This window comes from Artemia franciscana, chromosome 9 (assembly GCF_032884065.1).
Source record: "Artemia franciscana chromosome 9, ASM3288406v1, whole genome shotgun sequence".
NCBI classification, from domain to species: Eukaryota; Metazoa; Arthropoda; class Branchiopoda; order Anostraca; family Artemiidae; genus Artemia; species Artemia franciscana.
Genome location: NC_088871.1, coordinates 29125354 through 29197442, shown reverse-complemented (window position 1 = coordinate 29197442; position 72089 = coordinate 29125354). Strand labels below are relative to the sequence as shown.

General features: G+C 35.0%; 1 protein-coding gene across 1 annotated transcript; it reads right to left on the bottom strand.

Moving 5' to 3' along the window:
- Positions 1-22450: 22450 nt before the first annotated feature.
- Positions 22451-64566, bottom strand: LOC136031241 (opsin Rh4-like). Its single transcript, XM_065710646.1, has 3 exons — positions 64543-64566; positions 34298-34428; positions 22451-28426 (listed from the first exon to the last, which is right to left on the bottom strand). Exons 2-3 carry the CDS (start codon positions 34368-34370, stop codon positions 27594-27596), a joined length of 906 nt encoding a protein of 301 aa, XP_065566718.1. The 5' UTR covers positions 34371-34428; positions 64543-64566; the 3' UTR covers positions 22451-27593.
- Between the last annotated feature and the right edge of the window lie 7523 nt (positions 64567-72089).

Here is a 72089-nt window from a genome sequence, read left to right as displayed (position 1 = left end):
TTAATTCATGTTTGATTTTGACTCTCCACACGTAAACTATTCAAATGAAATTTGCATATTAATTCCTTTTTTGGCTAAATGGCTTTCTCTTAGTTTTGATCATACGATTTTGAGAAATATGGGATGGGGAAGGAGGCCTAGTTGCCATGCAATTTTTCCGTTACATAAAAAGGCAACTATTAATTTTAATTTTAACGAATTTTTTTATTAGCAAAAAATATACGTAACTTTAGAATTAACTTACGTAACAAACTTTTATATTCTTTAATTATTATTATGTATATGAGGGGGTTTGTACCCTCGTTAATACCTCGTTCTTTACACTAAATCGTAAGTTTTGTCCCAATTTTTTAAGAATGACCCCTGAATCAGAAAGGCCGTAGAATAAATAGTTGAAATTACTAAAAATACTTTAGCATAAAGAGCGAGGTATTTATCTCCTCCTAAATACCTCGCTCTTTATGCTAAAGTATTTTTAGAACCCCTCATATGCGTAATAATCTCTGTTCGTTTTAAATTTCAATGCTGCTTCTTCCTTTCATTTGAAAAAACGTTTTCATGTTTATTTTTCATTGTTTTCTTATAGTAATGCTAGAGAATCCTGCGCTTTTTTCATTGAATTTTTCTTCCCCCATGACAGATTCCTCCAAAAAAAGATCCTCCAACATAGCCCCCTCTCCTCAGCCCCACCCCCAAACAAAATAAAATCCCCCTGAAAACGTCTGTACACTTCCCAATAACCATTACTATATGTAAACACTGGTCAAAGTTTGTAACTTGCAGCCCCTCCCCCAGGGATTGTTGGGGAGTAAGTCATCCCCAAAGACATAGTTATTAAGGTTTTCAACTATGCTGAACAAAATGGCTATCTCAAAATTTTGATCCGCTGACTTTAAAAAAAATGAGCGTGGGAGGGGGCCTAGATGCCCTCCAATTTTTTTGGTCACTTAAAAAGGGCACTAGAACTTTTCATTTCCGTTAGAATGAGCCCTCTTGCGACATTCTAGGACCACTTGGTCGATACGATGACCCCTGGGGAAAAGAAAAAAAAAAAAACAAAAAAAAAAACAAACAAATAAACACGCACCCGTGATTTGTCTTCTGGCAAAAAATACAAAATTCCACATTTTTGTAGATAGGAGCTTGAAACTTCTACAGTAGGGTTCTCTGATACGCTGAATCTGATGGTGTCATTTTCGCTAAGATCCTACGACTTTTAGGGGGTGTTTCCCCCTATTTTCCTAAATAGGGCAAATTTTCTCAGGCTCGTAACTTTTGATGGGTAAGACTAAACTTGATGAAACTTATATATTTAAAATCAGCATTAAAATGCGATTCTTTTGATGTAGCTATTGATATCAAAATTCAATTTTTTAGAGTTTTGGTTACTATTGAGCCGGGTCGCTCCTTACTACAGTTCGTTACCACGAACTGTTTGATACACAAAATCAAACTACACTTGTAAATATAAATCAATCTATAAATATTAACTCTTATTATACATTTTGACGAAAACCGGGACGAAAGAATTACCATATCGGTTTGTTCTTGTTTTAACGGGAACTAACTTATCTTGCTTTCTCGTTCTTGATGGTAGAGGTTGATCAGGTAGAATGTCACCGTGCTGAGATTTAGAAAGCAAGTACTTTCCGAAACTCATTATCAGAGTTTCGTACCAGTTTTGGAGTGACGGCAGTCCTAGTACTTCCAGAGCCTTTTCGTAGGAGATGTCACAGTGGCCCAAGATGATCGATGCCGCTCGCTTCTGAACCGATTCAAGCTCCTGACAAAGATACACTGTTCTAAGTGCTGAGAACACCCGAACAGGGCACGCATATTCCAGAATGGGGCGGACGTACGCTATGTATGCATACTTAATACTCTCTGTGTTTGCACTGAACCTAACTTTGACCATTGTTATTAACTTTTACCATTGTTATTATTATGACCATTGTTATTTGACCAAATGTTATTAATATTACATATAGTAATTGTTATTAGGAAGTAGCTTCTATATTGAGTCTAGCTCCTATCAATTGAATTTTTTATTTTTTGCCAGAAGACAGATTACGGATACGTGTTTATTTGTTTTTTTTCCAGGGGTGATTGTATCGATCCAGTGATCCTAGAATGTCGCAAGAGGGCTCATTCTAACAGATATTGAAAGTCTTAGTGCTCTTTTTAAGTGAAAAAACTGGAATCATACGCTCAATTTTTTTCCCAAAGTCACCTGATCAAGGTTTGGGATAGCCATTTTGTTCAGCATAGTCGAAAAACCTAATAATTATGTCTTTTGGGACGACTTAATCCCCCACAGTCCGAAATCCTCTACAGCTACAAGTTAGAAACTTTGACCATTGTTTACATGGTCCATTGTTTACCTGACGCGGGGATGCCATGGATATTCTGTGGTAGCCACAACACTGTGCTGGGTAGAGAATTTAGAGTGGCGAAACCCTATATAGGCCAGTGTATTCTCCTGATGAGCCCTTATGTTGGGTGTTGCCTCTGAATTATTTGTCTATATTATTTTTTCTATTGTTTGGTAAATGACGACTTATACTTATTGACGACATGACTGCCTGTCCATGGATTATTCTTTATGGTTGATTGTGTGTGGCTATGCTGTTTGACCTATGTGATTGTATGGATGAGTAGGGTTAAGGCCTCATTCAAGTGGTGGTCTATATTAATCACTAATTTAGGAAAACAGTCTTCCTTTTCTCCTTCTGTCTCTCTCTTTTTTTTTTTTTTTCTTTTTTTTTGTGTGTTTGTGCTGTTGCATTGGTGATTTCTCTTTTCATGATATAGTAATGTTTATTGGCAAGTGTACAAATATTTTCAGGGTACTCGTTCACGTTGAACAGGGGGGGGGGTCACGTTTAAGGGTTGTTTTGCGTAGTAAAATAGCCACTGGCTTACAACTTTTGATGGGCACTTTGATAATAATCAATTTTTCACAACCGCCGCTTTTGGTGTATTTATTGTTAACAAACATCTTGTTTTATGGTTTTGGTTCGTATTATCACGGGTCACTCCTTGTTTGCAGTTCATTTCCACCACCTGATTAACAATTTAGTAACTAAAGCAATTAAGTAACTAAAGCCAATTGATTTATATTTGAAAAATATAAAATTTATATTTGTTTCACTGTCAATTAAAAGTTTTCGTCCCTACCTTGAACTGTTATATTTTCGTCATGGAAAGGCAGTATGGTCTTCGAAGTTATTTGCTTAAAATAGGACCAACATTTTGAATTAAGATACTCAATTGTTTGTAATTTTTCCCTTTTGTTGCTTGATTATATTTTAGACGAGCTAGCCCAACTATAGAGAAAATAATCTTACTTCAATCTTACTACGCAAGGCATTTGGTCTTTTAATTCGTTTTCGGGGTCTTTACCGTCGGGACGTCCTTAGTCGTATGTATAGCGCTGTTGCTCTGCCTCACGTATTGTTCCCGTCCCTCCTCTTCCGAAATTTCAGACCTTCTGATCTTTCGCCCATTAAAGTTGCTTATTTAAATTTTGTAAATTTTTACTTGGTTTCCCCCTTTCTTTTAGTAACACTGAGATTGTTTTAAAGCTTAATGTGAAGGATCCTGTAGTCTGTATAAAGAAAAAATATAAAACATTTGAAGATAGGGCGAAAATTAGCCTTTTAGGCCACAATTTATTTCCGTTTTTTAGTAGCAGTTCTGGTTCTTCATGATTTATAGGCTGATCTATTTAGCAAGTGCTTTTTTTGTTTGTTTTTTTAAGTGTTGGATCAATATTTGATAGGTTTTGATCGTAAGTGTTATCAGTTGTTTTTTCTTTATATTATATTGTAGCGTACTCCTCATTTTTTGAGGGAAATAAAGAAAATAAAATAAAATAAAAATAAAAATATATATATATAATAAATAAAATGTAAATGAATTTTTGACCCTTCAGGGGTCTCCGCACGACTCAGAATGGTCCCAACCTCTTTGGAAAAATTACTGTTCCTAGTTAGCATAACTGTTGCAGAGAAGCCATTCTGGTAAAGAAAGCAGGGATGCAGCTTCTCACTATGCTAAACGTCTGAAAGAAAGCGTACAAAAGGTTAAAAATACAAAAATCAATAACGGGTTGAAAATTGAATTTTCTTTGGGATTAGGTTATCTCTCTCTTTTAGTTTTCTCCTTTCTATAACTTCTTAATCTGTCTTTATTGATTCTTTGATTTAAACTTGACAGCTTTCTTATTTTTCTTAAGCCCTTTAGGGCCAGAATTTTAGATTATGATATCGAATTGATTGTAATATTCCCTTGTTGCTTCACTCTTCTTAGATAAGCCCAGCTGTAGGGAAACTGATTTTTCCTTAGATATATAATAAACAAAATCTGTCAATATTTTTTTGAAACCTTTAAGGTTATTTGTATGACTCAGAATTATTCAAACCTCATTGGAAAAATTATTATTCCTAGTCAACATAGATGTTACCAGAAAGTTAGGTTGGAAAAGAAAGCAGGAATGCAGCTTCCCACTAAGCTAAAGCACGTTGAGAGTACGCGGACGAAAAGTTAAACAAAAAAAGAAACAATAACGGGTTGAAAACAAAATTTTCTTTGGCATTAGCTCCTCTCTCTATTCACATTTTCTTCTATGTTCAACTTTTTAATCTATCTTTATTGATTCTTTGATTTAAACTTGGCAATTCTCTTATTCTTTACTTAATCCCTTTAGGGCCAAAATTTTAAATCATCATATCCAATTGATTGTAATTTTCCCTTGTTGCTTCACTAATTACTGTTTCTTTGCAATAACGGGTTGAAAATTGAATTTTTTTTTGGGATTAGCTTCTCTCTCTATCCTCGTTTTCTTCTCTTTTCAACTATTTAATCTATCTTTATTGATTCTTTGACTTAAACTTGGTGTTTTTTTTTTCAATTAAGTATCTTAGAACAAAATCTTATGATTACCTTTATTTTTGCTTTCATTCAAGTATTTTAGAGCCATACAGGCGAAAAATTAACAATGACAGTTACAGCGAGAAGCTTTACAGATTTTGGATCTCCATTCAAGTTCAGATCAACGGAAACTCCCAAGATACATCTCTCACCTTTATCTATTTCCCAATTAGGTAGCTATGGGAAAAATTATGCCATGTTTAGGAACGGTTCCAGAGCTTGAAATTATTTCTCAAGTTTAACGAGATAAAAAGATTAAAAAAGTAAAGGACCTAAGGAAGAATTAAACAAAGGCTTATTAAAATAATTTTTACACCAACAGAGAGGGAAAAACTATTGACCTAATTTGACATTTAATATTTGTGTGCGGTTGAATAAACAGAAAATTGATCAAGAATTAGCCACACTTAAATAAAAGTCAGCTATTAACAAAAGTGTTAAAATTTGCAGTGATGTTAAAATAAAAAAATTCTACTTGTAATGCAAGATTAAATTTTCAGGAAATATCCTTGAAATACGGAAAAGAAATGTTTAACATCCCAACGGGAAAAATGCTCTCGCTATGTTTGGATATATTGATATCCAAGCATATTCTAATAAAAAAAAAAAAAAAAAAAATCCTACAAAATAAGTTTTCAAAGAAAAGAAAAATACTACATTAAACCGAAACTGAGGATTGATAAAGTCAAATGGCGAAAAACTGCCATAGATCAACATCAATAATTAAACTAAACCCAAAACGAACAAAGTTTACAATAAAATAGTCAAGCTCAAAAATGAGAAGAAACTAAGATAAGTAGGGCGGAAAACTCCTGCGTCTTCTAAAGATTAAATAAAAAAAAAAAAAAATTTTTTAGCTGAAAGTAAGGAGCGACATTAAAACTTACAACGAATAGAAATTACTCCGTATATGACAGGGGCTGTTCCCTCCTCAACGCCCCGCTCTTTACGCTAAAGTTATTTATTGTTTTATTAGGGGGTGTTACCCTCTATTTTCCAAAATAAGGCAAATTTTCTCAGGCTCCTAACTTTTGATGACAATGACTAAATTTGATGAAACTTATATATTTAAAATCAGCATAAAAATTAGATTCTTTTGATATATCTTTTAGCATCAAAATTCCGTTTTTTAAAGTTTCGTTTACTATTGAGCCGGGTCGCTCCTTACTACAGTTCGTTACCACGAACTGTTTGATATGTACTAGCAATAATAAAAAGTTGCAACTAATCAAAACAAGATGAATTAAAATTTTTCGTACTTTAGCGTTTTGAAAATGTATCAAAAATATTGGTAAACCATTAGGACAAGAAAATGTTTATTTCAAATATTCAGTTTCCAATGCTTGGCTATCTGATGACAGTGACCCAATTTCAATGAGCGGGCCTTAATATGCCTTTAATTGCAAATATCTTTCTTTCAGTCTATATTTTTCTGTCGTCCCCCTCCGATGAGTTGAGTCCAATGAGTCCAATGAGTTGTCCCCTCCGCAATCCCTCGCTCTTTACGCTAAAGCTTTTAATTTTTTTTAAAAAGTAGAATTGTGGCAAAGAGTCAAACTTTAGCGTAAAGAGCGAGGGATTGCGGAGGGGACAACTCATTTCATATACGGAGTAATTTCTGTTCGTTTTAAGTTTTAATGTCGCTCCTTACTTTCAGCTAAAAAAATTATTATTTTTTTTATTTAATTTCTGAACGTTTTTGAATTAATGCATGTTTGGTTTTGGCTCTCTGCACATAAATTATTAAAATGAAATTTGTATAATAATTCTTTTTTCTTTGCTAAATGGCTTTCTCTTAGTTTTGATCAGACGATTTTGAGAAATAAGGGGTGGAGAAGGAGGCCTAGTTGCCCTCCAATTTTTCGGTTACTTAAAAAGGCAACTAGAACTTTTAATATTTAACGAACGTTTTTATTAGTAAAAAATATACGTAACTTAACAATTAACTTACGTAACAAACTTTCATAACCTTATATTTTTAATATGTATACGAGGGGGTTTGTACCCTCGTTAATACCTCGCTCTTTACACTAAATCGTAAGTTTTGTCCCAATTCTTTAAGAATGACCCCTGAATCAGAAAGGCCGTAGAATAAATAGTTTAAATTACTAAAAATACTTTAGCATAAAGAGCAAGGTATTTATCTCCTCCTAAATACCTCACTCTTTATGCTAAAGTATTTTTAGAACCCCTCATATGCGGAATAATCTCTGTTCGTTTTAAGTTTCAATGCTACTTCTTCCTTTCATTTGAAAAAACGTTTTCATGTTTATTTTTCATTGTTTTCTTATAGTAATGCTTGAGAATCCTGCGCCCTTTTCATTGAATTTTTCTTTCCCCATGACAGATTCCTCCAAGGAAAGATCCTCCAACATAGCCCCCTCTCCTCAGCCCCACCCCCAAGCAAAATAAAATCCCCCTGAAAACGTCTGTACACTTCCCAATAACCATTACTATATGTAAACACTGGTCAAAGTTTGTAACTTGCAGCCCCTCCCCCAGGGATTGTGGGGGAGTAAGTCATCCCCAAAGACATAGTTTTTATGGTTTTCGACTATGTTGAACAAAATGGCTATCTCAAAATTTTGATCCGTTGACTTTGGGAAAAAAATGAGCGTGGGAGGGGGCCTAGATGCCCTCCAATTTTTTTGGTCACTTAAAAAGGGCACTAGAACTTTTCATTTCCGTTAGAATGAGCCCTCTTGCAACATTCTAGGACCACTTGGTCGATACGATGACCCCTGGGGAAAAGAAAAAAAAAAAAAACAAACAAATAAACACGCACCCGTGATTTGTCTTTTGGCAAAAAATAGAAAATTCCACATTTTTGTAGATAAGAGCTTGAAACTTCTACAGTAGGGTTCTCTGATTCGCTGAATCTGATGGTGTCATTTTCGTTAAGATCCTACGACTTTTAGGGGGTGTTTCCCTCTATTTTCCTAAATAAGGCAAATTTTCTCAGGCTCGTAACTTTTGATGGGTAACACTAAACTTGTTAAAACTTATATATTTAAAATCAGCATTAAAATGCGATTCTTTTGATGTAGCTATTGATATCAAAATTCAATTTTTTAGAGTTTTGGTTACTATTGAGCCGGGTCGCTCCTTACTACAGTTCGTTACCACGAACTGTTTGATTTTGGCTCTGATTCTAGGCGAAATTATTGGTCTCATGTTTCAATTCAAAATTCTTGATTCAACCTGCCTAAGACCAAATATATTGGATAATTTTCAAATATATTTGCCCAGGCCAGCGTGATGAACAGTGAATCCTCTGATAGAACATCAACAGGGTGAGATGAGAGCCTGACTGATGTTCCATTATAATAGAAAATTTTCCATTATAATGGAAATTTTCGATTTTAATAGAAGAACCGAGCGTGAATAACCTGAAAGAACCTCAACAGCTTGTCTCTAGTTCGGCATTGTAGAGTGACATGCATGAGAGGTGTAGCATAAGTGGGAGATGGTAATGACGGCAATGAGAGGGGGGAGGGAATTAATGTCAGGTTTTTCTTCTCACTCAATTGGACAATCTGTCTTGGCTTTTTCTAAAATTAGCCAAGACTTGTATTTTTTAACATTTTTAATCAATTATATTTTTAAGCTGGGAGTGATATCTCAGATTTTGTTAAATTGAATTTTTTAACATTTTAAGATCTTACCCAAAAATTTTGAATATTTCCACCATCTGAATTTTTGTTTTAATTAAGTGATTTATTAAAATGTAAAATTACTTAACTGACGCATAGTAGTGGGCTCCAGCAGAATTATTTTCAGTAAATAGGAAGGGGCCAAGACACTAAATAATTTTCTTAGAAAAGCAAACATTAGAAGGGTTTACTGCAAGAGAAGTAATTCTTAAAAAATTTGTACTTTTGTTTTTGAAAGTCAAGGTGGAAGGGGTTGGGGGAAGGAAAGACGACCCTTTTGTGGCCAAGCCTATTGTATAAGAGTGCAGACGCCTATGCTAAGGACACGCTAAGCTTTAGCGTACAATCTTGCAACACGCCAAAATAAGGAAAACTTTGACTGTTAAGTTCTTCAGCGTTTTACTGATACACCTCCATTGGAGCCATACTGCAAAGCTTCTAAAGTGCCTTCTAAAATCTAAATAAAATCAAAGATTATAGCTTTAAAAAAAGGGATAGCCCCCACCCGCTTTTCTAGAAAGTTCAGAATTTTAGAACTGAGAAATCCGTATTTTATGGTTCCAGACATATTTCCCATTGTTCACATCTTTCAATATTATCCATGTGCCCATTGATAAAGATTTTTTTTTTAAAATCAACGATTTCAACTTAGCTGATTAAAATCAATTGTTAGCCCGAAACTAGTTGATTACACAGCCCTAAATACGGGTACACACACAAAATTAAAGAAGAAGAAACAGGTTTTAATTTCAACAAAGTAATGAACAAAAATAAAAACAAAACTACCATTTAATATAAAAAAAATACTTATGGCAAACAGTCTATCTGATCGATCATCACGATAGTCCGTAGTGAGGTACATGTTCACGATAACCATATCTTGGATTTTGACAGCGAGATAGTCTAATGCCGAGTCAAACATAGAAGTGGATAGAGAGGATCTAACGTAAGTCGCAAGGCCGCCAGGTGGCTGGCCATGAGTGCGAGAGCCTTTAGCTGCGACTGTAAAAACCTGATGGTTTGGTAACAGGTTTAATAAGGTAAGGCTGTGAGAGGTTGCAAAATGTTCCTGCAAACACACAATATCATATCTTGAAAGAAGGTCCTCGATAAAAACAGACCGGTTAAGGAGATTTCCATTTAAATTCCACGTTGCAACTTCATGCTTAGCACATGCGGGTTCTGGATTCATTTTGGTAAGGAATTCGTATTGATTATCGCTTTATTAGCCCGACATCTTATGTTATAGCATGTATGGCCTTTCTTTTTGCATAAGATGCAGAACATATCTTTAGTGCACATATGCTCCTTCGTGGATGTGTGATCAGAAGCACCACAACGACCACATATAGGCGTCAATATGCAATTAGTCACTAAGTGACCAACTCTATGGCATGAATAACATCTTTTTGGGAGAAATTTGAAATCTTCAGCAGGCAGCTTCTCATAACTGATTCGGACTGAGACTGCAAGAAAGTCTTTGAGATCCTTACTGGTCCCGAAATACAGCTTGAACACTTTGGAGCGCTCAAAGCTACCGATTTCTATTGCTTTTAATGCACTTGGAACAAGGGATTTTATATTAGTATGGGTCATACTAGGTGGAACCTGTTTCAAAACGGCAATAAACATTTTTTCTTTGAGCATGGCAGAGACCTCAGGCTTACTAACTTTCCTTTTCTCAACGATCTTTTCAGTAGAAGTTTTGGACTTGACAAACAGTTTCCAGTCCTGTCTTATCTTTTTTAGCTCACTTATTTTGGCTGAGTTGGGGCAGATGCTATCCAAAAACTTCTTGCGAGCAACGAGATTATCGAGATACTTTGGCATTTTAAGAACAACGGCATGGGATGGCTGGGGTTTGACTGTTACAGGATTGGCGGGCCTGGGACACTACTCACCGAAGGGCAGCAGAGGCTCTGTACTTTAGCCGTACACACAAAATTCTATAATTCTAGACATAAATCATTTACCTTGCTAGTTAACATAGCGCTTGCCTGGCCAGGAATTGTAGGGACTTTTTCTGGTTTGTATATAACGAACTTCGGCAGGGCTACTGAATTCTTATCACAGTAGTCAACAACTTTCAAAATGTCTGCAAATGTATTAGCAAATTTCAGCCTTTCGGTTGGCCAAGTAGCATAATTTGCCACAGACCGAATCGTTTTCTTCGCTTCGCTCACCATATCGTCGGCGAAAAAAACGCAAACAGTTTTGATAATATCGGCATTTGTGATTTCGCCCACTCTGCAAAATTTAGTATAGCGTTGTGTACTAGTCTATTCGGCTGCATCCCATGAAATGAATCCAGTTCACACGCAGTTCCTGACTCAACTGTCCAAACAAAGAAAAATCTTTTTCACTAAATAAAACTTGGCAAAAAGCTTCAAAGCTAAAGCATCTCATATAGCTTCAATAGTATAGTTCAAATTCCAGTAAACCGGTCAAAGAAGTTAATTTGGCAAGGTAGAAGCACTGAATCAATGAATATCAAAAACTAGGTCGAGTTCAAATTTCAAACTAGATTTTAATTTATAATCCTCTTAGGTGTTATCTCATTGAACTCTGAATCAATACTGATTAATAATATGCAGGTTTGAAAAGGTGTAGAGGTGTACAATAAAATCATTTTAAAACATGGTTAAAATGATCCAAATACACGTTCCTTGTGCAAAAGAATATCAATAAGGCAGATTTGGACGATTGGGTACTTAATGGGCCAAGAGAGGGGCAAAGTCTTGTAAAGTAGATTTTAACTGTTTAAATAGTTATTTTACTATAATAAGTAAGGGAATAGATATTTTGAGAGGGCTAAAGAGCATTTATAGATTGGTTTTATAGTGTTAGTATGATAGAGAATTTCACGACTGGGAACGTAAAAATAAACAGGGTGTAAATATAAAATGAGGGCTGCGTCCATTTAATCGGTTAAGCACTGACTATGACTTTTTTACGAGCCCGTTAGTCAACGTGATTCAATCAGACACATTGCTCTTATTACAAAACATTATTCGGGTTTTGTACAAGGGTTAGAAAATTGGGAGGGGAACATGCTACTATTGTCCAAGATGCTTCTCTAGGATTCCTACTGGATTAAAATCAAAAGACACTGTAAGCGTCATGGGTACAAGTCTGTGGAGACGCTTTTAGGCGACAATGCAACGTTGCGATTCAAGAATTTCCAGAATTTACTCCTACAGAATGAAAAGGTGGCACTAGATATCGACGCTAAACTCAGAGACGTGTACAATCAAATGAATGCAAATCGTAAGAACATAAAGCCATTGCTGTCTTTTCTGCATGTGCACAAAGAGACGCTAGTACTACCATGCAATTGGTGGAGGTTTTTGAGACATTGAGTGGGGAAGATTGTATGGTTGAAGCCATGATTGCACTTATTAAAACAGAAAATAAGTCACTTTCATGGCTGTGAAGCACAAATTATCCAATGAATCTATCACAAGGGGTGAGTTGGCTCTTAAAGATAAGAAAATACGTTGAAAATGTACGGAAAAATTAGTTAAGGGTAGTGGAAAATTGCCAGTCTGCAACCATGATCATTCGAGCAGCCCATTTTTATCGTCAGGGGGGGGGGATGTTGTAACTTTCTTGGAATGGTTGTTAAATCTTGTAATTTCAACGTTAAGCTACAAATTCTTTCTACCGGTTTACATACAAAATTTTAAGTATGGTTTGCAATTCAAATTACTAGCACTGGCACGTTTGCAGAAAGGTGAAGTTGTAGATGGCCCACAGGGTTGTTTTTCTTATAATATCATATGAAAATCTTCTGAGAAGCTGCTAGTCTTAAATTTTCAAATGCAGACAAATAGATAATGGCAATACGTGCTTGAATAATTTTATTATTCCTATAGTTTTTTCTGTAAGAAACTATAGGACCCTATAGGACTAAACTATAGTTCCCTTTTGGTATTTGACCAGTGAACACTTAATTGAATTTAAGCTGGATTAACTCTGTACCTGTTTGGAATAAATAACGAATGAAATACTTTTGAACTTGTAATTGAAACTTGTCAGATAAATTTATAAACTTTTATGTGATTACGGCTTAAGGATTATTTATGGATTTCAGCTCTGAGTTAATATTCAGTACTACTATCATCTGAGTCGTGCATTGAAATATTTGGATTACTTGCAATTACTTGTAAATCACTAGATTACTTGCCCCACTCAAAGATAAGCTATTATTTATTCTCATTGCATTCATTCAGCCAGTGCGGATCATTTCATAATTGTGTTTATCCTGAACTTCTCTGTGGATATACCTTTTTCGCTTAATTGTTTTTGGACTGATGCCAAGTCGTGATTAAAATTTGCTTATCATGGACAATCGAAATACTAGTACACTTTATTATTGCCCAGTTTGAACTTTGTTAAGCACAGTCTCGACGATGGGTTGGACCATCAGTCGATTGCGAAATACGATAGTGATTCTTTCTCGTATGAAGACGTTCTTGGCGATAAGAGACTTTTATGTAGGAATTGCTTCCCAGATGAGCCTTCGGGACCGAGTGCTAAGAATATCGCTACTCTTTCTCGCTACTCTGAAGAAAATATTGATATTCCAGATTTCGTGATCTAATCCCCCTCTGAAGTCCCCAGTATTCCGGCGTCAGCTTATTCTATCATTACCGCCAAAGTTAACTAGTGCCTTGATCATCTAAAATCGCTTGCTCACCTCAATAGTCCAGCAACGTCTATAAACAATTCTTTGGTCTCAGATAACAAGGCTACCAATCGCTAACCCTCGTACGCCGTCGTTCTTAAATACCAGCTTCCAGAACTAAGAGACCCCGTTTCTCCCAAGGAAAAGCTTGATTCTTTCGCCGGACATGACGAAATTGTGTCGATAAAGTCCGATCCGGTAAGGAAAAAATGGGTTGTTGTCACATATCTGATCCGGGGTAAAGTTTCCGCCAGTTTTCTTGTCGTATCCGCTGTTGCGAGTTATCCATATATTCTTACTAAAGTGATTGATCGCATTCCTCTTGGATTGATTAGGGAACTTCCCGATAGTTTTTCTAGAAGCATACTCATCTCTGCTATTCCTTGTCTTGTTGAGGCCACTCAGCTTGGCTCTTCTCATACATTCCGTTTCGATTTCCTTGATTCCGTTTCACTAAAATCTACTATCGCTACAGGTCTGCGCTTGGGTTACGAGTCTTTTAAAATATCAGAATACAAAGAACTGCCCAGACGGTGTCTTAGATGCCAAAGTATCCATTCTTCGTTAGCTCACTGCCCAAGTGCCCCGAAAGAGATGAAGTGCTCTAAATTTTCTGGATGCCATTCCAATACTAAAGACAATCCTTGCGTAGAGGCTTCGAAATGTGCCAACTGCGGTAAAACTCATGTTTCCTATAGTATGAATTGCCCAGTGCTCAAACGTACTCTGAACTCTGCTCCAAAATGAACCAAGCCACTATATTAATTTTTATATCTCTCAATGCTAACAGCACAAAAGACAAATACTTATTAATTAATGAACTATTTGTCAAAGACATAGCGTTCTTACAAGAACATATTATGACCAAATCAAAGGTTTCTAGCCTAAACCCATCTTCTGTCCGCCTTTTTTTTGCAAGAGGCCAAGAAAACTAGTGGCCGCCCTTCCGGTGGTCTAGCAGTTTTCTTCCGTTCCCCATCAAAGCCCTCTGTGATTCATTGTGATGATAAAATTTTAACGATTCAATGTAACAGTACCGTCTTTATCAACGTTTACTTACCTTGCGATCGACGTTCTATATTATCATTCACATCTTTCGCTAAATGTTGCTCCAGTTAAAAATCTCACTTACCTTGAGATCGACGTTCTATAGTATCCTTCACATCTTTCGCTGTTGCTTCCAATGTTGCTCCAGTTTAAAGTCTTACTCGAAAGTCCACGTTTTAAAAGACCTAAATTGGGTTTTAGCCGGTGAACTTATTGTGAATTCTTCGTACATCCAATTGGTCAACCCTCTTGCTAGAATCACTTCCTAACAAATATCACGTCAAAGATAAGAGCCTTTTATTCACGTATATTCATAACAGAGGCTGTTCAAAATTGAACCTGGATCACGTGATCACTTTCAGTTCCAGCTATTATTTTCGAATGTCAGGGTGGACGAAGAAAAGATTGATGACGATCACCTTATTCTTTGCTGTAATTTGTCATATGAGCTATCTGGCAAAACAATTTCGGCTCAGCCGAAGTAGCATACGATGTTGAACTGGGATCGTTCTAATGTCCCCCGATACCTTGCTACGCTAACTGCTTTACTATCGACCATAAAAATGCCATAGCACCTGTTGCAAACTTCAGTTTCCACGCCAACAAGTGGAGTTGACCTAAATTGCTATTATAATCAAATTGTCCATTGCCTTAAATCAGCTTCTAAGGCTGCAGTGCCTGTGGATAAAGTTTAGATTGGTACTAGGAAGCCTAATTGGAACGTTGATCCTGAAGTAAAGTGTGATAAGCAAAAGGTCAAATTTTGGCTACGTATGTGGATATCATGTGACCGACCATCGTCCAGAGCTGTGTTCTTTGTGAAACAAAAGCGTAAACTTGAATATAATGCTAGTTTGAAGAGAGCAAGCTTGAATGCATGGCCAGGCCCTACCGATAAGGCCTCCTGGAATAAGGTTATTATTAGTGAGAAATGCTATATCTCGTTTCTAGCTAGCTAATTTTTGGATTCATAATAAGCGTGTGTTCTGTGTATTTAATAGTATTCTTCAGTCTTTTTATTATAAGTTGCTTAAACTTTTATTACCTTGCCGTCTCCTGCAGGCTTGCGTCCAACCTTTAGCAATATCTGAAATTCTCAGGGCCTTAAGAAAAATCAAGCGATCAAATAGCCTTGATGATTACAGCTTTTCTTACCATTTTTTTGCTTACGATTGTCCTGCTCTACTTAACCATCAACAAATATTTTTCCAGCCTTGCTTAGCACAGTCGCTTGTTCCTGATAGTTTCCTTTGAGGCTGTGTAACGTCTGTTCAAGCCAGACAAGGACCCCTCGTCATGTGTAAATTACATAAAAAAAACTAGTTGTTTTTAACTGAAAGTAAAGAGCGACATTAAAACTTAAAACGAACAGAAATTACTCCGCATATGAAATGGGTTGTCCCCTCCGCAATCCTTCGCTCTTTACGCTAAAGCTTTTAATTGTTTTAAAAAGCAGAATTATGACAAAGAGTGAAATTTTAGCGTAAAGAGTGAAGGATTGTGGAGGGGACAACCCATTTCATATACGTAGTAATTTCTGTTCGTTTTAAGTTTTGATGTCACTCCTTGCTTTCAGTTAAAAAAACTTGTTTTTTTTTATGCAATTTCTGAACGTTTTTCAATTAATACATTTTTGATTTTGGCTCTCCACACATAAATTATTAAAATGAAATTTGCATATTAATTCTTTTTTTTGCTAAATGGCTTTCTCATAGTTTTGATCAGACGATTTTGAGAAATAAGGGGTGGGGAAGGAGGCCTAGTTGCCCTGCAATTTTTCGGTTACATAAAATGGCAACTATAAATTTTAATTTTTAACGAATGTTTTTATTAGTAAAAAATATACATAACTTTAAAATTAACTTACGTAACAAACTTTTATATTCTTAAATTTTTATTATGTATATGAGGGGGTTTGTACCCTCGTTAATACCTCGCTCTTTACACTAAATTGTAAGTTTTGTCCCAATTCTTTAAGAATGACCGCCGTAGAATAAATAGTTGAAATTACTAAAAATACCATAGCATTAAGAGCGAGGTATTTATCTCCTCCTAAATACCTCGTTCTTTATGCTAAAGTATTTTAGAACCCCTCATATGCGTAATAATCTCTGTTCGTTTTAAGTTTCAATGCTACTCCTTACTTTCAATTGAACAAACTTTTCCGGGTTTATTTTTTCATTGTTTTTTTTTTATAGTAATTTTAGAGAATCCTGCGCCCTTTTAATTGAGTTTCTGCTCCCCCATGACATATTTCTTCAAGGAAAACTCCTCCCACAGAGCCCCCTCCCCTCAACCCTATCCCCAAAACCAAAAAAATCCCCCTGAAAACGTCTGTACACTTCCCAATAACCATTATTATATGTAAACACTGCTCGAAGTTTGTAACGTGCAGCCCCTCTCCCAGGGACTGTTGGGGAGTGAGTCATTCCCAAAGTCATAGTTATTATGGTTTTTGACTATGTGCAGAAAAATGGCTATCTCAAAATTTTGATCTGTTGACTTTGGAGAAAAAATGAGCGTGGGAGGGGGCCTAGGTGCCCTCCAATTTTTTTGGTCAGTTAAAAAGGGCACTAGAACTTTTAATTTTGCGTTAGAATGAGCCCTCTTGCAACATTCTAAGACCACTTGGTCGATACGATGACCCCTGGGGAAAAAAAACAAACAAATAAACACGCACCCGTGATTTGTCTTCTGGCAAAAAATACGAAATTCCACATTTTTGTAGATAGGAGCTTTAAATTTTTGCTAGAGGGTTCTCTGATACGCCAAATGCGATGGTGTGATTTTTGTTAAGATTATATGACTTTTAGGGGGTGTTTCTCCCTATTTTCCAAAATAAGGCAAATTTTCTCAGGCTCGTAACTTTTGATGACAAAGATTAAATTGATGACAAAGACTAAGGAAACTTATATATTTAAAATCAGTATGAAAATCCGATTCTTTTGATGTATATTTTAGCATCAAAATTTCGTTTTTTAGAGTTTCGTTTACTATTGAGCCGGGTCGCTCCTTACTACAGTTCATTACCACGAACTGTTTGATTATCGTCCAATTACAGTATCGTGTTTTTTAAATAAGTCGCTTGAACATTTATTACTATAAAAAATTGAGTTGAATTGTGATTTTACACCTTTTCAGTTTGGTTTTCGGAGAAGTTTTGGTTGCTCCCAAGCACATCATGTTTTAAGCCGACTCATGAAAGATACCGTAAAAACTAAAATGTCTTTATACTGTCTTACTGTTGACATTTCTGGGACATTTGACAATGTTGTACACTCTCAGGCTCTATTTTCCCTTGTGTTTTCAGGTGTTAATCCTTCTGTACTATGTTTATTGTCTTCTTGGTATTCAAAGTCTAAATTTCAAGTTACCTGGAATGGCCAAATATCTGACCCGGTGAAAATTAATAAGAGAGTTCGTCAAGGTGCCGTGTTGTCTCCTAGTATATTTAAATGTGTGCTTGCATCTTGCCTGGGTCCCCTCAAAAGTTCTGTTTTTTTACGGTAATATTGGTTTTTTCTTCTGTAGCATATGCAAACAACGTTCTTCTTTGTTGCCCGGCCTCGCAGTGGATTGTTTTCAAATTTTACTACACTAACCAATGAACTATCGAAAATATGACTGTCAGTTAATGTGTCTAAATGCGAGTTTATTTGTTTTAATAGCCCTTATGCGGTCACTCCATTCGTTGCTGAGACCGCAGTTCCACCATATTCTTCTTTAATTGGTTGGATTGGTTTGTGTTTCGGCCCGACAATTTCCACTACCTGTTCATCCCTGGTGAATCAAGCCGTGAAAAACCTACGCGTCACTTACGGAAAATATCCCCAAGCAAAAGCCGGCACAACCGCAACTTATTGTGCATGTTTTACAACGCTTTTGGAGCCCCTGTGCTTTTGTTTTTATTAGGCATGGCTCATCTGTTTCGTAAGAAAGATCACCATGCTCTACGTGCGACTAATTTCTGATATTGCAAATTCCTCCTCCAGCTTCCTACATGGCACCGAAACAAAAAATAATTGCTCGATTTGGTTTAATAGATGTGTATTCTTGGATGTGTATTCTATGTAATAAGACTATCAGCTTTATTCATGTTTACGACCCTCTGCAGCCTTTTTTCCATATTGATACTGGTGAAATTGTCTTTTGTTAGTTTGAATTTTTTTTCGCTGTTTATCGTTTATATTTTCGTTTATTTATAATACTCCATACTTTGTGTTTTTTATACTTTTACAGGTAATAAAGTTCATTCATTCATTCAAATCTCCTTTTAATTAGATTTCTTTAGTTCTTTCCCAAATCTTTATGATTATTAACTCAAGCATAGAAAAGTGAAAATTTTAACAGATTTCCCCTCCTTAAACTGTGCTTTTCCCGATGAGGAAATGTGTGATTTATTAGCTTGTAAGGCTAAGGGAGGGTGTAAAAATTGGGAGGAATATGTACCTTGGAAGGGCTTTTAGACTCATAGCGAAATGTTCCCCTTGACATTTTTCCAAAAGTGCGGGGGCAGTCCAAGACTTAGTTGGCTTTTTCAACTTAATAAAACTATACCATTTCAAAAGGAAAATAACTAGGATACTGGAGACCGTATTCGATAGTGGTTGGATAGTGTGTGCAAAAACACGGATAAAATCTATGAGGAATTTGGGCTGGATTTGGGGAATCATTTTTTAAATCCTCATCTGGTGATGGATCTAATTGTTAAAATCAGTAGAGAGAAAATAGGGTTTATTACCAAAGTGGATCAGCACTTATTTGTAGGGAGGACCATGAGGAGAAGATATGTTTTTCACTAAGACCATATCCTGGAAAATAGCCCAGCCAAAAACGCACTGCTGAAAAGTCAGAATCAGTTTTCATAGATATGAACTCCCTTTGTCGGTCGGCAATGAATAACTGCTCTTTGTCATATGGGAATTACAAATGACTGGGAAATACTTTTAATCCAAGTTTCCCCGACATTGCTACTGTTGAGGAGCGTGGACCACAAGGATAGTTTTTCAAAACTGATGGTAAAATACCAGTGGAACTTCATTACTTGGTAAAGGAGATTTATCCCTTGCGGAAAAATACCAGTGTCTAAGGACTAACTGAGTCCATAAAATTTGGGGTGTGTACCCGACACCTTCAAAACAAAAATTGATTGCAGACCAAAAATTCAATCCGAAACAGAATACTGTTCTACACCACATTATTTTGCGATTGATGCAAGTAAATGGTTTTAGGGTCACAAAGATTCATAGGGCCCTCCAGTTTAAACAAAAGCCTTACATGAGCACGTTTATAGACAACTCAGTATCGACTGTCTGTAAACATTCGGAAGAAGTACAGAAGATTGAAAAAAGATATCTTTAAACCAATTCAGCCTTCGGTAATCTATACGAGTGTGTATGCTATAGGAGTCGTTGTGACGTTGTAAACGAACAAAAAGAAGGCGCTCGAATCATTGCTGATTCAAACTTTACATCTTTCACGATCATAAACTCCAAAATGGTCGTTAAAAAAGGAATGTAGTCAAACAGATCGTGGTAACGAACTGTAGTAAGGAGCGACCCGGCTCAATAGTAAACGAAACTCTAAAAAACGGAATTTTGATGCTAAGAGATAGATCAAAAGAATTGAATTTTCATGCATTTTGTAAATATGTACGTTTCATCTAATTTAGTCTTTGTCATCAAAAGTTACGAGCCTGAGAAAATATGCCTTATTTTGGGAAATAGGGGGAAACACCCCTAAAAGTCCTAGAATCTTAACGAAAATCACACCATGGCATTCAGCGTATCAGAAAACCCTATAACGAAAATTTCAAGCTCATATCTACAAAAATGTGGAAATTCGTGTTTTTTACCAGAAGACGGGTGCGTGTTTATTTGTTTTTTTTTATTTTTCCCAGGGGTCATCGTATCGACCGAGTGGTCCTAGAATGTCGCAAGAGGGCTCATTCTAACGGAAATAAAAGTTCTAGTGCCCTTTTTAAGTGACAAAAAAAATGGAGGGCACCTAGGCCCCCTCCCATGCTGATTTTTTTCCCAAAGTCAACGCATCAAAATTTTGAGATAGAAATTTTGTTCCCCATAGTCGGAAACCAAAATAACTATGTCTTTGGGGATGACTTACTCCCCCACAGTCCCTGGGGGAGGGGCTGCAAGTTACAAACTTTGACCAGTGTTTACATACAGTAATGGTTATTGGGAAGTGTACAGACGTTTTAAGGTTTTTTTTATATGGGGGTGGGTTTGAGGGGTGGGGGCTACGTGAGATGATCTTTCCTTGGAGGAATATGTCAAGGGGGAAGAAAAATTCAATGAAAAGGGCGCAGGATTTTCTAGCATTACTATAAGAAAAAACAATGAAAAAATAAACATGAAAAAGTTTTTTCAATTGAAAGTAAGGAGTAGCATTAAAACTTAGAACGAACAGAGATTATTACGCATATGAGGGGTTCTAAAAATACTTTAGCATTAAGAACGATGTATTTAGAAGGAGATAAATACCTTACTCTTTATGCTAAAGTATTTTTAGTAGTTTCAACTATTTTTTCTACGGCCTTTCTGATTCAGGGGTCATTCTTAAAGAATTGGGACAAAACTTAAGATTTAGTGTAAAGAGCGACGTATTAACAAGGGGACAAACCCCCTCATATACATAATAAAAAAATAAAAATATAAAAGTTTGTTGCATAAGTTAATTCTTAAGTTACGTATATTTTTTACTAATTAAAATGTTCGTTAAAAATTAAAATTTCTAGCTGCCTTTTTAAGTAACCAAAAAATTGGAGGGCAACTAGGCCTCCTTCCCCACCCCTTATTTCTCAGAATCGTCTGATTAAAATTAAGAGAAAGCCATTTAGCCAAAAAAAAATTAATATGCAAATTCAATTTTAATAGTTTATGTGCGGAGAGCCAAAATCAAACATGCATTAATTCAAAAACGTTCAGAAATTGAATATAAAAATACTAGTTTTTGTTAACTGAAAGTAAGAAGCGACATTAAAACTTAAAACGAACAAAAATTACTCCGTATATGAAATGGCTTGTCACCTCCGCAATTCCTCACTCTTTATGCTAAAGCTTGACTCTAAAATTGGACAATTTCTCTATACATTCTTTGTTGAGACACCGAGACTTGATAAAAGTAATGTTTCCCTTCTTCATGTTTTTGAACAAAAAAACTCACGATTACACTCAGCTTTGCAATATCAGGAAGCTTCAAGAAAATCCTGTGAACACTTCATATTTGGAACTGTCATTGTAAAAAAAGTGAATTCTTTTCAATATCATTTAGATATTTTCACATGCTTTAGCAATAACAAAAGGTTTGTCTATGATTACATGTCATTTTTTACCAATCCAACCAGGGGATGGCCAATAGAGAAATAAATTTTTTTGTCCAGGTATTTATTGCTATGCTGCTCCTCTTAGACCACAACAAATGGGTCATGAAATGGACTAATACAATGGTCATTCATCAATGTTGGGCTAAGGTCTTAACAATTGGTTTGCTAAATTGTTTCGCTCTGCACCACCCCCGGCTAAAATATATATTGCTTCGGTTGCCTTAAATTTCGGGGCCACTAACACATCCTCACTTACCAGTTTCTAACCAGGCCAGAAACAAAGGAGATAACCCTTGTCAAAGAGCAAAAGGAACCAAGAGAAAGATATTTAGATCAAAAATGAATTTTTTTTTGTCAAGACAGAAATGGCATATGTTTACCAAACAAAGAGTCCTACCCCTCAGTCGCCTCATCATCAAATCTTTTCTTGCAATCTATGCATATGCTATATATCCACTGTTGCTAGAAAATGTAACTGCTCGTCCAACTTGAATTTTTCTCAATGATATCTCATATCTTGCAAACACCTCACCCCATTCAAAGGTTACCCGGTGGCCACTTGTAACATCTACTGCAACTTTGGGTACGGTACTTTCCGTTTTATCCCTCTGTTACCAGTACTTTCAACATTTAACAGAAAAAAGCACTCATATCCAATTTTAAAATATACTTTTCAAGAAAAAAAATCTTCATTCCCATTGTTGACGCTCTCAACTCTTTTTCAGTACTGAGCCAAGATAGATAAATAGATAAATAGATAAGTGTATTTTAAAGTCAAATATACAGCCATGAACACTATATACGGAAGACACAAATAACAAATAACATAAACGGAAGACACAAATAACATGAACTTTGATCAGTGATCATCATAAAACGCTTACATGAAACACCACATTATACTAATACTAGTACTGAATGCTTGAAAAATGTCATTAAAAAGAACGCTAAACACTCGGAAAAGGACATAAATAAAACACTACATTTACTTTGTACTGATATTTTTTTTTAATGATTTATTTATTATTGTTTTTCTTTTTATTTAACAAAATTTCCATATACCTTGCTACTCTACAAGTAAACTGAGGCGACGTACTATTTAAGACACCTGAAAGTATCAACTTATTATTTACAAATAGCCCTTCCTTTATCGTTGAGAGCCCCTGGCACTGGCTTAAGTAATGCACTAAATAATCCTCTTTAACTCTGCAAAGCGGGCAAGTATATCGGTCTTCATTGGAACACCTTTCTTTAGAATATTTTATAAATCTTGCATCAATTGGGAGGCACTTAGCCATGAACTTCATCTACAACATCAAATATCTAGCTGGTAAATTCATCTTAAAGTAGAACTCCTGCCCATAAACCATCTTAACATCCTTATAAAACTTAAATATTTCTGATTTTTTTATCTCCTCACTCCATTTTTGAATCATTTGATTTGCTAGTACTGTCTTAATCTCATTCTCCCAATTTGCATTGATATCTGTTGGTCCTCTACCTTCATTCCAAACAAAGAAAAACCCTGTTTTGTCTAAAATGTCTTTTATTTTTAGTGGCCATAATCTTTTTTTTCCCATGCGAGAGTAAATCTTCATAAGCTGCCTTAAGCAACGACTTTCGACCAAAATTTAGTCATTGAGACTAGTCTGTAATTTATTAATGGCCATATACCTAGATCGCCATTTAAAACTGGGAATGAGTTGTTCTATGCATCCCAAACAATCTCTTAAGGTCCCCTAATCGAATATTCTCTAGCTGAGCCGCTCTGTTATGCCCACAAATCTCTGCTCCGTAATGTAGAATGGGCTTTATTCTCGATAAAAAGACCCTTTTATGCAACGACACATTTTATATTCTCATTACATTATTTCTGAAAATTGTAAACATTGCTGCTCTTCCTAGATTTAATTTTTCTTTTATATGAGAATTCCATCTTCCATTACTTTGAAAAATATATTCAAAATACTCAATTTTATCCACAACTTGTATCTCCTCCCTCTTAAACCAAAATTTACTTTCACATTTATCATTCCTCTTGTTAAATATGATCACTTTTGACTTCTGAAGATTTACCTGCAGCAATTTCATCTTTAGATAATCATCTGTTAAATCCAGGAGCTTTTGTAGATTATTTGCCGAATTCACCACTTGAGCAATATCATCCGCAAACAACTGCACTGAGAAGTTTTCATTACCTAATCTCACTGTTTGAGCCCATTTATTGCTTAAATTTGAACAATAGCATTAATAAAAAGACCAAAAATTCGAGATGACAAGACACTTCCCTGCTTTACTCCTTTCTTAACTTTAAAAGGCCTTGGAATACCCAAGCCACATACTCTTACTATTGCGCTAGTTTCCAAAACACATATTTAGACCCGAACGAATGAAACAAGAAGGTAGCCACACATCATGTAGGCTTTTTTTAAAGCTGGACTCTATTGACATTATCAAACGCTTTTTTCAAGTCCAAAAATGCAACACATAACTTATTTTTTCCTGATCCATACTTTTCAATTAATCCACTTAAAATAAACACTCTATCCGTAGTACTATAACATTTTCTAAAACCTCCCTATTCTTCTTTCATAACTCCAGTACCCTCTAGCCAATCATCTATCCAGCTATCTAAACTTTTCTCTAAGATTTTGCTAAGTAAAGGAGCTAAGGCTATCAGCCTATAACTCTCATGATCCCTGGCACTCCCCCCTTTAAATATAGGTACCATTATCAATGTCATCCATGTAGAAGGCCATACTCCATCACTAATAATTCTATTAAATATATAAACAAACACACGTAATTTCATATAAAGTGACCTCTTTACCAAAATTGCTGGTATGCCATCTGTTCCTGGTCCAGACCTTCCTTTCGTATTCCTGACAACTTTCCTAGTTTCTTCTGACGAAGCTTCTCTTACCAAATCATAATCATTTTCCCTCACAGGGAACAAAACAAAATCGCTTCAATTTTCATTACTTAATTCTATACATTCCCTTTCTATACTCTCTAAATAACTTGACCAAGTATCGGCCGCTGGAATATCTGATAGGGCCTTTGTTTTATTATCATTTGATTTCATTTTTGACCAGAAATCTTTTGTATTACCTGAGATAAGTTGACTAAGACACGTCTTGTGTTAGCTCTAAAAAACAGTTGTCGTTGACTCTCTAAAAACTGCATCATCCTCAGTAAATTTATATAAGTAAACATTAAGCGTTATTGACAAGGTCGTTTGAATTTTCACAAGTATATACAAGAGTAACGTCTTGAGGGGTTGGTATGGTCAATTTTTTTTAATCAGGAGTATTCCCAACTTGACTAGTGGCTTGAAGAATACCTTTGAGGGTTTTTCCAACCTGGCCCGTATATTTTAAGCATTTAAATTGCCATATGTAAGCAATTACATCGCCTAAGCTATTAGTAATAACAATAGTACCCGTGTCTTCCCCTGAAGAAACAAGTCTTGAAGATAAAAATGGCCGAGGGATTGCTGACTCCTGGCATACCCCTTATGGGTGTGGCTGGAGTAATGCCCTCCTCACCACTAATGTGTAATATTTACGTTTTTGCCTACCCTATAATGTAAAACCAAGAGTTACATTCAATTTTTCCTTAATATTTAAGCTCGTATTTTAAATTCAATATGAACCAAAAGTAAAAAAAAATGAGTTAAACAAACAACGTTTCAGGGAGGTAACTCTTTCCAAGGAAATCAGCTTAAGAAAAGAAAATCTGAAACTTCGAAGTCTTTTTCAAAATTACGAAAAGATAGATTCCCGGGTATTTCTTTGGACACCCTGAGAAGAAAAAGAAGGAAAATGGTTTCATTAAGAGAAATAAATACAATAACAACCAACCCGAAGTTTATAAACTTGCATAGGTAAACATTATCGTTTATAAAACCCTAAATATGGAATCAATAACAGCCATTTTCACCCCCCCCCACAAAAAATGAATAAATAAAAAGAAAACAGCTAAATATATAAAAGATAATAACGAAGTAGGTAGATGTCAAAGATAAAAAATCAAAATCATTAATCTATTCTATCAACTGTAAGATTGCTAAGAAGAGTTTGCCATTGCCTATTATTTTTTACTTACCAAAAACAGGTACTTCCCTTTACCTAATGGAAAAATAAAGCTGATTTTAGAGAGTTTTCATCCATGTCTAAGAAGTATTATGCGAGTAAAGAAAAGCAAATCAATCTTACAGAGAAGTAAGTTACTCTTTGAGAAATTACGTTAAACATTACAGCTGAATGCGCAATGCACAGATAATCCCATTAGTTATGTCGTTTGATATATCTGTGTTCGAAGGAAATAGCAAATATTTTAAAATTCACTTCTTGGTGTTGAAAGAGACAAAGCCATCTAACATATTTGTTGCTATACTAAGTGTAAATAAGGGATCCAATGTTCTAAAGGAGTACATTTTGTGTAAAAGGTGGCAACCTAGATCCTAACATATGATCATTTGGCTTTTTCAAACAGCAAGGCGAGGAAATTTTCTCTCCTCTTGTGCTCACAAATTAGGCAATGGTTTTAATCAAGTAATCAGAAAGAGAACTTCAGGCACGTACACAAAGCAAAGGTGCTCTTCCCTCAAAAATTTTCACATTTATACATATTTTCATTGGTTGTTTTTCCATATTATCAAAATATTAATGTAAGGATCCGATGATTTTTCCCCTTACGATGGGTGACGCTCACCAAAATAGATCTCTTAGTGCTTGCCTAAAGAGCTGCAGTGCCTTTGAATTTAAAAGCATTTGACAGACGAATTTAAGTATCCAATTAGAAGGAAATCCAGTGACTAAAGTACATGAGAGTGATTATTCCTCTATAAGGGAGGGGGTTGGCTTGAAATAATCATCATGCTGAATTCCATAAGTTGTGGTTTTTTGAACATTTTTGGTCATTTACGAGGAAAGTAAAATTTCCCAATCCCCAAATTTATAAACCATGTTGAGAGACAAAACGCACTTCTAGACTTAACTGTATTCTAAACCAACGTCTAAATCAATATTCTGGGCCTCCAAGGCCAAGTGGATGGTAATCTGGAGCCGTAATCCTATGTCCTTTATGACTATGGTTCGAATCGTGATGTTGTAAATCCTTTCGTTTGGGATGGGAGTCAAGGGTGTGATCCTAACAGTTTAGCTTGATTAACACGCAGAGGATGAAAACTAAGGTTATATTTCTTCAAAAAAAAAAAAAAATCAAATTCTTCTCGTATAAGACAATTCAGTTTGTATTCTGATTATTTTAAAATGACCTGGTTATAGTAAAAATACTATTCCACTCTAGCTTTTAAAGGGATATACAGAAGACGTATATTCGATATAAAAAACAAGTACACCAATGCAAATCTCAACATGAAATTAAGCTGAACCAAGGACTCATGTGCTGTCAATTCAAAGGTTTTTATATTTCTACTGTATATTGTTTAGTTCATAAACCTAAATGTCTTGTCAAAACATGCAAAATATTGAGATTTTTGGAAAAAAAATTGCAATTCTTTTTTGAATAGTTATAAATGTGACGCTGACACCAGAAAATAGATGGAGACTAAATCTGTTATTTTGTAAAAAAAAAAAAAATTGCACACTAAATCCGCAAGCCAAAATTGCAGCTTTTTTCTAAGTTTTTGCTTTCTGAAGGGTTGTCTCAGCAAAGTCACTTTACTTTGGCTTCAATTTTTTTAGCTGCATGATATATTGCCCATGTTTTACTATATGGCTTCAGCTGTACCTTGGCGTTTTCCATTTTCTAATCACCTACCTTGAAAAAAGCTGGTAAGAAGTTGTAAGTATTACTTTGCTTGGGTTAGAGCGTTTCTCTGATATGTGCTTGCCTGTTATGCTTTGCATGTTAAGCTTTCTTGACTCGATCATTCGTAAGTTAATTTATAACAAAATACGTTACTTTAGCAGATTTGAATGTCATTTAGGAGATGTGTTTCATTTGTGGCCTTATTTGTCATATATTGTGAAAAACCAGCTTTATAACCCCTTAGAAATGAGTCACTAATTTCAGAATTCGTATCAGAAGTTTTTCTTCTAGTGATGGCCAAATGTCCAACATCACTTATCTCACTTAAACAGAAACTATTGAATATTTTGATAATTTCTTTTTTCATTGGCGGATAGGTTAGGGCATACAAAAAAGGATTGGTGCAAGCTGAAATTTTGCAAAATGTGCCACATAGCATCGATGAAAAAGGCGTTATATATTCCTTATTATTAGAAATTCCTAGTAAGACTACGATAGCGTAAGGTGTCCAGGCTATCGCCCACGTTGAGATTAGGCCGAAAACTGTTTTAGCAATTTGAATTTCAACTTTTTGACGATCTACATTATCAGCCACATTTTCAGAGATTTTGAATTTGCTCCTGTGAACTAGAATAAAAATATTAATATATGAGAACAAAATAATAAAACATGGCAAGCACCATGCCCCAAAAAAGAAGGCAAAAATAAAAATTCTGTTCTTGACATTATCAGTAAGGTATTCAAAGCTGCAACTCGTTAAATATCCCTCTGGTACGTATCGGCTTATTCCAAACAGAGGTAATGAAGCAAAACACAGTGAGTAAAACCATGCAAAAACTATCTGAAGCATCGACTTTATTAGTGTTGACTTTCTTCCAAGGTCAAAGGGTTTTGATATGACCCGGTATCGGTTATAAGTAAGAATTGTCAAGATGACGATGGATGCTGTTCCTGCCAATCCACCAACGAAACCATAAATTTGACATCCTGGAAAACGTTTAATTAGGTTCCAAAATTTGTAAAAACCCTTTATACAGACATATTTTTTTGTATGATAATTATTTTAAAGTTGATACATCTAGTCAATAAATTAAGTAATATATGTCAAAGAGGCGTCATTTTCCAGTACTTGGAGAAAGAAGGAAGTAGCTGGGGAGAGTCAGGGTAATAGATAGTCATTACACATGCCCCTTGTGTAATAAGGGTGAAGATCTGCATTACTTCATATTTTTTTCCCATGAATTACAGGATTAAAAAAAGAATTATTGTACAATAATTTGAGATCAAATAGTTGGGAATGACCCACAGAGAGATATTTTTTTGCTTGATGTATTTCATCGTTTCGTTTTTAGCTATAGCCTATGTGGCTTAGAAGTAACTACCAAAAACAAGAAGAAAAATAGAGAACTATTTTCGTAAGACAGTGGAATTCTATTTTGACTGAATATTTTGACCGAATGTCTAAGGACTGTCCTCAGTAAAACATGAATATATAAAAGAAAAAAGAGTTACAACACCATAGTACCAATAAAACTAAAATGAAATTTTCTTTTAAACAGTCCCAACATCCTTACATCAGCGAAGTTTAACCAGGACTGATAAATAAAACGTGGTGAAACAAGGCAATTCCTTGAAATGAAATTCATAAAATGAAAAATTCAATTCATTGAATGGGCCGAAATATTCATTCAAATTTAAATTTGACTGTCTTACGAAACAAATTCCCATTGCTCTTCTTGTTTTGATGTTTGTGATGGAAAGGCAGTTTGATCTTTGCTGCTATTTATGGCTTTGAAGTATTTACTCTCAATCTATCATGTGTGCGACATTTTGTGTAATCATGTGAGTTATATTTTTTGTATTATGTGCTTTATTATGTTTGTTTTTGTTTGGCAAATGTTTTATTTTATCTACTTTATTGTTATGCATCATGTTTTCTTATATGTGTTATTGTCATTTCCTACTATTTAATGATATTTTCTGCCATTGCCCAAAGTGGCTCTTATTGCAATAAATATCTATCTATTTATCTATCAGTGGTTTCGAAGGACTAGAATACACGAACAAATAACTAATATTGATAAAACTGTGTGTTTCAGTTAATTTTAGATTTTTTTATATTAGATATAATTCTAAGCCCTAATGTCAGTTGGGCTTAGAAGCTAGAACTAATACACATAGGAACAAATAAATGATAGGCAGAGCAATAACGCTGCCTAAGGAAAAAGTGATATGGATTCCATTTATCATTTGTTTGTTTGTTATTTCTTTCCCTATGGCACTTCATATAGAAAGATGGGTCATATGGACCTGACTCAAACTTGAAAGTTTTCGTGCCCTTTTTAAGAGCTAAAAGTGGTTGAAGGTCGACCAATCCTCGTCCCATGCTCTCTTTTAGCTACCTCCCCCCTCTTAGCTCCCTGAGACATAATATTAAAATTATGAGATAGCTATTTTGTAAACAATAGTCTAAAGATCCAATAAATATACTTCTGGCGATGACGTAAGGGCCACTAGGACAAGAGCTATAAATCATGCAAGTTGCGCATTACTTATGTGTATTTTTGGGGGAAGTGGCCTATGTTTGATACTCGGTGGTTTTTAGCTTCCAACTTTCAGAGATCCTTCTCTGCAAAAAAAAACAAACATTAATTTAATATGTATGATTGAGTGGCGAGATAGGAAAAGCAAAACTATGTGCTACCATAGTTATCATACCATAGTAGGAGCGGTGTTGAAATAACTGAAAAAAAAAGATTTCGATAAAGGTTTTAAAAATAAGATATTTGCGATACATCAGAAGTGTTTGAGAGTATTCATTTTAAAATTCCAAATAATATTTAGGGGGAGGGGGTTGAAACAAGTCAAAAGGTTGCAGGCGTGTCCAAGTGGTAAGAATTGTGCATCTGCAATGCTTCAGGAAGGGTAAAGTTATTAGATCTATAATTTCAGGCAATACCGATGGATATTTTGAACCAAATCGAGACCTTGTGAATCCAAGTTGTAATAAGACATGGTTGCAATATTTCAGGAACTTTTAAGGTACTAAGTTGAAAATTTCTTTGAGTGGGAATGCTGAAATAATCAAAATACACTATATACATTCAAAGGCTATCAAATTACCATAGCTGTTGCATCACCGTAGCAGACATCATTCACTGAAATAGGAAACTCGAGTTCTTAGCGCCCTTCATAAAAAATAAATAAAGAACAATCAAGCCTCCTCCAATCAATTTTGTTCAAAATGTCATTAGCCATTTGAACAAAATTGCAGAGAAGCTGTACAAATGCGCCTCCAGGGATTATATACCCCCTCAAATTCTCTGATATATAGACCGTAAATTTTGCAAATTTTCATTGTTCAAAAATGTATTATACAATAGAGCAGAGGGGGGGGGGCATTTAGTCCAGGATATTTGATCCCCTAGAAACTTGTGGGAAAAAATTTTTTAGTTTGAGCAAAACAATGTGTGGAGTCAAAGGATAGGAATCCCCAAGAGTGTTCTCTGGGAACAATACATAGACACCAAGTGAACCATTTTCCATATAATTTTTGCTTTAGATTATTGTCATTGCTGTGGCACCATGTTTTTAGCTATTAAAAAATGTCACTAGAACATTTGATATCCGTTCAAAAGCCCTTTACCAAATTTCTAGGACCAGTGGTTCAATACAGCAACCCCTCGGAAAGAATAAACACATCCGTGAGCTACCTTCTCAAAAGAAAGAAAAAAAAAGAAAAATTTAGTTTTATTAGACAAGAGCTTGAAACCTCTGCAATAGGGCTCTTTAATGTGCTCCATTTTAAGATTTATTCAATTTAATTCAGATTAACATTAAGCTTACTTGCCCCCTTCGGTGTTTCCTCTCTTATTGCAAAACCTAAAGCAAATTATCCCATGCTCTTAGATTTTGATTTGTATTCTTAGACTACGTTAAATTTATATGTTTGGAATCAGCATAAAAATTTTATTTTTTTAGGTATATATAAATCAATCAATCAATTTATTTCTGAACCTGTCAACAAAACAAATGAGGGTTGACAAATGTCAACAAAACATATACGAAGTAATTTCTCTTCGTTTTAAGTTTTAATGTCACTCCTTACTTCCAGTTAAAAAAAACTTGTTTTTTTAATTTTCAAGAATTAAGGAAGGAGTGAGAACCACTCTTCTGCATAATTTTAAGTAGGATTCGGAGATAATTCTGGCTGTTGTTATTCTCAGGACGAAAACACAACATGTGTAAAATTGAAAACAAAATCTTTAATTTTGAAATGACGCTCCGGCCTTCAGGACGCTAAAGGGACATTTTTACCTTGACACTTGTCTGTAGTATTTATAGAAGTTTGTTATGTAAGTTAATTTTTAAATTACTTATATTTTTTACTAATGAAAATGTTCGTAAAAAGATTAAAAGATTAAAACTTGCAAAAACGTTTGGCAAATCATGGTAGATGATGGTATTCCAAATCAATTCATAGAGCTGTTGAAGGCTTACTATGAGCATTGCAAATCAACCTTTAGACTGCTTGGTGAAGAAACTGAGCCCTTAATATGGGTTGAGGTATAAAACAGAGGTGCATATAGTACCCTGCTTTATTAAACTACTGTAAAGACTGGATTCTAGAAAGAGCACTCTTGAGTTTTTGATGGTGTCGCTTAGGGATTGGGCATTAAAGTGCCTGACGTGGACTGCGCATAAGAAATCGATGCTTTTCTGCTTATCCAGCAACTACCAAAACAATTTTATATCAAATACCGTATTTCCATCAGCTACTGTGTATGAAGATCAACACTTTTAAAACGAAACTCAAACACGTAAATATGCAATCGGACTATTAGCTTGTACTTTACGGACAGAAATTTTAAATTTTCGATAGCTTCAATTATCTTGGCCAGCTAATTGACTCTCGTAAAGGCTGCGATTTATCATGCAGAGCAGAATCAGCAAAGTGAAAGCCATCTTCTCTCAGCTACATCATCATGTATGGAACGGACAGGAGATCGGTAGGAAGGTAAAAAAAATGTTCCATAAAACGGCTGTTTGATCTGTTGTCTACGTGTCTGAGAGTTGACCACTGAACACGCGTAACCTACGTGATATAGGTTTGTTTGATAACCCCTGTTTACAAAATATCCTAAGGATTTGATACTGTGACTGAATCTCTAATGCTGAGATGTAACAGCATTGCCGTAACCTCAAGGCCATCGCCATGACTTATCAAACGGAAAAGACTACATTGCCTTGAAAACTTCCTGAGGAGATCCGATGACCGTGTCGTCATATGCAAATGGTTGTAGAGGCATCTTTGCTAGATTGGTTTATGTGCCCAGGTGGTCAATTGAAGAATTGGTGAATAACTGTCAAAAACAGCCTTGACACCATTGGAGGGGTGTCGAAAGTTTGGCCGAAAGTGGGAGAGATGGCTGAAGAGCTGGAACAAGATCGTTAAAAATGGGATTCAGCCATACGGAGTCTTTTAGATTCCTAAGGGGGCGTCCGTGTCTTGTCACGCAACAAGTGCAAGTAAGTAAGTACATGGACCACTGGCGGATCCAAGGAGAACCAATGACCCCCCCCCCAAGTTCTTTTAGGTGTCCTCATCCTTGTTTTTCTCTTTTTAATACTAGTTAAATAGTAAAAGTGACACTATAGAAATCAATGTCTCAAAAGGATAAATTTAAAAAAAATAGGATGACTGGTATTATCAAAAATATCTGCTTGTACATAATTTTGATGATAATAAAAGTTGATACATAGCTTACATTTTTAGTTATTGAGCATTTTCTGCACATTCTACTCGTCCGGACAATGGATTTTTACTCAGTTTATTGCCAAATAATAGTTGTGTTTAATTTTCTTACGACATTCAGGAAATTTACAATTTCCAGGATTCTATTATTGTGTTTTTTTCTCTCTCTTTTTTACTGATTTTTTACAAGTGTCCTTATTTTAAAGATTACCGTCTGCGCGTGTAAACTGTTAAATTAAAATCTGAAGGTCTGTTTTTTTTTTATCGAAAGTTAAATTCTCGGTTTTTTCTAATTTTCAGTTCATCCAAATTCATCGAAATTTTTGAGTTATATATTTTTCTTCAATATTGCCTAGATTTAAGTTGAATTTCTAATGAAGGTGGCAGAGTATTTTGGGTCTTTTAATCGCAAAAGAAATGTTGTTGAATGTATAGATATATACTTATTGGGATCATATTTCCCCATACTTACGACGTGTTGTCGACGTAATACCTTAATACTTTTTGGAATTAGAAGACTAAGAGGATTTTCCCACCTTCATTAGAAATTCAAGCCACATTTAAGCAATCTCTTTTCACGGTCTAATAAATTAAAGTATCAATTCTAAACGACTCAAGTAGCATTAAAAGGAGCTTCTAATTTTACTTGATCCAAAAATTTTCTAATTATTATGGAACCTCTCAGAATTTATAATTTCCAGGGCTCTATTATTGTGTTTTTTTCTCTCTCTTTTTTACTGATTTTTTACAAGTGGCCTTATTTTAAAGCTTACCGTCTGCACGTGTAAACTATTAAATTAAAATCTGAAGGTCTGTTTTATTTTATCAAAAGTTAAATTCTCGGTTTTTTCTAACTTTTCAAGACATTTATGGTTGTGTGAGTCTCCACTAAACCAATGCAAATAATTAAATTTCTTTTTTAGTGTTGTTGGTACTTTAAAATATAACCTTGACTTAGAGTTACTAATTAAACTACCAAGTTTTAAAAAAATTCTAAAATATTTTCAGTTTTGTAAACTCAAAAATTTCCAAGGTAATAATCCATGTTTATATTATAAACTGAAATAATTTATTAAAGAATATTTTCGTTTTGCTTTACTTACCAATGTCTCCAAGAACTGGTCCATTCCAGAAACTGTTAACAACAGCTATTGGGGATTGCATGGTTATGACCATATCGCTTATTGCAAGGTTCAGGACAAGAACATTAGAGGATGTTAGTAGATTTTTCGTTCTAAAAAAGAGAACATTTATATGGCAATGTAAATCTGGGGCCTAAAATGTATATTTAGCTTAAACTGTATTCATAGGCCGTATAAATGTTGTATAAATGTTGGCAAAATCCTTAGATATATTTTTTTTTCCAAGACACACTGTCTTTCTATGACGAACATCGAAAAGTTCGAATAGGAATATGTCTATTTATTAGACAGTGAAAAGACATACAAAAGTACGGACATTAAGACCGTATATACAGCGATCGTCATCAGCAGATATACCAAAACCTTTAAGTTAATACTAACATATATATACAGGGCAAAAAAATTACTTCCAGCTAATTCACTAGATTTCTCTGAGAGAGCTGGGTTCATCGAAATTTTTGAGTTGTATATTTTTTCTTCAATATTGCCTAGATTTAAGTTGAATTTCTAATGAAGGTGGCAGAATATTTTTGGGTCTTTTAATCGCAAAAGAAATGTTGTAGAATTTATAGTTATATACTTATTGGGGTCATATTTCCCCATACTTAAGACGTGTTTTCGACGTAATACCATAATACTTTTTGGAATTACAAGACTAAGAGGATTTTCCCACCTTCATTAGAAATTCAAGCTACATTTAAGCAATCTATTTTCACGGTCTAATAAATTAAAGTATCAATTCTAAACGACTCAAGTAGCATTAAAAGGAGCTTCTAATTTTACTTGATACACAAATTTTCTAATTATTATGGAACCTCAGAATTATTTTTTTTTAAACTTAAAAAAAGAAAAAATTATCACTGTCTATGCTATTAATTTACATTTGAGTTCAAATTCTTTTTCCAATCATTGGCCTATCATTTTTGACTTGTTTGGCGTGAATTTTTACCATCAAAAAAATTCTCTATGGCTTTTCAGTCTCCTTAGGAATGTATTTCATATTTTTGCAAAAATATTTGTTTTTCGCTGTTTTATTTAATTATGTTTTCTGATTTTTCTTACAGAACAAGTCGACAGATTACCGAAAAAAAAAACGAGTGCAATTGTGGATTCCTCGCCAGCAAGGTATTTGGGTTCAAAAAGACTATATCAACAAAATGAGGCATTCGGCAACTAGCTCAGTGCTCTTTCTATCTAACATTCGGTGTATTAGAACGTTCATTTAAGGACCTGGAGGAGTCTGAAACTGGTATGTCAGCTTTCTAGTCGTAGTACCCTTTGGCAATAAAATAAATTAAAAAAAGAACTAATGAAAGTAGACTGACTGTTTAATATTTTTTTTGTCTCAGTAATTGTGATTTAATAATGTTATCAAGCAGAAAAACATTAAAACGTATATATTTTTTTCATACAGTTCACGGAAACAAACTGCAATAAAAGGGATGACATGGGAGAATAGTGATCGAAACTCTACTAAACAGAATTTTTATGTAAATAGATATATCAAGAGAGTCGGCTTATTATGTTGATTGAATGAAAAATAATTTTTTAACTGAAGGGAAAGCACTAAAACTTAAACGAACAAAAATTATTAAGCATATGAGAGGGGTGGTTCCTCCTCAAAACTTCACTCTTTACGCTGAAAACACCTTCTGAAAACTTCCATCCCGTGGAAAATTATCCCCGTCGAAAATCCCAACAGCAGAAAATTTGCCCCTCAACCCAAAAAATGTATCCATACTTCCCAACAACAAATACTAAAGGTAAACAATGGGCAAAATATTCGAGGTCAGCTAGCAACCGCCCCATGCTCATTTTTTCCCAAAATTCATACAATCCAAAATTCTGAGATAGCCATTTTAGCTTCGTGAAAAAATGTAATAGCTATGTCTTTGAGGATGCATCAACCCCTCAGAGTCCCCGGTGGAAGGGCTGCAAGATATGAACTTTGACCATTGTTTACATATAACATTGTTTATTCTGAATAATATAGCATTTTACTGGGGGAATTTTTGGGAGAGGAGGAGGGAGGGATATGTGGGAAAATATTTCTCAGCAGCAATTTTCCATGGGGAAAACGTATTTTTCTTGTAGGGGGAGTCGGTTTTCCCAGCATTATTTAATAAACATCACAAATTAAATATTTTAAAAATAACTTTTTTTCAACTGAAAGAAAGAAGTAGCATTAAAACTTAAAATGAACAGAAATTATTACGTATATGACGCTAAAGTTTTTTCAAAACTTTTAAAAGAGCTTCTTATTCTAATGAAACCGCCTTTGTGATTCAGGAGTCATTCTTAAATAACTGGAATAAAGAGTCAAACTTTCAAACAGTTGGTGGTAACGAACTGTAGTAAGGACTAAGGAGCAATCCAGCTTAATAGTAACCGAAACTCTATTGAACGGAATTTTGATACTAATAGATCCATCAAAAGTATTGGATTTTTACTAAGATTAAATAAAAATAAACTAATTTTTTTAGCTGAAAGTAAGGAGCGACATTCAAACTTAAAACGAACAGAAATTACTCCGTATATGAAATGGGTTTTTCCCTCCGCAATCCCTCGCTCTTTACGCTAAAGCTTTTAATTGTTTTAAAAAGTAGAATTGTGGCAAAGAGTCAAACTTTAGCGTAAAGAGCGAGGGATTGCGGAGGGGAAAACCCGTTTCATATACGGAGTAATTTCTGTTCGTTTTAAGTTTTAATGTCGCTCTTTACTTTCAGCTAAAAAAAATTAGTTGTTTTTTATTTAGTTTCTAAACGTTTTTGAATTAATGCAAGTTTGGTTTTGGTTCTCCGCACATAAATTATTAAAATGAAATTTGTATATTAATTCTTTTTTGGCTAAATGGCTTTCTCTTAGTTTTGATCAGACGATTTTGAGAAATAATGGGTGGAGCAGGAGGCCTAGCTGCCCTCCAATGTTTTGGTTACTTAAAAAGGCAGCTTGAACTTTAAATTTTTAACGAACGTTTTTATTAGTAAAAAATATACGTAACTTAAGAATTAACTAACGTAACAAACTTTCATAACCTTATATTTTTATTATGTATACGAGGGGGTTTGTACCCTCGTTAATACCTCGCTCTTTACACTAAATCGTAAGTTTTGTCCCAATTCTTGAAGAATGACCCCTGAATAAGAAAGGCCATAGAATAAATAGTTGAAATTACTAAAAATACTTTACCATAAAGAGCGAGGTATTTATCTCCTCCTAAATACCTCGCTCTTTATGCTAAAGTATTATTAGAACCCCTCATATGCGTAATAATCTCTGTTCGTTTTAAGTTTCAATGCTACTCTTTCCTTTCATTTGAAAAAAGTTTTCATGTTTATTTTTCATTGTTTTCTAATAGTAATGCTAGAAAATCCTGCGCCCTTTTCATTGAATTTTTCTTCCCCCATGACAGATTCCTCCAAGGAAAGATCCTCCAACATAGCCTCCTCTCCTCAGCCCCGCCCCCAAACAAAATAAAATCCCCCTGAAAACGTCTGTACACTTCCCAATAACCATTACCATATGTAAAGACTGGTCAAAGTTTGTAACTTGCAGCCCCTCCCCATGGGATTGTGGGGGAGTAAGCCATTTCCAAAGACATAGTTATTATGGTTTTTGACTATGCTGAACAAAATGGCTATATCAAAATTTTGATCCCTTGACTTTGGGAAAAAAATGAGCGTAGGAGGGGGCCTAGATAACCTCCAATTTTTTCGGTCACTAAAAAAGGGCACTAGAACTTTAAATTTCCGTTAAAATGAGTCCTCTTGTGACATTCTAGGACCACTTGGTCGATAAGATGTCCCCTGGGAAAAAAAAAAACAAAAAAAAACATATAAACACGCACCCGTGATTTGTCTTCTGGCAAAAAATACAAAATTCCACATTTTTGTAGATAGATGCTTGAAACTTCTACAGTAGGGTTCTCTGATAAATTGAATCTGATAGTGTCATTTTCGACTTTTAGGGGGTAAGTTACGATCCTACGACTTTTAGGGGGTGTTTCCCCCTATTTTCTTAAATAAGGCACATTTTCTCAGGCTCCTAGCTTTTGGTGGGTATAACTAAACTTGATGAAACTTATATATCTAAAATCAGCATTAAAATGCGATTCTATTGATGTAGCTATTGATATCAAAATTGAATTTTTTAGAGTTTTGGTTACTATTGAGCCGGGTCACTCCTTACTACAGTTCGTTACCACGAACTGTTTGATTTTAAATATATAAGTCTGATCAAATTCAACCCTACCCATCAAAAGTTACAAGCCAGGGAAAATTTGCCTCATTTTGAAAAATAGGAGCAAACACCCTCTAAAAGTCCTAGAATCTTAACCGAAATTGCATCATCACATTCTGCGTATCAGAAAACCCTACTGTAGAAGTATCAAGCTCCTATCTACAAAAATGTGGAATATCGCATTTTTTGCCATAAGACCGATCACGAGTGCGTGTTTCACGGGATTTTTCACGAGGTGATCAAATCGACCCAATGCTGATAGATCTCGTGAGAGGGCTCATTCTAAAGGAAATTAAAAGTTCTAGTACCCTTTTAAGTGACCGAAATAATTTGATTTTTTTTCTCTAAGTCAACGGATAAAAATTTTGAGACAGCCAATTTGTTCAACATAGTCAAATACCCTAATAACAATCTCTTTGGGGACGACTTACTTCCTCACTGTTCAAAGGGGAAGGGCTGCAAGTTACAAAGTTTGACCAGTGTTTAGATGTAGTAAAGGTTATTGGGAAGTGTACTGACGTTTTCAGTGGGATTGTTTTTGGTTGGGAGACGGGGGTTGAGGGAAGGGGTTACGTAGGAGGATCTTTCCATGGATGAACCTATCATTGGGGAAGCGATTCTTCAGGGGGATTGTTTGGGTTGGGAAAGGAGGGATTCAGGGGAAGGGGTTATGTGGGGGGATCTTTCTATGGAGAAACATGGAGATTACACGAAGGAAGCGCAGGATTTTCTAGCATTATTTAAACAGAAAAATGAGAAAATAAATAAGAAGTTTTTACAACTGGAAGTATGGAGCGAGCAGCCTTTAAACTTAGAACAAACAGAAATTATAACGCATATAAGAGGGTTCTTCTCCTTCTTAATAAATCGCTCTTTACACTAAAGTATTTTTATTAATTTAAGCTTTTTATTAATTTATAACAAAATTTAACCTTTAGTGTAAAGTGCGAGGTATTGACGAGGGGGCGACCCCCCAATATACTTACTAAAAAGAGACAAATATAGAAGTTCGTTAGAAAAGTAAATTCGTAAGCTATGCATATTTTTTACTGATAAAAACATTCGTAAAAAATCAAAAGTTCTAGTTGCTTTTTTAAGTAACCAAAAAATGGAAGTGCAACTGGATCTCCTCCCCCACTCCTTTTTTCTCAAAATCGTCCGATCAAAACTATGAGAAAGCTATTTAGCCCCCTCCCCCAAATAAAATCATACGCAAAACTTAAAACGAGCAGAAATTATTACGCATATGAGGGGTTTACCTCCTCGTGATACCTCGCTCTTTATGCTAAAGTATTTTTAGTAGTTTCAACTATATATTCTACGGCCTTTGTGATTAAAGGGTCATTCTTAAGGAATTGGGACAAAATTTAGGAAAGTAAATTCGTGAGCTATGCACATTTTTTACTAATAAAAACATTCGTAAAAAATCAAAAGTTCTAGTTGCTTCTTTAAGTAGCCAAAAAATTGAAGTACAACTCTGTCTCCTCCCCCGCTCTTTTTTTCTCAAAATCGTCCGATCAAAACTATGAGAAAGCTATTTAGCCCCCCCCCCCCTGAAAATTAAATGATATGCAAATTTCGTTTGAATTATTCGTGTGTAGAGAGCCAGAATCAAAACATGTATTATTCAAAAATGTTCTGAAATTAAATTATAAAAAAAAATTAAACTGAAAGTAAGGAGCGACATTTAAACTTAAAAGAAACAGAAATTAATCCGTATATGAAATGGGCTGATCCCCCCTCAACGTCCCGCTCTTTACGATAACGTTATTTTTTCTGTTTTTAAAAGTAGAGTTGAGAGAAAGAGTCAAGCTTTAGCGTAAAGAGCCCGGTGTTGAGGAGGGAACATCCATTTTAATATACAGATTAGCTTCTGTTCGTTTAAGTTTTAATGCCGCCCCTTACTTTCAGTTAAAACAACCTTTTTTTAAATTTAGTCTTAATGAAAAATGTTGCATGTAAACAGTTTGAAAAGATGCATATTTACAATATTTGCCCCAGGGCTGTGGGGGCATGGCATCCCAAGATGCACAGAAATTTATTCTCTTGAACATTTTAAACGTAATGACTTCATAATTATAATCAGTGTCGAGGGAAGAGGGCATACAAAAAGGGAACAGGGGCTGGTTGCCCTCTGATCACTCTTTGCTATACCCTCGACATACCCTGAAAGTTTCAACTTAACGCCCTCAGCCACTCCTCAGATATTACTGATGCTATCTTTTGACGACAAGAAAATTCATAGTGTTGCTGATTGTGATCGGCATCTCTTTTAACATTTCCTCAAACTCCCATCTTAATACTCTAACCGTTTTTGAAGATTTGGGATCGATCATGCCCCCTTTTCTTAACTAAATTCAAAAATAAGTTTTTCAACTGAAAGTAAGGTGCAGCATTAAAACTCGACAAAAGCAGACACTATTAAGTATGTGAAGGGGTCTTCTCCTTCTCACTACCTCACTCTTTACGCTATTAAATAAAAAAAAATAATAAGTTTTTGCAACTGAAAGTAAGGAGCGACATTAAAACTTAAAACAAACAGAAATTATTCTGTATATGAAAGACTCTTTCTTATAAATCTACTCTTTAAAACAATAGAAAACTGAAAACACTTTAGCGTAAAGAGCGAGATACTAGGAGGAGGTGAACCCTATATGCATAATAATTCCTGTTTGTTTTAATTTTTAATGCTGCTCCTTACTTTCAGTTGAAAAAACTTTTTCATATTTATTTTTTCTTTGTTTTTCTTAAATAATACTAGATACTCCTGCACTTCCTTCATGGAAATTCTCTTCCCCCATGACAAATTTCTCCATATACATATCCCCCCACATAACCCCCTCCCCTGAACCTCTCCCTTACCAACCTAAAAAATCTCAATGAAAATGTCTGTACACCTCCCAATAACCATTACTATGTGTAAACGCTGGTCAAAATATGTAACTTGCAGCCCCTCCCACAGGGACTGTGGGGCTGTAAGTCGTCCGCAAACACATAGTTATTAGGTTTTTTGACTGTGATGAATAACATGGCCGTATCATAGTTTTGATCCGGTGACTTTGGGGAAAAAAACTAGCGTACGATGGGGCCTAGGTGTCCTCCAATTTTTGGTCACTTACAAAGGGCACTAGAAATTTCAATTTCCGTTAAAATGAGCCCTCTCATGACCTTCTAGGACCACTGGGTCGATACAATCCACCCAGGGAAAAAAAACAAAAAAACGAACCAATTACCAACACGCATTCGTCTTCTGGCAGAAAATACAAAATTTCACATTCTCAAACTGTTCGTGGTCACGAACTGTAGGTAAGAGCTACCCAGGTCAATGGTAACCGAAACTCTAAAAAACAAAATTTTTATGCCAATAGTTGCATCAAAAGAATCGCATTTTAAGGTTAATTTTAAATATATAAGTTTTGTCAAGTTTAGTCTTACCCATCAAAAGTTGATTTTAAGGGGAAAACACCCCTTAAAATAAATAGAATCTTAATGAAAATCATACCATAAGATTCAGCGTATCAGAGAACCCTACAGTAGAGGTTTCAAGCTCCTATCGACAAAAATGTGGAATTTTGTATTTTTCAAACAGTTCGTGGTAACGAACTGTAGTAAGGAGCGACCCGGCTCAATAGTAACCAAAACTCTAAAAAATGGAATTTTGATACCAATATCTATATCAAAAGAATTGCATTTTAATACTGATTTTAAATATATAAGTTTCATCAAGTTTAATCTTACCCATCAAAAGTTACGAGCCTGAGAAAATTTGCGTTATTTTAGACAATAGGGGGAAACGCCCCCTAGAAGTCATAAAATCTAAACGAAAATCACACCATCTGATTCAGCGTATCAGAGAACCCTACTGTAGAAGTTTCAAGTTCCTATCTACAAAAATGTGGAATTTTGTATTTTTGACAGAAGGCAGATCACGGATGCGTGTTTATTTGTTTTTTTTTTTTCCCAGGGGTGATCGTACAGACCCAGTTGTCCTAGAATTTTGCAAGAGGGCTCATTCTAACAGAAATGAAAAGTTCTAGTGCCCTTTTTAAGTGACCAAAAAAATTGGAGGGCACCTAGGCCCCCTCCCACGCTAATTATTTTACCAAAGTCGACAAGATCAAAATTCTGAGATTGCCATTTTATTCAACGTAGTCGAAAAACTTTATAACTATGTCTTTGGGGACGACTTACTCCCCCACAGTCCCCGTGGGAGGGGCAACAAGTTACAAACTTTGACCTGTGCTTACATATAGTAATGGTTATTGGGAAGTGTACAGGTGTTTTCAGGAGGATTTTTTTGGTTGGGGTTGGGGTTGAGAAGAGGGGGATATGCTAGGGGAAGTTTCTATCGATAATTTGTCATGGGGGAAGAAAATCTTCATGAAGGGAGCGCAGGATTTACTAGCATTATTTAAAAAAACAATGAAAAAATAAATATTAAAAAGTTCTTTCAGCTGGAAGTAAGGAACAGCATTAAAACTTAAAACAAGCAGAAATTATTACCCATATGAGGCGCTCACCTCCTCATAATACCTCGCTCTTTACGCTGAAGCATTTTTAGTAATTTCAACCATTGATTCTACGGCTATTGTGATTCTGGGGTCATTCTTAATGAATTGGGACAAAATTTAAGCTTTAGTGTAAAGAGCGAGGAACTGACAAGGGAATGAACCCCCTCATATATGTAATAAAAATATGAGAATACAAAAGTTCTCTACGTAAGCTAATTTATAAGATACGTAAATCTTTTACTAATAAAAATATTCGTAAAAAATTAAAAGTTCTAGTTGCCTTTTTAATTAATCAAAAAATCGGAGGGCAACTAGGCTTCCTCCCCCGCTCTTTTTTTCTCAAAATCATTCGATCGAAATTATGAGAAGGCCATTTAGCCAAAAAAAAAAAATACAAATTTCGTTTTAATTATTCCTCTGCGGAGAGCCAAAATCAAAACATGCATTGATTCAAAAACGTTCAGAAATTAAATAAAAAAAAACAAGTTTTTTTAAACTGAAACTAAGGAGCGACATTAAAACGAACAGAAATTACTTCGTATATGAAAGAGGCTGCTTCCTCATCAACGCCCAGCTCTTTACGCTAAAGTTTTTTACTGTTTTAAAAAGAAGAATTGAGAGAAAGAGTCAAACTTTATCGTAAAGAGCGGGGCGTTGATGAGGAAGCAGCCTCTTTCATATACGAAGTAATTTCTGTTCGTTTTAAGTTTTAATGTCGCTCCTTACTTTCAGTTAAAAAAACTTTTTTTTTTTGATCAAAAAGTTCGTGGTAACGAACTGTAGTAAGGAGCGACCCAGCTCAATAGAAACCAAAACTCTAAAAAATTGAATTTTGATATCAATAGCTACATCAAAAGAATCGCATTTTAATGCTGATTTTAAATATATAAGTTTCATCAAGTTTAGTCTTACCCATCAAGAGTTACAAGCCTGAGAAAATTTGCCTTATTTAAGAAAATAGGGGGAAACACCCCCTAAAAGTCGTAGAGTCTTAACCAAAATGATACCATCAGATTCAGCGTATCATAGAACCCTACTGTAGAAGTTTCAAGCTCCTATCTACAAAAATGTGGAATTTTGTATTTTTTGCCACAAGACAAATCACAGGTGCGTGTTTATTTGTTTGTTTTTGATTTTTTTCTTTTTCCCAGTGGTCATCGTATCGACCAATTTGTCCTAGAATGTTGCAATAGGGCTCATTCTAACAGAAATGAAAAGTTCTAGTGCCCTTTTTAAGTGACCAAAAAAATTGGAGGGCATCTAGGCCCCCTCCGACGCTCATTTTTTCCCAAAGTCAACAAATCAAAATTTTGAGATAGACATTTTGTTCAACATAGTCGAAAACCATAATAACTATGTCTTTGGGGATGACTTACTCCCCCAAAATCCCTGGGGGAGGGGCTGCAAGTTACAAACTTTGACCAGTGTTTACATATAGTAATGGTTATTGGGAAGTGTACAGACGTTTTCGGGGGGATTTTATTTTGTTTGGGGGTGGGGCTGAGGGGAGGGGGCTATATTGGAGGATCTCTCCTTGTAGGAATCTGTCACGGGGGAAGAAAAATTCAATGAAAAGGGCGCAGGATTTTCTAGCATTACTATAAGAAAACAATGAAAAATAAACATGAAAAGTTTTTTCAAATGAAAGGAAGGAGTAGCATTGAAACTTAAAACAAACAGAGATTATTATGCATATGAGGGGTTCTAAAAATACTTTAGCATAAAGAGCGAGGTATTTAAGAGGAGATAAATAACTCGCTCTTTATGCTAAAGTATTTTTAGTAATTTCAACTATTTATTCTACAGCCTTTCTGATTCAGGGGTCATTCTTAAAGAACTGGGACAAAACTTACGATTTAGTGTAAAGAGCGAGGTATTAACGAGGGTACAAACCCCCTCGTATACATAATAAAAATATAAGATTATGAAAGTTTGTTACATAAGTTAATTCTTAAGTTACGTATAATTTTTACTAATAAAAACATTCGTAAAATAAAAACATGCATTACTTCAAAAACGTTCAGAAATTAAATAAAAAGAAACAAGTCTTTTTAACTACAAGTAAGGAGCGACAGTAAAACTTAAAATGAACAGAAATTATTCCGTATTTGAAATAGTCCCCTCCGCAATCCTTCGCTCTTTACGCTAAAGCTTTTAATTGTTTTAAAAAGTAGAATTGTGGCAAAGAGTCAAACTTTAGCGTAAAGAGAGAAGGATTGCGGAGGGGACTACCCATTTCTTATACGGAGTAATTTCTGTTCGTTTTAAGTTTTACTGTCGCTCCTTACTTGTAGTTAAAAAAAAACTTGTTTTTTTTATTTAATTTATTGCCAGGACAGATCAGGAATGCGTGTTAGTTTGTTTGTTTGTTTTTTTTTTCCCAGGGGTGATCATATCGACCCAGTGGTCCTAGAATGTCATGAGAGGGCTCATTATAACGGAAATTAAAAGTTTTAGTGCCCTTTTTAAATGACCAAAAAAATTGGAAGGCACCTAGGCCCCCTCCCACGCTCAGTTTTTTCCCAAAGTCACCGGATCAAAATTCTGAGATATTCATTTTATTCAACATAGTCAAAAAACCAAAAAACTACATCTTTGGGGACGACTTACTCCCCCAGAGTCACCGTGGGAGGCGCTACAATTTACAAACTTTGACCAGTGCTTACACATAGTAATGGTTATTGGGAAGTGTATAGACTCTTTTAGGGGGATTTATTTGGTTTAGGGGGGAGGGTTAAGGGGAAGGGGTTATCCGGAGGAAACTTTTTATGCAGATTTTGTCATAGGGGAAGAAATTTTCCATGAAGGGGGCGCAAAATTTTATAGCATTTTTTTAAAGAGCAATGAAGAAATAAATATGGAAAGGTTTCTTCAACTGAAAGTAAGGAGCAGCATTAAAACTTAAAACAAACAGAAATTATTATGCATGTGAGGGTTCACCTCCTCCTAACACCTCGCTCTTTATGCTAAAGTGTTTTTATTAATTTCAACTACTTATTCTAAGGCCTTAGTGATTCAGGGGTCATTCATAAGGAATTGGGACAAAAGTTTTTTCCTCTGAAAGTAAGGACCAGCATTAAAACTTCAAACAAACGGAGATTATTACGCATATGAGGGGTTCATCTCTTCCTAAATACCTCGCTGTTTACGCTAAATTATTTTTAGTAATTTCAACTATTTGTTCTACATCCATTGTGATTCAGGGGTCAATCTTAAGGAATTGGGACAAAATTAAAGCTTTAGTGTAAAGAGCGAAGCACTAACGAGGGGGCAAACCCCCTCATATACGTAATAAAAATATACGAATATAGAAGTTTGTTGCGTAAGTTAATTTGTAAGTTACCTATATTTTTTAATTAATAAAACCGTTCGCTTAAAATTAAAAATTCTAGTTGCCTTTTTAAGTAAACGAAAAATTTGAGGGTAACTAGGCCTCCTCCCCCATCCTTTTTCTCAAAATCTCACCATCAAAACTAAGAGAAAGCCATTTAGTAAAAAAAAAAATTAATACGTAAATTTCGTTCTAATTATTCATTTTTGGAGAGCCAAAATCAAACATGTATTAATTCAAAAACGTTCAGAAATTAAATAAAAGAAGTTTTTTTAACTGAGAGTAAGGAGCGACAACAAAAGATAAACGAACAGAAATTACCCCGTGTATGAAAGGGGCTGCTCCCACCTCAACGTCCCACTCTTTACGCAAAAGTTATTTACTGTTTTCAAACAGTTCATGGTAACGAACTGTGTAAGGAACGACCAGGCTCAATAGTAACCGAAACTCTAAAAAATTTAATTTTGATACCAATAGCTACATCAAAGGAATGGCATTTTAATTCTGATTTTTAAATATATAAGCTTCATCAAGATTACTCTTACCCATCAAAAGTTAAGAGCCTGAGAAAATTTACCTTATTTTAGAAAATAGGTGGAAACACCCCCTAAAAGTAGAATTATCTTAACGAAAACCACACCATCAGATTCAATGTATCAGAGAACCTCATTGTAGAAGTTTCAAGCCCCTATCTACAAAAATGTGGAATTTCGCATTTTTTGCCAGAAGACAAATCACGGATGCGCGTTTATTTGTTTATTTGGATTTTTGTTGTTTTTTTTCAGGGGTGATCGTATCGACCCAGTAGTTCTAGAATGTCACGAAAGGGCTCATTCTAACGGAAATTAAAAGTTCTAGTGCCTTTTTTAAGTGACCAAAATTTGGAGGGCACTCATTTTTCCACCAAAGTCACCGGATCAAAATTCTCAGATAGCCATTTTATTCACCATAGTCGAAAAGCTTAATAATGGTGTCTTTGGGGACGACGTACTACCCCGCAGTCCCCGTGGGAGGGGTTGCAAGTTACAAACTTTGACCTGTGTTTACATATAGTAATTGTTACTGGGAAGTGTACAGACGTTTTCAGGGGGATTTTTTTGGTTTGGGGGGTATATTTGAGGGGTGGAAGGTTACCCGGGAGGATATTTCCATGGAGGAACTTCTCTTGGGGGAAGAGACTTTCAATGGAGGGGGGCAGGATTTTCTAGCATTATTTAAAAAATCAATGAAAAAATAAATATGAAAAGTTTTTTCTACTGAAAGTGAGAAGCAGCATTAAAACTTAAAACGAACAGAAAATATTACGTATATGAGGGGTTTACTTCCTCGTAATACCTCGCTCTTTTCGCTAAAGTACTTTTAGTAATTTCAACTATTTATTCTACGGCCTTTGTGATTCAGGGGTCATTCTTAAAGAATTGGGACAAAATTTAAGCTTTAATGTAAAGAGCGAGGTATCAACGAGGGGGGAGCCCCCTCATATACGCAATAAAAACATACGAATATAGAAGTTCGCTACGTAATTTAATTCGTAAGTTACGTATAATTTTACTTATGAAAACGTTTGTAAAAAATTATAAGTTATAGTTGCCTTTTTAAGTAATCAAAAAATTGGTGGGCACCTAGGCCTCCTCCCTCGCTCCTTTTTTCTTAAAATATTCCAATTAAAACTATGAAAAAGCCATTTAGCCTAAAAAATTAATATGCAAATTTAGTTTTAATTATTTATGTGCGGAGAGCCCAGATCAAACCATACATTAATTCAGAAACGTCCAAAAATTAAACAAAAAAAAACAAGTTTCTTTAAATGAAAGTAAGGAGCGTTATTAAAACTTAAAACGAAGAGAAATTACTCCATATTTGAAAGTGTCTTTTCCTCCTCAACGTCCCGCTCTTTACGCTAAAGTTTTTACTGTTTTAAAATGAAGAGTTAAGAAAAAGAGTCAAATTTTAGCGTAAAGAGCGGGAAGTTGAGGACTAAAAGCCCCTTGCAAATACGGAGTAATTTCTGTTCGTTTTAAGTTTTAATGTTGCTCCTTACTTTCATTTAAGAAAAACTTGTTTTTTTTTGCTTAATATAAAGTAGAATTGAGAGAAAAAGTCATATTAATCAGACTTTGTAAAGAGAAGCTTTTCAAAGCCTTAGAAGCTTTCTATTTTCTTGTCATTTTAAATTTCACACAGGACACGTTTATTGGCAAAAAGGTCGGATGCAAGCGGATAAAAGTGAAAAAACACTAAAGGGAGAAAATCAATTATTTTATTATTATATGTTTCAACCGACATTAGCCTTACCACTTTTGGTGGTAAACCAAAGTGGTAAGGTTTACCGTCATGTTTACCGTCAACCAAAGTCCGTCAACAGCTTCCTTTGTGCAAATATTTTCCACTGAAATTTGCCAGATGTAAACATGTAAAAACATCTCTTGAAACTCATACTATGTCCATTTGGCTATAGGGATGCCTTTTGAAAAGTCATATAAGCACCCCCTCCCCCCAAAAAACAACAAAATTTTAAGGTTAAACATGTTTATACCTTATTGTTTCATTGACTTTTCTACAAAAAGTTTTAAAAGAACAAAGTGTCGTGATTATTTTGTAGCTCGTTTGTTATTTTTCTACTCCCATTTCATCCAGTTGATAAATAAAAAATACTTTCTATTGAAGATAAGTACTTTCCACTTTATAAAAGTTGATCAGAGACCAAAAAACATTGTGTACAAAGTTAAAAGGCTGGGCTAGAACATTTCTTGCAGAAATATAATTCTTAAAAAGAAAAATCGAATTAATTCTAATGTAACTTACCCTGATCTAACCTAACCGAACCTAACCTTTATTAATGCCTCTAGACTAAACTCTTAAGAACATTATGATTTTCGTATAAAAAACCTTTTTGTTCAGGCATTAAATTCTTATATAATAATTTTTTAATACTTTTGTTTTATACACGCAGTAAAGCATTTAGGCCTTACCTGATCATGATTAGTATAACAGTAAGATTACTTCCAACCCCTACAAAGGTGATACAAATATATATCAATGCCAATACTAAGTGCTGCCTATGGCTATGTGGGGGAAATGTCTTCCAATGCTGGCTTATTATTCCCAAATCACTTTTTGAGAAAAGACCAAATTCCTCCCAAGAATCAACTGGGTAGAGTAGGTCAAACATGTCGGTTGTGTTATTCATTCCAAAGAGCTAAGTAACAAATGATCGAATCTAAGACAGTTTCTAAGACTTTTCACCTCGTGTACCTGCGCTTAATTTCTAGAGAAATCAGGGAATTTTTAGAAATCAGGAAATCAGAACAAATAGGGAAAACACCTGGTCTAGTAGCTAAATAAAAACAAATAATTATTTCTAGGATTGAGTGTTCAAATCAAAATTGTTAACTAGTTTAGTAAGTAATATTCAGTTTACCCTTTTGGAAACTCCTAGCTAAAACTGACAAGAGTGAAATTCAATCTATTCTCCTTTGCTTTGCCAAGTATCTGGTTCATCTGCCTCCGTGGTATAGAAATTAACTCACTATTGCGAAATTCAAAGTTGTTGATCCAGAGGCTGCCGTCTCCAGACGGATAGCTAAACATAATAGAAAAATAGATAGGGATTTAAATGATTTGTCCCACATTCTCAATTAGCGATGTTTTGTGTTTTTCTTTCTCCTATACTTGGTTTTGATGTGTGTTTAATTGTGACGTGTTCTTTGTTATTTTTAATAACAATAATAATAACATAATTCCTGTAAGATTTTTTAAGCCTTATTGTTCTGCAGCATATGTAGTATGTCACCGTTTTTGTAGGGTTCTTTTCGTATATATATTATGTATATTATACTCGTTCACTTATAAGTCTTTTTTTATTCTGGTTTCTTTCGTATATTCGCTTGCCTTATACTATGCGAAGTGTTTAGTTGTTGTTTTTTTTTTTTTTTTTTTTTTTTCTTTTACTATTCCGTCTTCCTGCTTTTGCATGAGGGGTTTTCAAATAAATACTAAATAAATCAACTCACAATACTAAAAAAAATTAACAATACACGGTTAACTAAAATCCAATTGTAGTTGTTCTTGAGTAAACTCCTAAAAGCCAAAAGGCCTAGAATGAGTCCACCTCGGCGACTAGCTCAAGAACTGGTAAATCGTTCCTGATACCCACAACCCTGCTAGAAAGTAAAATTTAACCAACTACTCTACACTGTTTGACTGCAAGTCTTACATACATGTTTTACTTAATTCAAATATCAGGACTGTCGAAAGTTGAATCGTTTCATCAAGGAAAGGATAAGGGTCTTAAACCCTTTTCCCATAAAGATTATGTTACTCTAAAGACAAAAATGCTGCAGTTATGGCATATGAATAAGCCTCATTGTTGTGAATGTATTGTCTGTGAGTTATTGACTCTCCTATCATTCTATTCATATTACGGCCGCTATAAAGCGGCTGTTATAAAAAGCTTGTAAAAATTTTAGAAGCAACTTTAGCCTATCAAACGAATTAAATAAAAAAAACTAGTTTTTTAACTGAAAATAAGGAGCGACATTAAAACTTAAAACAAACAGAAATTACTCCGTATATGAAATGGGTTGTCCCCTCCACAATCCCTCGCTCTTTACGCTAAAGCTTTTAATTGTTTTAAAAAGTAGAATTGTGGCAAAGAGTCAAACTTTAGCGTAAAGAGCGAGGGATTGTGGAGGGGACAACCCATTTCATATACGGAGTAATTTCTGTTCGTTTTAAGTTTTAATGTCGCTCCTTACTTTCAGTTAGAAAAACTAGTTTTTTTATTTAATTTCAGAACGTTTTTGAATTAATGCATGTTTGATTTAGGCTCTCCACACATAAATTATTGAAATGAAATGTGTATATTAATTTGTTTTTGGCTAAAAGGCTTTCTCTTAGTTCTGACCAGACGATTTTGAGACATAAGGGGTGGGGAAGGAGGCCTAGCTGCCCTCCAATTTTTCGGTTACTTAAAAAGGCTACTAGAACTTTTAATTTTTAACGAGCGTTTTTTTATTAGTAAAAAATATGCGTAACTTAAGAATTAACTTACGTAACAAACTTTTATATTCTTATATTTTTATTATGTGTACGAGGGGGTTTGTACCCTCGTTAATACCTCGCCGTTTACACTAAATCGTAAGTTTTGTCCCAATTCTTTAAGAATGACCCCTGAATCAAAAGGGCCGTAGAATAAATAGTTGAAATTACTAAAAATACTTTAGCATAAAGACCGAGGTATTTATCTCCTCCTAAATACCTCGCTCTTTATGCTAAAGTATTTTTAGAACCCCTCATATGCGTAATAATCTCTGTTCGTTTTAAATTTCAATGCTATTCCTTACTTTCAATTGAAAAAACCGTTTTCATGTTTATTTTTTCATTGTTTTTTTATAGTAATGCTAGAAAATCCTGCACCCTTTTCATTCAATTTTTCTTCCCCTATTACATATTCCTCCAAGGAAAGATCCTCCCACATAGCCCCCCCCCCCATCAACCCCACCCCCCAAACCAAAAAAATCCCCCTGAAAACGTCTGTACACTTTCCAATAACCATTACCATATGTAAACACTGGTCAAAGTTTAAAACTTGCAGCCCCTCCCCCAGGGATTGTGGGGGAGTAAGTCATTCCCAAAGATATAGTTATTATGATTTTCGACTATGCAGAACAAAATGGCTATCTCAAAATTTTAATCCGTTGATTTTGGAAAAAAATGAGCGTGGGAGGGGGCCTAGGTGCCCTCCAATTTTTTTGATCACTTAAAAAGGGCACTAGAACTTTTCGTTTCCGTAATAGTGGCCCTCTTGCAACACTCTAGGACCACTTGGTCGATACGATGACCCCTGGGGAAAAGAAAAAAAAACAAAAACAAACAAACAAATAAACACGCACCCGTGATTTGTCTTCTGGCAAAAAATACGAAATTCCACATTTTTTTAGATAGGAGCTTAAAATGTTTGCTATAGGGTTCTCTGATACGCTGAATGCGATGGTGCGATTTTCGTTGAGATTATATGACTTTTAGGGGATGTTTCCCCCTATTTTCCAAAATAAGGCAATTTTTCTCAGGCTCGTAACTTTTGATGACAAAGACTAAATAAATTGAAACTTATATATTTAGAATCAGTGTGAAAATTCTATTCTTTTGATGTATTTTTATACATCCGTTTTTTAGAGTTTCGTTTACTATTGAGCCGGGTCGCTCCTTACTACAGCTCGTTACCAAGAACTGTTTGATGAATTTCTAAGACCAGTTAAAGTAAATTCATGCCGCTTCGGTTAAGGTGGTTGCTACGTAGATTAATATATTTATAGACGAAAAATGAGACAATAAAATTTCAAATAAATTTTTAAGTAAAGAAACATAAGACACAATTTTTATGGCAACCAAAGCTGATGCTGCAGCACCCAAATCAGGCATTTTGGATCTAAAGTAGGAGTAGTTGTTTGCTAGTTTCAGAGACCATGAAATCAAATGGTATCTAAAATTGAGATTGCTAATTGCTAGTTTTGGTGCTCAAAATATTGAGGAAAGTATTCTGTACTTGTTACATCTTAAGTTGTGAAACTACCAGTATAATGAAACTTTACTTTAATGAAACATTATAATGAAACATGGGCGAATTTAACTCAGAGATAGGCCTACAATTGTGAGCTAAATGCGGCTCATTTGGGGTGTGCAGCACATGATTAACTTTTTGTCATTCTGATTATGTGTGCTCCCGAGTGAAAATGAGACATATAAAAAAGGAATAAAACGTTTGTCTTCACATTAACCCTTCAACATGAATAAATGGAAATCAAAGGGTTCCCACACATTTCATATCCATATTTTCAACATAGCATATTTTAAAGAATGATTTTTTTATTCATCTCCAAGAGAATTTGGAGCATAATCCGTGAGCATTGTTGCTGCTGTATCCTGTTTGCATCAAAGTCCATCGTGCTGTCAAATCATTTATGGAAGAATTTGTATTCGTAATACATTTATGGAAGAATTTGTACTTGTAATTTAGCAGCCAACAAATGAGAGAAAATAGCTCGAGGAAAAACTTTGAGACTAGGATTTGAATATTCAGGCTTAGCCTAATAGTACTAAGCAGGTGATGATGATGATATTTATCAAGTGATTATACCTTTACAAGTATTTCACTGCTAAATGGCTACAAACTAACACTACAAAGAAAGAAAAAGAAAAAAAATAGAATAAATGAAACCAATCAATGCTACAATCAAAGGCAACAATCAGGTATAAATATCAAATATTAACATCAATAAGGTAGTAAGGCTGCTTAATGTCAGCAATTCATCAATTTGAGAAAAAACGAAAAAAGAGCTGTCCCTAATTGGGCAGGAAGGGGTCGTATAGGAAGACTTGTAGGGAAAAAGACTTCATAGAGGAGAGGGAGATAAAAAGTGAAAGTTTTAAGTAGATAGGAGTGGAGGAGGAACGTGCACAGCTGTATTGACTAGGAGCGGTTTGGTACTACAGTGAGCTATTAAGAGTAGCAGTACAAGTATTTTTAAAAAATTCTGACGAAAATTCAACGTAAGTATGGTAATCCACCTCTGGGAGAGGGATAAAGAATAAAGTTCTAAGTAAATAGGGATAGAGAAGGAACGTGCGTGGCTGCATTGCGTGGCTGTGGTTTGGTACTACAGTGAGATATTAGGAGTAGCAGTACCCGTATTTCCATAAAATTCTGAGGAATATTACCGAGTTAATAGAAGTAGCAGTACTAGTATTTCTATGAAATTCTGAGGACTATTCAACGTATGCACGGTAGTTTAGCTCTGGGGGAGGGATAGAGAGTGAAATTCTAAGCAGATAGGGGTGAAGAAGGAATGGTTTTGGCTGTATTACCCAGAATCGGCTTGCTACTACAGTGGGCTAATAGGAGTATTGGTACTAGTATTCCTATGAAACTCTGAGGACTATTCAACGTAAGTATAGTAACATTGTCCAAACTGGTCATTCGTTCCATCTGCACTGGTCTAATAGCCTCACATTGGGGCAAATCTACAGTGGCTGAAAAGCAGCTAAAAACTCTAGAAAACCTAATTTTAGGCCTGAAAAATTGCAGTAATGACTAAAAAATCGAAAGATGCATGGCAGAATAAAAGCAGAGATAAGAAGTAAAAGAGATCAGATATAGTTTCTCATTACAATATGTTAAAGATAAAGAAAGGGTAAGCCCCTCCTTTCTGCACCTAACAGGGACCGACTGTATCTTCTACCGATTGTGCTCCCTTATGGCATTCTGCAACACAAGCAATTTCACCAATTGCTAGGAGGAGGTTTCTGACAGGTCTTTTATTTCCATACACTGATAGGCCCTCTTCAGTGTACACCAGAGGGGGGTTCCAGCTTTTTTATATGAATTCAAAACCCCCAGATGAGGGTGCTCTAGCTATTTTACAGGACCCCCACAGACATCAATAGAGTGGTGATAGAAGAGACCCCAAAGTGGTCGTCAAGGAGAGATATCACTTAAGTCAATTAAAAATATTTTGATTTTCAATAGTGTTTATACGGCATTTGGTATTAATAAATAAATAAATATTGTTAAAATATTCAAAAAACCTATTAAAACAACACGCATATCTCTAATAAAAGCTAAGATCATCCTTGAAAGGAGAACAAAATATGTTGTTACTGCTTCGCGCTTCGCGCACCTGGCAAAAATGTGCCATTTATTGCGCAAGGAGGTTTGGTGTCTCAAAAGTCTATCACATGTGGTACTTGTAGTGCTATTATGTACAAAGGAAGAATTGACGCTTTTAAAAGTATATTAGGTGGTTGGAAGTCACCAGCCAGTGATAAACAATGTTCACGAGCCTTTAAAGCTTAATATTAGAAGCGGTGCTGGTAAAACTAAAATGTGTTTTTCCTTTTATAAGATAAAGACAAGATTGAACACTGTAATGGGATATGGCCCGGTTATTCCTGAAGGACACTGTGCTTCATATAACATCCAAAGGGAGAGTTTCAAATTTTGTATGTCGTGTTTTAAATCTTTTGAAAGTACTAGCTCTAAAGAATTCGCAGAAAGCTTAGACGAAAGTCTGAATCGTGTTCAACAGCTTCTTTTGTCCCAAAACTTTCAAACAGTTCGTGGTAACAAACTGTAGTAAGGAGCGACCCGGTTCAATAGTAAACGAAACTCTAAAAAACGAAATTTCGATACTAAAAGATATATCAAAAGAACCGGATTTTTATGCTGATTTTAAATATATACGTTTCATCAAATTTAGTCTTTGTTATCAAAAGTTACGAGCCTGAGAAAATTTGCCTCATTTTGGAAAATAGGGGTAAAACCCCCTAAAAGTCATTGAATCTTAACTAAAATCACACCATCGCATTCAACGTATCAGAAAACCTCATTGAAAAAATTTCAGGTCCAATCTACAAAAATGTGGAATTTTATATTTTTTGCCAGAAGACAAATCACGGGTGCGTGTTTATTTGTTTGTCTATTTGTTTTTTTTTCCCCAGGGGTCATCGTATCAACCAAGTGGTCCTAGAGTGTTGCAAGAGGGCTCATTCTAACGGAAATGAAAAGTTCTAGTGCCCTTTTTAAGTGACCAATAAAATTGGAGGGCACCTAGGCCCCCTCCCACGCTCATTTTTTTCCCGAAGTCAACGGATCAAAATTTTGAGATAATCATTTTTTTCCACATAGTCGAAAACCATAACAACTATGTCTTTGGGGATGACTTACCCCCCAAAGTCCCTGGGGGAGGGGCAGCAAGTTACAAACTTTGACCAATGTTTACATACAGTAATGGTTACTGGGAAGTGTACCGACGTTATCAGGGGGATTTTTTTTGGTTTGTGTGTGGGGTTCAGGGGGGGGGGGGGCTATATGGGAAGATCTTTCCTTGGAGGAATATTTCATGGGGGAAGAGAAATTCAATGAAAAGGGCGCAGGATTTTCTAGAATTACTATTAAAAAAAAACAATGAAAATATAAACATGAAAAAGTTTTTTCAATTGAAAGTAAGGAGAAGCATTAAAACTTAAAACGAACAGAGATTATTAAACTTATGAGGGGTTCTAAAAATACTTTAGCATAAAAAGCGAGGTATTTGGGAGGAGATAAATACTTCGCTCTTTATGCTAACAGAATTTTAAGTAATTTCAACTATTTATTCTACGTCCTTTCTGATTCAGGGGTCATTCTTAAATAATTGGGACAAAACAAGATTTAGTGTGAAGAGCGAGGTATTAACGAGGGGACCAACCCCCTCATATATATAATCAAAAATATAAGAATATAAAAGTTTGTTACGTAAGTTAATTCTTAAGTTAGCCTACTGTTAATTGTAAAGTTCTGTCTATATTTTATTACTTAAACGTCCCTTGTATCACGGTTGCTATGCCACGTTGTGGCATATTCACCATTGTATTCACGGTTGCTATGCCACGTTGTAGACTTATGTGAATAATAGCGTGATAATTGCTTAAATTAATTGTTACAATATAATCTTGGATATAAAGGAGTGAGTTCTACGTTCGAGCTAGTTCCTGAGGAATCCTAATGTGGTGTTAGCCGTGCCCTTTTAACGGCTTATGCAAATTGCACGCTGTAAACTAGCGTGGGTAAAAAATAAGTTTTTGTAAAGGTAGGTGACATATTATTTTGATAAAGTCAGGATGGGAAAGAAAGCCAGACCCAAACGCAACCGGACAAAAGCTGAGCTATCGGATACGGTTATCAATTCTACTAGTAATTCGGATACGAGTGTTAATGCGGACTGCCAGAAAATGAATGCAGAGAATATCATTAAAATTTTGGAAATGGTCCAATCTATAAATGTGAACATGGAAACCCTAAAGCAGAGTGTATTTGAAATTCAGAAGGATTTGGGTACAGTTAAAAGTCGTGTTATGGTGCTTGAAAATAAAAGTAATGCAACGGACAATGAAATTGCAACAGTGAAGTCGGAATTTCTAACTCTACAAAGTATTGTAAAAGCCCAGTCACAGCTGATTAAGAAATGCAATGAGGAAATGAATGTGGTTGTGTCCCAGTCTCTTGTTGATGAAAATCGGGACAAGTTGCATAATTTGTTGTTTTGGGGCCTTAATGATGTACCCTTGAATGAGGCTGCATCTCGGGTTTCTGAGGTGGTTGTAGCTGGTTTGTCACTCCCACCTGACAAGTTGCCACCATTCACTGTGGTTCACTGTTCCAAGAATTTTGTTAAATTTAGGGTGGACAGTGTCCAGGTACGTTTTTTGATTCTAAGTAATGCGAAAAAATTAAAAGGGAAAGAGGTCGGTGTTTATAAGTCTGTTTTTATTAGTGATGATGTCTCACCGCGTGTGCGGGTTTTGCGGAAAGAATTACTTGGGTTATGTAAGCGTTTGGCGGATAAAGGTGTGGAATGCTGGGTACCTCCTACCCTACCACCCAGCATCTCTGTTAAAAAGGACAACCGTGTTATTAAAGTGCCTTGGTACAATGCTAAGAGTTTGTTGGATTCTTAATTTTTTTTTTAATTTTTCTTTTTTGCAGTTGTTAGAATTAGTGAGTGTTTATTTGTTATTGAAAAGAATAATTAAAAAAAATAATAACAAAATTTAATAAAAAAAATAAAACTTACTATTTTGTCGCAATAATTATGGTTGTGTGATTGTAGGAATTAGTAGCCGTTGTATTTGGTAACTTGTACATGGATTCGTTACGGGTTAACGAAATACGGCCTGTTTCTTTTTGTGTTTGTTTTTTTCTAAGATGGAAAGTGTCATTCTTTTGTTGTTTCTTATATTCTATTTTGTTCTTGTTTAGTTCTTTTTCTTTTCTTTTTTGTTTTGTTGTGGAGATGAGGCCAAATTACTTTGTTGTAAAACTGTATAAATATGGTTGATGATGATTGTGGCACCCCGGGCAACAGCCGTCTTAAAATTTTGGAAGCTTCATTTGTGGATTTTGATAGTATGTTTACGGAGCAGCTCCATCGGAATTATGATATTGGGATTGCTGGTCAATATGTTTCTTGTAATTCAAAGTACTTATTTAAGGATGGTTTGAGATCCGTGAATGGTGGTGGTGATTCTGAAGATCTCAGAGTTTTCCATCTTAACTGCCAGGGTTTGAACTCATCTTTTAATTTTATAAGCGAGATATGTGAACTTTCCATTTTTCAGGTTATTGGTCTCACAGAAACATGGCTAAATGAGCATAACTCTGCTCTCTTGGATATTCCAGGGTATTCACTTTATCATAGGAATCGTCAATTTCGTCAACATGGAGGTATTGGAGCTTATATACGGAGCGATATCGAGGTTTTGGTAAGAAGTGATCTAGTGCTGTTTCACGAGATGTTATTTGAGCCACTTATCCTTCAGCTCAGGCTTAAGCCAAAAGATGTTTATGTTGTTGTACTATATAAACCACCATCTGGGTCTATACTGGCCTTTTTTGATATTTTGGAGGAACAGTTGGATAAACAACCTACTGGTTCGCACCCATTCTTCATGCTTGGGGACTTTAATATTACCCTTAATGATATGAATTCGAATACTCCTATAGATTTCCTACAGCTTTGCATGTCATATAGTTTATTTCCCACTATCAATAATTGTACGTGTGTTACCACTTTAACGGCAAAGCTACTTGATAATATTCTTTCTAATTCTAAATTTTCAGATCCAGGGGTTATTGTTACTGATGTTTCTGACCATTTTGGGATTTTGGCAAGTTTTAAAGTTTGTTTTCCGAGGGTGCAAGGTTCTAGACTGAAAATGAGTATGTTACCTGTGCTCAACCACGGTAACTTAGAAAAGTTTCAACAACAGATTTCTAATGTTGATTGGAATAATAAAGTTGAAAATCTAGATGATATAAATACAAGTTTTCAAAGATTTTATGATACATTGATCTCTATTTTGAGTAAAACTTGTGTAGTGAATCGGACAAGGTCAAGGAAAAAGATGCCCAAAAAGCCGTGGGTGTCACCTAGTCTTCTGCGGTGCATAAATAAGAAAGACCAGTTATAGGGATTCAATAAGGAATGAAAATGGTCCAGTTTGCACAAGAATTTAAAAAAATTATAGAAATGCTCTTAATAAACTTTTGAGAAACGCGAAAAAAAATATTTTGAGTGTAAATTTAAAGATGCTAGTGGTAACCCAGCTAAAACTTGGAAAATTATTAAAAGTGTTATATCTTCAACAGATCCGGTTCTGCCTGACGAAGTTACAACAAGTGATGGGTTAAAATCGAATGAGCCTGCTGTAATCTGTAATGCCCTTTCGGAACATTTTGCAACTGTTGGGGCTCGATTTTCTCGTGCTACAGTAGCTTCTGATAATGATCCTCCGCTTGAGACTTTTATGGGTACTTCTGTCGATGTATCAATGTATCTGAGACCTGTCACTCATGATGGAGTTCGTAAAATTATCTTTGAGATGAAAAGTTCTTCGGTTGGGAGTGATTCCATTAACCTTCTTGTTTTAAAAGCCGTGTTTCCAAGCATTTCACATATATTAACGTCCCTTATTAATGCTTGCTTTAAGCAAGGGAAGTTCCCCAATTGTCTTAAAATTGCAAGAATAACTCCTGTGTTTAAGGGTGGTAATAAGAATGATCTGGGGAATTATAGACCAATTTCATTATTACCTGTTGTTTCACGGGTTTTAGAAAAATGTATTAATATTAGAATTTATGAGCATTTGGAGCGTCATAAACTTCTACATACCAATCAATTTGGTTTCAGGAAGGGCAGAACAACAGAAATGGCGATTTCATTTATTACTACTATAATTAATGATGCTCTTGATAAAAAGCTTAGGATAGCTGGTGTTTTTTTGGACTTAATTAAGGCGTTTGACACTGTTGACCATCGAATATTATTGAAAAATGTGAATTTTATGGATTAAGGGGTGCTACATTGAGTTTGCTGTGGAGTTATCTTCAAAAAAGACAGCAGTATGTCAATTTACAAGGATTTTTGTCTAGTAAAAATGTTGTTAATTGGGGGGTTCCCCAAGGATCCGTACTGGGTCCGACTCTGTTTTTAATTTTTATTAATGATCTACCGCATGTTGTGAAAGCTCTGCCCAGAATTGACGACTTTGTTGACAATGGTACGAGTAAGACCCAGCTTACTATGGCCTTATTTGCTGATGATACAACCTTGATGTGTGTTGCCCCTACAGAGGAACTGCTCATGTCAACGATAAATGCAGCAATGAGCTGGATATGTACATGGCTTAAAATAAACCACCTTGACCTGAATATAGATAAGTCAAATTTTGTTATTTTCTCTCGATCTCCGAATTTTTACCCTTGGTTTACGGAAATAATTTCGGAGCGGGGAATTATTAAACGAACAAGATTCACCAAATACCTCGGAATCAATGTTGATGAAACCCTATCATTTAAAGATCATGTGAAGTCAGTTTCGAAAATATTGTCACGTAACTTAGGTATGATGCGCAAATTAAAACATATTTTCCCCCCAAATGTTCTACGATTGTTATATTTTTCCCTGATTCACCCGTACATTTTGTATTGCTCGTCGATTTGGCTTGGTACTTTCCCTTCGATAGTTCATCCAATCCGTGTGATCCAGAATAATGCTGTCCGAATTTTTTGTGGTGTTGGGAATCAGGAGTCTTTGAGGTCTATGTATAGTGATTTAAATATAATGCCTGCAGCTGGATTACGTGATTTTTACACGTTGATTTTTATATATAGGTATTACAGAGGTAGCCTTTCCGATTGTTTTATAGGAATATTTTGTGAGAGGTCTGATGTTCACCACCACAATACTCGGATACGAGGTAATACTGAGGTTCCTCGATTAGTTTCAAGTAGGTCTTCTTTTTCACTTATTTACAGAGCTTCAAAACTTTGGAATAAACTGAGTATAGATATCAAGGAAATAGGTAGCCTTGACCAGTTTAAGTCTGATTTACGTGTGGAGTTGCTCGGTAGGTATGCTTTTGAAACTGATTAACTAATATAAATTTTACATAGCTTATTCATTTGTAATATTTATGTATTTTTTTTGTTTTTTTGCTGTTGTCTTGGGGTTACGCAAGGGAGTGTATTTTTTATGTTTTTTTTTGTTTTTTGTTGATCTCGGTATATGGTCTCATTCTCCATAACTTCTTATTCTCCATATTGTCTCTTTTTTTTCTTTGAATTTAGCACAGCCTCGCAAGCTTCGCTTATGTTGTGTTATTGATTAAGAAATGTTTTTTTCTAATAAATTGTTCTACTACTACTACTATCATATCTGCACAAAACGGGAAACTCCTTCCCCCTTAGTAACATCTATAAAGTAGAAACTACTTTTACAAATTTTACAAGATAATTCACGACAACATATTAGATATATACAAATTCCAAAATGCTGATAAATCTAATAATAAAATTGAATTCTTTCCCCTCTGAATGAATATTACGCAAGACTGGTACTCTTCCCGAAGGAAAAATAGTTTGTATCGTTATTTATTGAAATCTCAAGTAGCTTTGCGAAAGACTTGGATAACTCTTGGACCTTTGTTCTGTCAAATGAGTTAAAAATAGCTATAGCCAGGGTATATCATTCAAAACTTTCGCATTGAGTTGAGTGGGAAGAATCCATTGAAAACTACTTGCGTATAAAGTAGTAAAATACCAAAATATCAAAGCTTCATTCTTTAGAACTAAATGGACCTGTGTCATTTCAACAATAAGAATACTACTAATAAAAATTCACTGCAGCAGTAAGCCACACAAAACTAAGACAGGTCACGCTCTCCTCATTCTACCCAATCTTTTCAAAGCTGCACTCTTAGCCCTCTCATAAGTATCTTTAATTTCCATTAATTCTTTCTTATAGCCTTTTTCTAGCCCATTCAGGATCGCCCTAGTTTTTGTTTCTCCCCAGACAAATGGCTAACACGCACAGTCTTTGGCATTATGTCATCCTTTAGCCGCTTATTTCAGTGTGACGGATTGGCAGGAACAATAATTGAATCCCTTGTTTTCCCTTTGATATTGTTGAAAATCGAAGATTGACAGACTCTAGAAATTTTTGTTTGCTAATTTGTGGAAAGTTTCAAAAGTAAATTGACTCTAGATACGGGATACGAGTATTTTAAGAGAGACGAGTATTTTATTAATTCATATCTTGTTATTGGATACCTTGACATGAGAGTAATCGCACTATTTTAGGTTTTGGCTTTTTCAGAAAGTACTCACTATGAATGATTTTTTTTTTCGTGAGTTTTCGTCACATTATAGTCCTCAAACTCTTTATACAGAGATGCAACTTTTAATTTATGTTGTGGGTTTGTTTCGGTATTGGATTGTCAGCCACATTTGTCGATGTATATTTTTAAATTGTGGTTTAGTGTTACATGTCTTGCAGGCAGTATTTCTGTAATAGTGTGTTCTTCTTGAAATAAAAATTTCATTCCAATTTCATAGGCACAAGAGAATAGAAAACATGGGTTTAACTTTGGGGAGACAAAAATAGGATACGGTTGGAGCCACTAATCCATATCCATCAAACATGTTAAGACATGATCAAATTTTTAAAAAAAAAATAATTTCCGAAGTCTTTATTCCAAATTTTGTTAGCGTTGTTATTTATTTTTAAATAACTTTTACAGTTTCCTAATACTGAAGTTGTCTAAATTTTGAGAAACAGTTCTTTTTTTTCCACGAACGCTGACAAATTTAAGCAAAAACAACACAAAATGAAACGCAAACCAAGGACGGATACCCTATTTGCAACAGACAGATTTGTCCTAATTAAAGTATAAACTTCATATAGTCAGCTTCACTCAGCGCCCCTAAATTCTCTACTATATCATGACTGTGACTTAAGGTTCATAAACATAGCTTTTGGGGTTATATCTTCAGCTTCTACCATCACACGTCATTTAAATCCTTCTCAAAACCTACAGTGGAGATTTATTCGCTTGCACTTTTTTCTGGAAAGAAAATCACCCCCCTCCCACCTAGCTAGAGAGGATTAGTATCAAGTCTGCCATGATATGTAATAATAGAACAGTTAGATCTTACGGCTTAAGTAGAACAGGTAGATCTTCGATGAATCAGCAAATTTACTAGTAGCTTGAGAGAAGAGGCTTGCTGGAGGCTTGTGACCTCCAAAACTTGATTCTAAACATTCAAATGGAAATGTGTGTTTCACAAAAATGCTTTCTTTTTCAAATATGAATTAAAAAACAAGCAATAATAAAAAACAAGCCTGTAGCAAAGCTCTCCTACCTTTCCCATTTTCTTGCCCAGGAAATTGTAACATCCCGGCTCCAAAATTTCTATATATTTCTGCGATTTTTCAAATTTTGAGAATTTATCAGGGCAGATTCCAGTTTTTTTTTCTAACCCCATTCCCCTAAAAAAAAGAAAATATGTTTTTTGCTTAGGTGTACATACGCAGAAAATTATTTTAATGGGCCAAATTTAGGAAAAGGGACACTTGTCGAAATGTCCATAAAAAGTACAACATCAGTAAGTTGTAGAAAACTATTAAATAAAAAACGTGAAAATTGGGTAAGGACTCACAGCCCCCTTTACTTGTTGCCTAAATGATTCCTATGATTCTGACTTAAAATCTAAAAACATAAATCTTTTGCAAGAACACTATTTTATATATTTTAGTTAATCAATAAAAAAAAAAAAAATCAAAATTCATACATAAGAAAAGATTGGAGCCCCTCTTTTATATACTTGTTCAATAGTCTTGTACATACTACTACACAAATATAGAGACAAAATTAGAAAAAAAATGGAAAAATTAAAAATAAAGCTTTGAAACAAAGCAATGGTAACTTGATATATTTCTTCACCATCATGCTTCCAACGACAGAGAGGGGCCGATTTTTCCCCCCAAGTCTTTGCAGGACCATTATAAATAGATATAAATACGTTCTGAGACCATACTGGCTATGCATGACATATGAGAACAAAGAAAGGGAACAAAAAATGAAAAGAGAAAAAACAAATAGGTGAAAAAACGAGGATTTTATCAGCCAGTAGCTAAATATTGAAAAACAAGCAAATATTTCGACAAGGACCTCCGCCAAGTCGTCCTCAGTGCTCAAAGAAAAAAAAAAAAAAAAAAAAAAAAAAAAAAAAAACAGCAAAATCTAACCTTTATAAGTGACCTGCACGAGAGGAAGACAGATACTCAAAAAATCTGTCTTCCTCTCGTGCAGGTCACTTATAAAGGTTAGATTTTGCTGGTTTTTTTTTTTTTTTTTTTTTTTTTCTTTTTTTTTTTTTTTTCTTTGTTTTCTTTGAGCACTGAGGACGACTTGGCGGAGGTCCTTGTCGAAATATTTGCTTGTTTTTCAATATTTAGCTACTGGCTGATAAAATCCTCGTTTTTTCACCTATTTGTTTTTTCTCTTTTCATTTTTTGTTCCCTTTCTTTGTTCTCATATGTCATGCATAGCCAGTATGGTCTCAGAACGTATTTACGTCAAGCTTACGGGGAGCATTTGACCAATATTATTTTAGATTTTTTAAATTGTGTTAAAAAACACGCAAATCTTATTTGTCAATTCAATTTCTTAGAAACTTGCAAAAGAAATCGAATTCTTCCTCCTTCTCTGCGTTACAATTTACACTTAGGTACACAATCTGAGGGCCCATTTAGTCAGAGAATGGATTTCAAAGCTCTAACACATATTTTAAAAGACCATAGACTCAAAAGATATGTCCTTAGTAATAAAATATCAAATTTCAAATCTTTCTTACATCAGACTTTATCCGTTCCGGATTTTCTCCAAATTTTAGAGATCTCGCAAAGGTCTTTCCGACACGTTTTTAATTTAGCGAAAACCCGCTTATCAGAAAAATTTTCGAAACTCGAATTTCAACATTTTCAACAAACACGGATTTTCCTTCCTAGATTTTGTCCTGGCTCTCCTTTGGAAAATCTATCCTCCAGGGTTTTCACACCCAAGGAGCTAAGTATTCTATCAAAAGGACCTAAATTTGCAATGGCTCAGACACGCGTAAATATATCAGAAATTATTACGAGTGTGGAGTCCGGTATTTTTAGCTCTCATGGTGAAGTTGAAAATCCAGACTTACTTAGAGGGGAAATAGTAAAGAGTATTCTTGATTATAAGCCGCCATTAACGCTTACATCTCAATCAAAGGAAGAAATTAAAATCCTCAAAAAATTGAAAAAAGATAAAAATACAGTAATTACAAGAGCGGACAAAGGAAACACAGTTGTGATTATGGATTCTGCAGATTATCAAAATAAAATAAATAGCCTTTTATTGGATAAAAATACTTATAAAGAAATAAAAACTGATCCCACAGATAAATACACCAAGCAGTTGAGGAAAGAATTAGAAATTTTAAAAGATAATAGACTAACCACCCCTCAAATGTACAGAAAATATTACCCAAAAGGTTGTTCAGCCCCGAAATTTTACGGTCTACCCAAAATTCATAAGAAGGATACTCCGTTACGTCCTATTGTAGCATGTTATAGCTCTCCAGCTACAGGCGTAGGAAAATTCTTAGCTACAATTTTCAAGTATCTTCTAACAACACAGAAATCTTATATAAAAAATTCCATAGATCTTGTTGAGAAGCTGAAAAATCATAGTATAACAGAAAAAACTATCTTATCTAGTTTTGATGCAATTTCCATGTACACTTCATGCGATGTCCATAAATGTGAACAGGCCTTACAAAGAAAATTAGAGGAAAATTCTACTTGGGCAGATTACAAAACCTTGGAAATTGACACAATAATGACGCTTGTACGTCTTTGCAACAAGTTCTCTTTATATTTTAGGTTTTGAGAAAAATTTTTCCTTCAGGTCAAGGGCCTGCCCATGGGCACTGTTTTGTCTCTTTTTTTGGCAAATTTTTACATGGATTTCATAGAACAGTCTGCTTTGCATAGTTTCCCCTTAAACCACTCTCTCTGGTTTCGTTTCGTTGATGATATTCTTGCTGTTTGGGAACATGGTCAGAACTCTCTAAAAGTTTTTTTGGCACATTTGAATTCTTTTGATTCGAATCTTCAATTCACAATAGAACTGGAAGATTCAGGAAAGCTCCCTTTCTTGGATGTTTTAATTATAAAAAATATTCCCAGCCTGGATTTTTCTATATATAGAAAGCCAACCCATAATGATCGGTATCTACATTTCTCGTCAAATCACCCTCCTTGTGTAAAAAGAGGGATAGTAATTTCTTTAGTCGACAGGGTTCTAAAAATATGTTCACGTAATCATGTAAAATCCGAGTTAGACTATGTTAAGGACATTCTATTCTGCAATGGCTACCCAATCAACCTCATTGAAAATATAATAGATAGACGATTAAAAAAGATTAAACAGGAAAACAGGAAGCCCGTCCCCCTTGATTCAGGTACACTGGCAATTGAGAAAAAAACTTTCACTACATTACCATACGTATCAAAACTCAGCGACAAACTTGGAAAAATTTTAAAAAGACATAATCTCTCTGTTTCTTTTAAAACTGAACAAAAAGTTGAACATTTTTTCAACTCAGGAAAGGATAAAACGGACCCTATACTAGGTAGTGGTGTCTACAGAGTCCCTTGTTCATGTGGAAGATTTTACATTGGAAGGACCAATCAACAACTAGGGGAACGATTGCAAGAACAAAAAATTTCAATAGACAAGTCCCTGAGATTGGAAAATAAAAATGACAACTTTGATTCAGCTCTGGCCCAGCATATATACGAAAATCCTGCCCATTTAGTTCTTTTTGAAGAGGCAACTTTAATATCTACTGTAAATGGTCTACCGCAATCTTTTAAAGAGGCTATTGAGATAAAAAAAACATATAAATAGAAATTTGGCTATAAATAGAGACACGGGAGATATTTCCTTAAGCCCAATTTATAATAATTTAATATTAAAAGAATCTATGAATATTTCCGCTCAATCTAATTTAAGACAACATGTCCGCATATCTAATGAAAACCGAAATTGTAGACAGGCGAAATCTGTTGCAAGGCAAAGGATACTTATTCAATCTAATTGGTAACTTCTCTTTCATTGATTTAAACTTGGTTTTTTGTTGGTTGAGTCAGTATCTGTCTTCCTCTCGTGCAGGTCACTTATAAAGGTTAGATTTTGCTGTTTTTTTTTTTTTTTTTTTTTTTGTTTTTTTTTCTTTGAGCACTGAGGACGACTTGGCGGAGGTCCTTGTCGAAATATTTGCTTGTTTTTCAATATTTAGCTACTGGCTGATAAAATCCTCGTTTTTTCACCTATTTGTTTTTTCTCTTTTCATTTTTTGTTCCCTTTCTTTGTTCTCATATGTTATAAATAGATACATAACAAAAACCTTTAACTACCAAAGCGCAGTGGAATGTATATGCAAAATTATTTTGAAATTAAAATATAATCATAATTATAATAAATATAAAGATGATAAAATATATCATAGAAAAATAATAAAAAATAAAATAATAATAATAAGGTACATATTATATAGGTATAATAAAAATATAAACAAATATAAATACAATTAAATTTATTATGTAAAATAAAATATGTGAAATTAATGGTCAATGGTCTTGTTTTCAATGGTACATGGTCTTTCAAGTTTCATAATTTTAAATGTTTTCAATGGTCTCGAGTCTTTTATAGACCTTTACCTAAAATTCTCAAAAGGGCCAATAAATGTGACTTTAGGGATGACTTAAGCCCACCAGCCCCTGGAGAAAGTGTCATAAATTACAAAAAGTGTTAATTCTTTGCCCAGTGTATCTATACCTAGACAGAGCTTTCTGCAATCCAGGAATGTCGTGCTTTCAAGAGGGAAGATGTTTTCAAACTCCTATCTCTAGTGTTTCCCTGTTTCTAATTTTTAGAAAATGGAACGCAATACAGTAGACCTATTTTAACTTAAGAACAAATCTTCCTCTTTAACACTTTTGTACAAGTTTTCTTTTTCTTAGGTATATCTCTATCAAAACATAATACTAGTGATCTGAATAGGATTTTAAGCCATGTCGAGATTTTTTTTTTTTTTAATTTTAGCCATATTTTCCTATTAATGTTTGACAAACAACATGAGGGTCATGTCCCTTAAATACAAAATTTTAATACGCGAGGTCTGGGACAAATTTCTATGGAAATGACCATGGAAGACATGAATTATATTTCTTATTAGGCATAAATAGCCTAGGCTAATACAGGTTAACCCTTTGAATATTTTTCTTTTCTTTTAGAACTTGATTTACCCTACTCCTATGCACATGATTCTTAGATATCTCAAATTTTTTTGCGCTTCAACGGCAGTAGTGAATCGTTTCTATGTGAATTTTTTTGTGATTTTTGATTTTTAAAGTAAAGAGTTATATTAAACCTCAAAATGAGTGGAATTTATTTCGTATATTAAGTGGACTGCCCCTTCCTATTCCGCACCTCAGCCTCTTGGTCATAGAAACTTGGAGGATGCTCATTCGACCAAAAATTTATACTACTAATGTTTCTTTTTTTTCAAGTCGAAAGTTACTAGAGACCAGCCAGCCATGGGGGAGGGGGAAAAGATATATTCTCCTTTTCAACCATGGGAGGGATTTTCTGGGGGCTGCTTTCCGCAGGGTGTATTTTACGGGGGTATTTTTTGTCTGGGTGTTTTCATCTTGGGAGGTGGGGGGAACACCTTGACCTGTTTAACATAACTCTAATCGCTTTAGTGTACTTATTTTGTATATCCTACAAAAATAGAATCTTGACCAAAGATCTTTTAATGAGCTGAAAAAATGCCTGTTCAAAATCTATAAGACTGGGGACTAAAGGCGTCAGCTAATTCATACGCTTCTTGATTATTAACCTAAGAGTGAATATTTTGTCGATGGATCGGCTTTCTTTGTAAAACCACCCTTCTATTCTCTACAAACCTTTCATTCAATGTCCAATAGTCAATACATATCATCATGCTAAGTAACTTACTTCCTATGGAAATCAAGCTAATCCCTTTGCAATTACCTTGCTCCCTTTTATCACAATTAAATTTTAAAAAAGAGTTTTTTAACTGAAAGTAAGGAGCAACATTAAAACTTAAAACGAACAGAAATTGCTCCGTATATTAAAGGGGCTTTTCCTCCTCAACGCCCCGCTCTTTACGCTAAAGTTTTTTACTGTTTTAAGAAGTAGAGTTAAGAGAAAGAGTCAAACTTTAGCGTAAAGAGCGGGGCGTTGAGGAGGAAAAGCCCCTTTCATATACGGAGTAATTTCTGTTCGTTTTAAGTTTTAATGTCGCTCCTTACTTTCAGTTAAAAAACTTGTTTTTTTTTACTTAATTTCTGAACGTTTTTGAATCAATGCATGTTTTGACTTTGGCTCTCCGCAGAGAAATAATTAAAACGAAATTTGCATATTTATTTTTTTTTTGGATAAATGGTTTTCTCATAGTTTTGATCGAATGATTTTGAGAAAAAAGGAGCGGGGGAGGAAGCCTAGCTGCCCTCCGATTTTTCGGTTACTTAAAAAGGCAACTAGAACTTAATTTTTTACGAATGTTTTGATTAGCAAAAGATATACGTAACTTATAAATTAGCTTACGTAACGAACTTTTGTATTCTCATGTTTTTATTACATATGTGAGGGGTTCACCCCCTCGTCAGTACCTCGCTCTGTACACTAAGACTTAAATTTTATCCAAATTCATTAAGAATGACCCCTGAATCACAAAAGCCGTAGAATAAATAGTTAAAATTACTAAAAATACTTTAGCGTAAAGAGCGAGGTATTAGGAGGAGGTGAGCCCCTCATATACGTAATAATTTCTGTCCGTTTTAATTTTTAATGCTGCTCCTTACTTCCAGTTGAAAAAACTTTTCATTATTTTTTCATTGTTTTTTTTTTAATTATGCTAGAAAATCCTGTACTCCCTTCATGGAAATTTTCTTCCTCCATGACAAATTCCTCGATGGAAAGTTCCCCAACATATCCCGCTCTTCTCAACCCCTCCCCAAACCCAAAAATCCCCCTGAAAACGTTTGTACACTTCCCAATAACCATTACTATATGTGAGCACTGGTCAAAGTTTGTAACTTGTAGCCCCTTCCACAGGGACTGTGGGGGAGTAGGTCGTCCCCAAAGACATAGTTATAAGATTTTTTGACTACGCTGAATAAAATGGCTATCTCAGAATTTTCATTCGTTGATTTGGGAAAATAATTAGCGTGGGAGGGGGCCTAGGTGCCCTCCAATTTTTTTGGTCACTTAAAAAGGGCACTAGAACTTTTCATTTCCGTTAGAATGAGCCCTCTCGCAACATTCTAAAACCACTGGGTTGATACAATCACCCCTGGGGAAAAAAATCAACAAAAAAACAAACAAATAAACACGCATCCGTGATCTGCCTTCTGGCAAAATATACAAAATTCTACATTTTTGTAGATAGGAGCTTGAAACTTCTACAATAGGGTTCTCTGATACACTGAATCTGATGATATGATTTTCAAATTCTATTACTTTTAGGGGGGGTTTCCCCCTATTTTCTAAAATGAGGCAAATTTTCTCAGGCTCGTAACTTTTGATGGGTATAACTGATCTTGATGAAACTTATATATTTAAAATCAGCACTAAAATCCAATTTTTTTGATGCAACTACTGGTATCAAAACTCCAGTTTCTTAGAGTTTCGGTTACTATTGAGCCGGGTCACTCCTAACTACAGTTCGTTACCACAAACTGTTTGATTTATTTCTACAGTATCACTTTTATTATTTAACCAGTATTAAAAAGAGAAAAACAAGAATGATTACACCTACGAAAACTTGAGGGGGGCAATGGGCCCTCTTGGATCTGGCAGTGGTCCAGGTACTTTCTTGCATGTACTTATTGCGGGACAAGACATAGACGCCCCATTAGGAATCTAAAAGACTCCATATGGCTGACCCCCATTTGTTATGATCTTGTGCCAGCTCTTCAGCCATCTCTCCCACTTTCTGCCAAACTTTGGAGACCCACCAATGGTGTCAAGGCTGTTTTTGACAGTTGCTCACCAATTCTTCAATTAACCGCCCGGACGCATGCACCAATTTAGCAAAGAAGCCTCTACAAGCATTTGCATATGACGACGCGGTCATCGGATCTCCTCAGGAAATTTTCAAGGCAGCGTAGACTTTTCCGTCTGATAAGTCATGGCGATGGCCTTGCGGTTATGGCAATGGTTGTGCATCTCAATATTAGAGATTCTGATAGAGTATCAAATCCTTAGGATATTTGTTAAACAGGGGTTATCAAACAAACCTATATCACGGAGGTTACGCGCTTTCACTGGTCAATTCTCAGACACGTAGACAACAGACCAAACAGCCGTTTCATAGAAACAAATTTTTACCTTCCTACCGATCTCTTGTCCGTTCCATAAATGATGATATAGCTAAGAGAAGATGGCTTTGGCTTTGCTGATTTTGTTCTGCACGACAAAATCACAGCCTTTACGAGAGTCTATTAGTTAGCCAAGACAAGTGAAGCTATTGACAATTTAAAATTTCTGTCCGTAGTACAAGCTGATAATCCGATTCCACATTTTTACGTGCTTGACTTCCGTTTTAGCAGTTTTTATCTTCATACCCAGTAGCTGATAGAAATACGGTATTTCATATAAATCGTTTTGGCAGTTCCTGGATAAATAGAAATGCATCGATTTCTTATGCGTAGTCCAGGTCAGGTAC

Coding starts and splice junctions, on each gene's coding strand:
- LOC136031241 (XM_065710646.1), bottom strand. CDS start 34,370: ATGGTCATAACCATGCAATCCCCAATAGCTGTTGTTAACAGTTTCTGG. Junction 28,427..34,297: donor ACCAGTTCTTGGAGACATTG/GTAAGTAAAGCA, acceptor AACGTTTTCCAG/GATGTCAAATTTATGGTTTC.